Source organism: Procambarus clarkii, chromosome 8 (genome assembly GCF_040958095.1).
Source record: "Procambarus clarkii isolate CNS0578487 chromosome 8, FALCON_Pclarkii_2.0, whole genome shotgun sequence".
Lineage (NCBI taxonomy): Eukaryota > Metazoa > Arthropoda > Malacostraca > Decapoda > Cambaridae > Procambarus > Procambarus clarkii.
The window spans coordinates 21,707,552-21,779,640 of record NC_091157.1 but is presented as its reverse complement, the minus strand read 5'-3'; the positions used below and the strand labels follow the sequence as shown (position 1 = coordinate 21,779,640).

At 43.6% G+C, this 72,089-nt stretch overlaps 1 protein-coding gene across 1 annotated transcript; it reads right to left on the bottom strand.

Moving 5' to 3' along the window:
- Window positions 1-18,842: 18,842 nt before the first annotated feature.
- LOC138361839 (uncharacterized) lies at window positions 18,843-53,794 on the bottom strand. Its single transcript, XM_069320932.1, has 3 exons — window positions 53,392-53,794; window positions 19,780-19,906; window positions 18,843-19,012 (listed from the first exon to the last, which is right to left on the bottom strand). The coding sequence occupies exons 1-3, from the start codon at window positions 53,670-53,672 to the stop codon at window positions 18,863-18,865; spliced, it is 558 nt and encodes a 185-aa protein (XP_069177033.1). The 5' UTR covers window positions 53,673-53,794; the 3' UTR covers window positions 18,843-18,862.
- Between the last annotated feature and the right edge of the window lie 18,295 nt (window positions 53,795-72,089).

Genomic DNA, 72,089 nt, shown 5'->3' with positions numbered 1-72,089 from the left:
TCAAAACAAAACCTTTATTTTGGTTAAAACTACTAAAATAGACTAACGAGTGGACAAAACTCCCCAACTGAAAACGACCACACCGGCAATTCATCCATCTTTTTAAGGCTGGATGTCAAAACCTGGGAAAACCCACCGACCAGGGGGAGGGATGATAGCCAGGGAGCCTCCGGATCTCACCCAGAAAATGGCGTTTCATTACTTTTAAAGTTGGTTTTCTGGTAGGAGCCCCTTCGGCTCCCCGGAGCTACATAACAAAAGACAAAAACTAAAGGGACTTACCCGGGAGGCAGTCAATGCTCGCACCTCAGCTCGAAGTCGAGACAACAGGCTGCAACCGCCAACCCAAAACGACACAGGCCCGACTAGGCCCAGGAACTTTCACGAGGTAGCTTGAAGCCAGGACCCGGTTCAACTGCTAAAAATCCTATTCCCAAATGTCAGCCCAGGACATGTTACCAAAGACAGCAGCAAGTGCAGCAAACTTACGAACGTCATGGGCACGGGGATAGACTGCAGGCTGGCTAGACCGAATAACCCTGCAGACAACCTGAGAGAACCGAACCCAAGAACGGGGAAGAAAGGAAACCCCTCAACTCAAAGCATGTCCCTGGTCACAGAGGCTGTGAAGAGCAAATAATGGCAGAGAGCCACAACCTGACAACACATGATACACCCCCGGCCTGACCAACCAAGCATTAACAACCCAAGGACCCCTTCGGAAAGCAGCAGTCTCTTCGCCAGGAAAGAAGGAGACAGGTGCAAACAAACAAATCTATCATCACGACCAAAAGAGCAAAAGCCCCTACGCCGGAGGAGAGCATGAAGCTCCCCGACCCGACCACTTCCTCCAGGCCAATGCCAACAAGAACCTTTGAAAAACAATCCGGAACCGAATGGGCCACAACAAACCGAGGAGAAGAGAGATAAGAGAGCACTCTGTCCAAAGACCAAGACAGCTCAGGTGGTGCATGAGCAGTCCGGAGGTGAAACAGCGCACGAGACAACTTGCGAAACGATGCCGAAGTAACCTCAATACCAAAAGCAAGTTGCAGCGGCTTCGCAAACACTGCACGATACGAGGCGACATTATTTGGCATAAGATTACGGTCCTCAAACAGCCACGAGAGAAAGGACGAAACATCCTGAGCAGAAAGCGAAGTACAGTGACAAAGAGATAAAAAGAAACAGAAGGACCGCCAGGAAACTTCATATTGCTGCCGAGATGAAGCTCGCAAGTGGGACACCTTCAAAGAAGCCACCTGATCACCATACAGATGGTGATAGACTCGAATCAAGAGACCAAATGCGAAGACTCGATGAAAAGATCAAACCAGTCCGATCTGCTGAAAGAGGTGGAGCCATGGAAAAACTTCTAGGTTCAGACACCAAGCAAGCAGCACCTGAAACCAAGGCTGGGCCGGCCACCATGTGGCCAAGAGGACTACTCTTCCCTGGTATGTCTCCAAGCAACCTAGGACCTGGAGCAACAGCTAAACAGGGATAGAGGAGGGAAAGAGATACAGGAACCCCCACTTCGACCAGTCCTGTCAGAGGGCATTGACCCAGACGGCTTTGCAGTCGAGGAAGGGCGCCACATATACCGGAAGATGCCTCGACCATGCCAACGCGAAGAGGTCCACCTCCCGGCGCCGAATCGTCTGGCAGAACCAACTGAATGAATCGGCGTCGACCGTCCATTCTGTGGAGAGGAGAATGAACCGGGACAGGCCATCCACCAGGATGTTGGATACCCTATGGATGTGAATGGCCAGTGGAACCAAACACCGAGAACTCAACAGACAAGTCACCCGAAGCGACCAGCCCCAAAGAGCCAAGGACCGCATCGAACCCCTCAGTTCAGACAATTTAATGAATCATCGGGGAGTAGTTTGAATGGAGCCGGATCGTCAATCCGCAGGCGACCCGAATCCTCCCAAGTGAAAACCACACTGCCGCAAACTCCCACACCGTGCTGTAGGCCAGACGGAAGGATGGACCCCATTGCCCCTGGCCTGCCTGGTGAGCACTGGTCACAAAGCCCCAGCCGAGAGACGACACATATGTGAACACATTGAGTGAACACCATCTAAGCGTCCGAATCCAACAGAAGCCGGACCAGGGACAGAGTGGTCATCCGAAAAGAGGGGGAAAAAAACAGGGGTTCAGACGGTACAAGTCCAGAATGAATCTTGAGATTATCTTGAGATGATTTCGGGGCTTTAGTGTCCCCGCGGCCCGGTCCTCGACCAGGCCTCCATTCCCAGGAAGCAGCCCGTGACAGCTGACTAACACCCAGGTACCTATTTACTGCTAGGTAACAGGGGGCATAGGGTGAAAGAAACTCTGCCCATTGCTTCTCGCCGGCGCCCAGGATCAAACCCGGGACCACAGGATCACAAGCTCAGTGTGCTGTCTGCTCGGCCGACCGGCTCCCTTCATCCTTCAGGTGAACCACAGGTCTGCACACTCCCGTTTCGGAACTAGAAACAGGTGGGAAACCCACCTGAGAGATGTCGTCGTTTCGACCATGCCCAAGCACACCCACTCCGAAACGACCCGAGAGAGCGCAGGAGAAGAGGCCTGCCCCGTCAGCCCTGAACCCCTTGAAACCCAAGTCAGTCAGTTTTTTAAAAGTTGTTCAATGTCAACAAATCTTTTTTTGACTAGTTGTATATAAAAAGAGCTGCAATTGTTTCAAGTTTCAGTAATGCAGCCTAAATAGAGAGGGATTTTTTTTTCAACGAATATTACACATTTTCAAGTGCTTATAAACAACCATACCTTTCAGATATGATCATTCTATGACACTTTTATGTCACATTAGCATATAATAAACGATCTGTAGGAAGGGATTTTCCCAAACATCTTTAGTTTTCCTAATGCAAACAGTCAAAGTTCCTCCAAAAAATTATGAAAATATATCATGTTTATTGCTATTATAAAGTCAATAAATGAACTTAGGAAGCAAAGCTTGTGCCACATTTTAGAGACATACACTCTACATATAAGGTGTAAGTTTCATGTAAATTGAACAAAAAATTAAAGAGTTATAAGAATTTTTATGATACTTGAAAATAAATAAGAAAATAATAAAGTCTAAGATGCTGCCATCGGTGACTGAGTTTGACATCAACTAATTTCCTCTAAAATTGGCACCCTTACAGATAAGCTTACGTGCAGTCAGGTGTATAAGTTTCATGTAAATCGTCCAATAAACAAATAAGAAAAATAAAATTTAAAAGAGAAAAACACAAAAAATCTATTTTTTTTAACTTAATTTTCTTTTAATAAAACTAATTATATATTTTTCAATATATGCTATTGTGATAGCTGAGAGTCATAGACATGATTTCATTTGACACATGTGTTTGATAATCGTTTTTGACCATTTTGGAATATTTTTGACATGTAATTCAATATTTTTTTTCCTCCCTTCCTATTTATGCTACGGTGCTGAGACTTGGACCAGGTGAAACTCTTTTCATATACAACATGTAAAAAACGTTTGATTAAAATCGAACCAGTTTTCATTTTTGGCATATTTGAATCTATCCCCCCCTCCCCCTTGGAGGAGGAGGGACCACCCAACACCACTGCAGGGCGTGGGAAACGACCCGAAAAAAACACAAATCGCGAGACCAAGCGTGAGTAAACAGAGCAAGTCTCTTCCCCCTATAGCCCTGTCAATGGGGCGAACCGTGAAAGGGCCGACGATACAAGAATCCGACCTGTACACAGAGCGATCACTGCGCCGACCAGACACAGACAGTTCTGTAGGCGGTAGCGGCTCCAAAACTGGCACCAGTATCCTACCCCAACAACGGAACCCCAAGCTCTGGCACAATCCCTCCGGGAGGAACCCCGGAGAACCATCAAGTTCGACATCGAACAACAGCTGGAAGAAGCCACCTGCAGATACCTCTCAACCGCAGAGTCTGCAAACAGCAAGGGACAAAAGGGCGAAGAAAACCTAGGAGAAAGGGCCCAAGCAGATTCCAAGGAGGAAGCATGCACAACTTGCCGACATGTGAGACGCGCAGTGAAAAAACACGACACCGCTTCCCCCAGGATCGGCGCAAACGGCTTCAGCAGCTCAGACGACTCACGAACAGCAGAGACCAAGGCACCAGACCTAGGAATGGCCCCAAACACCTCTTCATCCTCCGCAAGCCAAACCGAAGAAAGCTCTAGGAGAGGAAAAAAAACGCAAGACTGAAGCCAGCAAGCCATGAGCGCGCAAGTCCTCAGTCACAAGTGTGACAGACAGGGCGGGAACCTGCACATGAAGCTGAATCGCGCCCACATCCGGCAGAAGGGCAAGAGCGAACAAGCACGCGTTCAGGTGCTCAAATTCGCCCCCCAGGTAAACCTGGACAACGCTTCACGCCACTCAAGCATGCAGGAACAACAGAAAGCACTCCAAGCATCCAACGACAACAACGGGCAGTCTGCAAACTATGACAACTCCGGAACTTCATAACGAACCCAGTATGGAGACGAAGACCCAAACCTGAAGGAAGACGGATCCATTATAGAGGCATATTCCAGGTCGTGCAGGAGGTAAGCCGCAATGGCTGCCCACACCCCAGTAGGCGAGACACAGTAAGTTGAAAACCTCCAGAAGGACAGAAACGAAGGACCCCGCAGGGATACGGAACCGAACCCGGGGAGGAGCTGAACCCAAATCCAACTCGTATGCAGAGGGGGCGAAAGGAAAACCCCACTCCTTGTAACAAAAAGCCCCGCTGTGAGGGTTAGAAAACCTAAGTGGGGTCCAACGGGGCTCAAGGCCCCCAAGTCAGTTCCTCCCCAACCCCGAGAACCTCCATGTCAGGCAAGTCATCCCCCTAAGCCCCAGCCTCACAAGAAAAAGCCAGGGCGACCAAAAAAGCAGGAAGAGAAGGGGCCCACTGGTCAGACCCCGGCGCTAAGGCTGGAGGAATGGACTTGAGTGCCTCCATAACCACCCAGGGAGAAGACAACTCCCAAAACTGCCCGAGTCTCAGAAACCTCTAAATCCCGCCCCGACTTTGAAGCCCTCAGACGCTTGGGAACCGGAAGCAAACAGGGGGCAGAATGAACCACAGCAGGGAAAGAACGAGGGGGATGCGGACTGAACCCCAAGTCTGGGTCCCTATAAGCAAAGCGGGGCAGTCTCGGGGCATCCGGGGAAGCAACCAACAAAGCACGTTGCAGCAACCTATACCTAGCATGCAACGCCTGAGCTGCCTGCACCCGAATAATGTCATCAGTAGAATGGGTGAATTGAGTCACAAAGAAGCAACAATGCTCGCAGGACTCCAGGTCGAAAATGTCACAGACCTAACAGGCAGCATGACGGAGGCAAAAACAATGAGTGTCGCAATGAGACAAGGAGACAGAGCAACCTTCAAACTCGCACAAAGCGAGAGGTGACCCAGGGGTCGCAGCCATTAGACCCCGTGCACCCCCGCGGGGTTTCCCAGGGCCCGTAGACTGGTATCGCTAAGGGTAAGCCCAGGCAGGGTACTGCTAACCAGCGCCCAAGTCTACCAAACAAACTTCTAAAACTGAAACCCTGGGACGTGTCCACTCACAAGGGCCAAGCAGGAGGTACCACCAAACACCGGAGGTCAAGACACTAACATAAATGGGGGAAAGGGACACACAGACAGAACCCCCCACCAGGCAGAAAAAAATAAAACGAAAACCTCCAAAAGAGGGCAACGTACCCAGGAGGAACAGAGCTGGCCGCTGTTATAGGTGAAAACTACCTGCGCAGTACCCTGCGCCGCTTCCAGTGCAAAAACTACTACTTACCTCAAGGTAAAAAAGGGAGGAACCCCCCCCCCCCCACCAACACACTCGTGGCGGTCAATCACCCAGCAACAAAAGACCAACAGAGGTTGGTCATCACCAAGAGATCCCAAGTTCTTTCCCAAGAGGCAGACAAGAGGAGCTCCAGCATATTTAAAAAATCTTAAGTATTGTAGTACAGGATGATGATAGTGAGTGGTGTCCCAGAGAACATAAAGGTTTAGTGCTTTTGAAAAATAGGTGAGATAACAGGAATGTGCTAAGGGAAGTGAAAAATTGGATGAGAAAAAGTTGCCCTAGTGTTTCCTGTGCAGAGAAGAACATTCAAGATGGCCGCCGGCCAGAGGAAATACAAAACAGAGCTTGAGTTTGCTGGATTCAGTGAAGAAAGCATTGATATAGATAATCTATACAACACGTTGGTAAAATTAGATACTATAGAGAGGTAGACCCCCAAGGTAACTTGTGGAAGATAACCCCAAGCCCCAAGGGCAGTACTTACAGGGGCACTCAGGAAAGGGGAACCCTAAGCACATGCAACCTGAGTACCTGTGAATATTACTCCCAGCTCACACGCCACTGTTAGAGCAGTACTGGACACAAGGCACAGCACAACACAGATATTCTGGAGCTGGAGCCACACGACCAAGCCAAAATCACATCAGCCAAGAACTGGTGGGTAGATCGCTGCGTGGTGGGTCTGGGGCTGCGCAGACATGCGGCGTCTCACGTATGACGTCATGCACGTTTACTCATTTTCAATTGGGGAGTTCTGTCCACTCGTTTGTCTATTTTAGTCATTTTATCCAGAATAGGGGTTTGTTTTGAGGCGTTTACCTTTGTGGGTGCTTGGCCTGGTCGATGGTAGACATAGAATGCTCCAAATCCCATGTCCAATTATATAGGCCATTTCTCCTCGTGCCTCTCTGAGGGGGGCCAGATTCTGGCTCGTGGTCCCCGGTAGGCCTAGAACTCCATTCACACTGACTGATGCCAAAGTCTAATGATATACATATCAGCCTGGATAGCTCCAGCTATCTTCTATATTTCTATATAGATACCTTTATAGCTATCTATATATTTTCTGGGGGGAGCCCCTTTGGCTCCACCCAGAAAATAGTGTTAGAATGTAATGAAATGCAAATATCTGAGTGTGGTCGTGTGGCTCCCTGAAGCTACTCTCACTGGTGGTGTTCAATCTGGCCTACTGGGGACCTAGAACTAAAACCCAACTGCTTGGGTGAGGCACAGAGAGTAGTAGCATTTATATATTCATATTTTATTTCTGCATATCCATCTTGAGGTTATCGTCAAATGATTTCGGGGCTTAGCGTCCCCGCGGCCAGGTCCTCGACCAGGCCTCCTTTTTGTTACACCCGCAGAAAGCAACCCGTACCAGCTGTCTAACTCCCAGGTACCTATTTACTGCTAGGTAACAGGGGCATCAGGAAGAAAGAAACATTTTGCCCATTTCCTTGCTCCTCCACCGGGGATCGAACCCGGAACCTCAGGACTACGAATCCGAAGCGCTGTCCACCCAGCTGTCAGGCATCAGGCGTCCATGTGTATATTTATGCCACCATCTGACCCAGAAAGTCAATGAGACAAAATAAACTACAGGTGGCTATAGAAAGATCATAGCCTCATGAACCACCAGAAGAACTCTTCGATGATTGATAATGATTAAGCCACCCAAAAGGTGACACGGGCATGAATAGCCCGTAAGAAGAACTTCAACAATGTAAACAAATTATCAAAAAGTTTCAAAACAAGCGACAGCTCACTTGTTCCACCACCCCCCATTCGTCAGGGAAGAGGGGTTGGTAGCTCACGGTCAGCCAGTGACTCGACCCTCAGTTGTATGGTAGCTGTGAGAAAACTACCCCGACGACCAAGAGGGGTGTAGGGGAGCTTCCAGGGATTGGAAATTTCAACCAGAATTTCAACCAGAAATTGGTTTTTCATTACATTCAATGCTGGTTTTCTACAGTGAGCCCCTTGTGGTTCCCTGATGGTATCTATTTACAGAGAAGGAAACAGGGTACTTACCAGAGAGGAGAAAGCACCTCAGGATCAGGACGGACAAGAGACACACCAGGCCACGAGACAAGACCCAAATCCACACAGGGGCACTCGCGCCTGGGCACACTGACACTATACCAGGCCGCTAAAACCCTAACTTCCAAAACCCACGTCCCTGAATATCCGCCCAGGATATGTTAGCAAACATAGTCAGGAGTGGCCTATTTTCATAGATCATGGGGACGAAGGTAGACTATAGGCTAGCTGGAGTCAATAACACTGCAGATGACCTGAAAAGTACGAGCCTAGGAACAGGGGTCTAATGCGACCAGAGCGACCCACAAAGCATTCACTGAGGCAGAATCAGTGTCACGAAGGTAGGGGTAGAGAGCTACCACCAGACAACAGATGATGCATCCTCGGCTGAACCAACCAAGCATCAATCACCAAGTGACTCCTCGAAAAGCCAACCCAGAAAAGGAGGAGCAGGCTGCAGACTAAAACCCCACCAGGGCCAAAAGAACAAAAACCTTGCTCCAGGAATACAGGATGAAGCTCCCAATCCCTACCATTGGAGGCAAGGGAAATCTAAAATGAAGCCTCGAAGAAACAGTTCTGGACCAAAGGGGACACCGTGAAGCGAGGAAAAGAAAGGAAAGAACACGGTCCAAAGACCAAGCAGGGTCAGACTGTACATGAGCAAGACAGAGGTGAAGCAAGGCGTGACACAGCCTGTAAAATAGGGCAGAGGAAGTATCAACATCGAATGCAAGTTGCAGCAGCTCTATCAGCGCCAAACAATACAAGGCGACAATATTCAACACAAGATGCTGATCAAGAAAGAACCAGGAAAGAATAGAGAGCACCACCTACTCCAAAATCTAAGAACGATGTAAGGAATGGAAATGGTGAAGAGCGCCAAGAAACCTCATATTTCCCCCTCGAGTTAGCACACAGTTGGGACACCAACATGGCCACCTGATCATCATATAAATAATGATAAACCGTTGTCAGACATACTAGATGTATAGAGCAATTCAATGTCTTTCTTTATTATGCACCCCATACCCATCCCCTGGGTGGTGGTGTAAAGGGTTACAGAACAGAGAAGGTAAAACCGGCAAAATAAGTCACTAGGCCTTCCCTTAAAGGCAGAGACATGGAAAACACCAAGCAAACAGCACCTGACACCAAGGCCAAGGCTGGGCTGGCCACCAAGGAGCCTGAAGGAGCCAGTTTGAGAACTAAGGGAAAAACCCAGAAAGAGGTAGGCCTCGTGCCCCATAACAAAGCCCAACCAATCCTTGAACCTCGGCTGTATCGGGAATTGCCAATAAGCCTCCAAGAGATCCAGAGAAATCATCCAAGAGCCTGCCTCGAAAATGAGAGACCTGGAATAGGGTGGTCGTCTAAAAGGAGGGGCAAGGAATGAACAGATTCAACACAAAGATTGAAGATCTTTGAATCTTTGATTCAAAGAATGAAGATCAACCAAAAATCCGGAGAACCAGTTTCGGGACCGGAAAATGCAGGAACCCTTCAGTGGATTTCCTTTGAGGAAATGGTGGTCTCAAAGGAAGAAGAAGCTGGCCAGAAAGACCCTCAAGCGTTAGGGGAATAGCTGACTCAACTGCTTCCGCACCCTCGTCGTAAGAGCCAACCGCAGGAGCCGACCAAAACACATTCTGACCTATACCCTTCCCTAAACCCGAAACGCTTAGATGGTTTAGGGTTGGAAGCAGAGTGGGGAGGATCAGAAGGGCGAATCATGCCCACCAGGGAAGGAAGAAGTGTGGATGGAACCTATGTTGAGGTTGACCAACACCTCCAGTTCCAGATCCCTAAACACCAACCTGGAGCATCCAATCAGGCACACAACTTAGACTGCCATAACCTGGCAAACCTTACACATAAAGCAGTCCCTGCCTGAAAAAACAGAACCTCAGCACATCAGGAGGATTAAAAAAGAGTAGTCACACAAGAAAAACAAACCCCACAAGAGTCAGTGTTGAAGGTGACACTGACCCAATTGGCAATAGGCAGAGGTAAGAGGAATGAACATCTCCACATGGCAAGGACAATGTACAACCCTCGAACTTTCATGGAGGAAGAGCAAGTTTGGGGAGATATCCGTAGGGACCATCGAACCTGCAGGGAATTGCCAGTGCCTGAAGAAATTGATCAAATGGGACACAGGCACATAGGCACTGGCCTAAAAGAATACGCTGCCGAATCTATATCAACAGAGTACCAACACTAATAGGATGGCATCCATATCATAATATGTAGGAGCGAACTAAAGGATAGAATCAGTGTTAAGAAGGCCAACACAGCCTGGCTACGATGGTTGAGAAGGCTGAGCTCTACGGGTCAACTAAGTACATGAATACCCAGTGCACCCCAAGCCAGAAAATGCAGCACCCTACCCGAGTAAAAACATGAAATCCAAGGAACCTTACTTGCCCCGGGTGAGCATCACAAGCGAGAAGTGCCTCTAAAGGAGCGACCCCAGAAAAAACTGAGAACGATGAGAACACCACAGGGGAAGAGAACCCTTTAGTGCAAGGGCAGCACTAGGAAGCACGCGGATAAGAAAGCCCTGTGCACATACAGCTCCAAGCTTTCTTAAGTTCAGGTTCACACTACACTGAACAGGGTAAAGAAAAACCAACATTGGTAAGAAACCACCACTTGGCAGAAGCAGGTGACAAGAACCCAAGCAGAGAGAAGCAACCCAATACACAACACAAATCAGCATAGAACCAAGGGCTGTGTCACTAGCTGAACACACGCTACCTCCCCCTCATCAAATAGGTAGAGTTGGGGATAAATGAGCTGACGCTTCTTTTGAAACTTTTCCATCATTTGTTTACATTATCAATGAGTTCTCCTGATGGTTCTTGAGACTACAGTCTCTTCTATAGTCGGCTGTGGCTTGTTTTCTCTCACTGACTTCCTGGGTACCTTCCACTGTGGTGGCATAAATAAACAGATAAATATACAAATGTCACTGCAGCTGATGCAATTCAGCAGATGGTTCACTAATAACCAAAGAGCCAAAGTTCAATCCCCGCAAGCACAACTAGGTGAGTACTAAGTAAGGCATGTCAAACATGTGGCTTGTACAAAGGATCTTGTAATTTGGTCATTTAACGGCCAAATTTGAAGTTTTTATTATTTAAACTATCACCTTTAAATAGATTTCAAAACCACAAAAACACGAATGCAGCTGCGAGGCAAGCGAGTTAGGACTTCTAAAAGTAAACATGACGTAAATCGCTTAGCTGGCCTAATTTTTTAAATTTTTAACTGATGATTTTATTATTAACTAGCAGTACCCGGCCACGCGTTGCTGTGGCTCAGAAACGCATGTGCGTTGCTGAGCCACAGCAACCATCCCAGTCCTCCCCACCATTCCCCGCTCACCCGTCTCCTCGGCCTCCCAACAATTCCCCACTCTATCGTCCCCTCGACCTCCCCACCATTCCCATCTCCCCACCATCTGCACCACCCTCTGCACCAACATCTCCACCCCCATCTACACCACCATCTACACCACCATCTTCACCACCACCTTCACCACCATCTTCACCACCATCTTCACAGCCCTACTTCCAGTATTCCTAACTTTTAAAACCATTTCCCTTACCCCTATCATTGATGGCTCTTAATTTAAGTCTTCTGGACAGAGCTCTCCTCCTCGCACAATATTACTGCTCCACAACTATATATATATATATATATATATATATATATATATATATATATATATATATATATATATATATATATATATATATATATATATATATATATATGTCGTACCTAATAGCCAGAACGCACTTCTCGGCCTACTATGCAAGGCCCGATTTGCCTAATAAGCCAAGTTTTCCTGAATTAATATATTTTCTCTAACTTTTTTCTTATGAAATGATAAAGCTACCCATTACATTACGAATAAGGTCAAGTTTTTTTTTATTGGAGTTAAAATTAACGTAGATATATGACCGAACCTATATATATAAATTCGTTGAAATTTTCACACAACGTTCAATTAGCATCTGAGCACGTTTTATATATATAAGCTATATAGATGTCTCGTCTGTGACGGGAAAAAAACATGCTTTTTTGGGAAAAAAACTGTGTTTTTCATGTGAGGGGGAAATCTTTGAAACCTCTTTACCGACTGCTTTGAAATTTTGACACAATATTGCATTCGAATAGGCGAATGTTTTTATATACCTACTATATACATGCCTCAGATTTGACAGGAAAAAAACATGTTTCTTTTTTTTTAAAACAGCGCCATCTGTTAAATGTAAGAACAAAACACGCTGTAATCTCCGAAATTTCTTCACCGATTGCTTTCAAATTTTGACACAATGATCCATTCGAATACACGTGTGTTTTTATACACCAACTATATAGATGCCACACCTGTGACACGTAAAAACATGTTTTTTCTTAAACAGCACCATCTGTTGCATGTAGGAGCATCATTCGCAATACTAAATATGTTACAATTCCATTTCAATGTTTCCAATTGCATTGATAAATTTTATTTTTTATAGATTTTGATTTATTTTATTTTTTATTGAATTATTTTGTGACATTGTGTTGGAATTCAGCTGTGTTGTTTACCATACCGTTCATTTTGTAAGTATAAGTATAGATACCACACCTGTAATGTAAAACTATCCTTTTCTTGAAAAGCAGCACCTTCTGTTGCATGTAAGAGCAACACACATGCTATACTAAATATGTTTCAATTTCTTTTTAATGTTTCTGATTGCACTGATAAATTGGATTTTCATAGGTTTTGATTTATTTCCATTTTGATTTAATTATTTTGTTTGAATTATGTTGGAATTGAGCTGTGTTGTTTACCATACCGTTCATTTCGCGAGTATAGGTTATTTTAGGTTGCTAGCCACTCCACCTTCCCCCTCTTCCTTCCCATCATGCCCCACACCCCAGTCCCTTTGTCCTCCTCACCATTCTCCTTTCCTACCTTCCCCTTGCCCCCACCATCCCAAACTCCCCCGTCCTCTCATCCTTCCCCACCGGTACCCCCTCCCTTGTCCCCTCGTCCTCCCAACCATCTCTCACTTCTGCCCCCTCATCATCCCCACCATTCCCCACTCCCTCGTCCGAAACCTTCCCAAATGGTCTGATGTTCCCATCAGAGAATTGGGAACATCAAGTGATCTGATGTTCCCATCACTGAAATATAAGAAAAACAGTTAAAAAATGAAATGAAAATGTGAAAAAGAATAAAAATAAACTATACTCACGAAATGAACTGTATGGTAAACAACACAGCTCAATTCCAATGCAATTCATACAAAATAATTAAATCAAAATGAAAATAAATCAAAGTGTATGAAAATTCCATTTATCAATGCAATTGGAAACATTGAAGTGGAATTTGTGACATATTCAGTATAGCGTGCATTTTGCTTTTATGTGCAACAGATGGCGCTGTTTTTCAAAAACTCATGTTTTTACCTGTCACAGGGGTGGCATCTATATAGGTATTTAAAACCACGCTTCTATTCGAACGCAACGTTGTGTCAAAATTTCAAAGCAATCGATGAAGAACTGTCAAAGATTACAGTGTGTGTTGCTCTTACATCCAACAGATGGCGCTGTTTAAAAAAAAAATATTTTTTTTTTCCTGTCACAGGTGAGATATGTATATAGTAGATATATAAACAGACGTGCTTATTCGAATGCAACGTTGTGTCAAAATTTCAAAGCAATCGGTAAAGAGTTTTCGAAGATTTTCCTCACATGAAAACAGAGGAAAAACACAGTTTTTTTTTAGAAAAAGCATGTTTTTTACCGTTACAGACATGACATCTATATAGTATGTATATAAAAACCTGACCGGATGCGAATGGAAAGTTGTGTGAAAATTTCAAAGCAATCGGTGAAGAACTTTCGGATATTAGCCATTTTGAACAAACGAACATTTCCATTTTTAATTATATAGATTTTTTTTGGTCAGATTCCACATCATCTTTAAAATGGTTAGTGCTCATCCAGCTAAAAGAAAAAGAAAACTGAATGAAGAAGGGGAAGTTTTTCAAGAAAAAATGGGAATTACAGTATTTTTTACAACAGTGAATGGAAAGATACATTGTTTAATTTACAACTGCAGTATTGCCACAGCAAAAAGAGTACAACTTGAAAAGACATTATGAAACGAATCATCGATCTTACGATAAATATGAAGGCCCAATGCGTGTCCCAAGACTCAAGGAATTGAAGGCTAACGTGAGACAGCAACACACATGTTTTACGAAAATCTAGAAAGAAAATGTCGCCTCCATTACTGCCAGCTATGAACTCGGCCGAATGATCGCTATGTGTGAGAAATCTTACAAAGAAGGAGATTTCGTAAAGCATTACCTTGTAAAAACGGCTCAAATTGTGTGTTCAGAGAAAGCACACTAATTCAAAGATATTTTTTTAACCAGGAACACTGTTGCTGAACAGATTGAAGAAAAGTCAGGTGATGTGAACCCAACAGTTGAAGGCTGCATCAAGATTTGAACATTTTTCTATTGCTATTGATGAGACCATTGACATCACTGGAATAGCGCAGCTTGCAGTCTTCATCAGGGCTGTGAATTTAATATTTATGAAGAACGGCTTTAACTGATTCCCTCGTGCATGACACTACAACCAGCCAGGACATCTTTGAATTCCTGCTTCCTCATACCCTTAATCACTAGACCTACTAGAATCACTGATAGCACTGCCACGACTCTTGATCACATCTGGACAAATATAACCTCTCCGCTTACTTCAGGTATAATCACCGATAGCACTACAGACCATTACCCCACATTTCTCTTAACTAACATTAGCAAACCACCTCTTGAGTCAAGAGAGATACGTTTTAGACTACACAATGAAACTGCTATAGACAATTTTATAACTGCTACTGATAATGTCAACTAGGAGTCCGAGTTAGGTAACATAGAGGACATCAACCTAGCAGTTCAATCTTTTCTTCAAATAACTCTTTGCCTTTATAATACCCACTGTCCTATGCTTACAAAACAAGTCACAACCAAAAGGCTTAACAATCCCTGGCTTACAAAGGGAATACTTAAATCTATTAATAAAAAACATGACCTTGAGAAAAAGTATTGGTTAGGGATTGTCTCCAAAGAATTCTCAAAGAATTACTCATTATTGCTATCTAAGATAATTAGACGAGCCAAAACTAAATACTACGAAGATAAATTTACCCAAATAAAGAGCAACATTAAACAAACATGGAGAACAATTTCACAAATATTGGGATCAAAAAAGTCTTTAAATAACAAACCGACTCTCCTGTCTAATAACGATGGTCAGCTTTCAGCCTCTGATTCTGCTATTGAGTTCAATAGGTTCTTCTCTTCCATTGGTTCATCCCTTGCTAATGATATTCCATCTTCCAGTACTGACATTAAGGACTATCTTACAGGGAACTATCCCCAGTCTCTGTACCTAAAGCCTATTAATTCCATTGACGTCAATGAGATAATCCTTTCCCTTAAAACCAAGTCTGGTGCCCTTGAGGAGATACCAACTTTAATCTACAAAAAAGCCTCCAGATCTTTAGCCCCTGCTATTGCTTTGCTCTTCAACAAGTCACTTGAACTCCAAACCTTTCCAGATATTCTAAAAAAAGCGAGAGTAACGCCTGTCCACAAATGTGGTGATCTCACAGATGTTAACAACTACAGACCTATATCAATCCTGCCAAACTTGTCAAAAATTTTTGAAAAACTAATCTATAAGCAGCTTTACTCATATCTAGCCAAACTCAATATACTTAGCCCTTGCCAATATGGCTTCAGGCCCAAAAAAAGCACTAACGATGCACTTATTAGTATGCTTAACTCGATTCATACAGCTCTTGATAAAAATGAGTTCCCTGTTGGGTTATTTGTGGACCTGCGTAAAGCTTTCGATACTGTCAACCACCAAAACCTTCTTCTTAAATTACATCATTATGGTGTCAGAGGACACTCCCTACAATACCTCAAATCCTACATTACTGACAGGCTCCAATGTGTTTCTGTGAATAATACAATTTCGCCCACCCTACCCATCAACATTGGTGTTCCCCAGGGCAGCATACTTGGCCCTCTCCTCTTTCTCATCTACATTAATGACCTTCCAAATGCCTCCCAACACCTCAAACCAATCCTATTTGCTGACGACACAACCTTCATTTACTCCAGTCCTGATCCCCTTGCTCTAAATGCCACAGTAAATACTGAGCTAAATAAAGTCCATCTGTGGCTAACTGCCAACAAACTCACCCTTAACATTGACAAAACTTTCTATATTCTGTTTGGCAATAAATCCTCTAATCAAATAAATCTCAAAATAAACAATACCCAAATTTGTAACAAATTAGATGGCAAATTCCTTGGCATTCTCATTGACCACAAGCTGAATTTCCAGGGACACATTCTAAACATATCAAAAAAAGTTTCAAAAACTGTGGGCATTCTTTCTAAGATCAGATATTATGTACCACGCCCTGCCCTGGTGACTCTCTATTACTCCCTTATCTATCCATATCTCAACTATGGTATTTGTGCTTGGGGCTCTACTACCCAAAATCACTTACGTCCTCTAATTACTCAACACAAAGCTGCTATTAGGACAATATCCAACTCTGGCCCCAGACATCACTCGGTACCCCTACTCAAATCTCTGAATATGTTAGACATTAAGTCACTGCACATTCACTCATGTGTATTATACATATACAAAACGCTAAATTGTAATGCCAATCCTGATCTCAAAAGCTTCATAGAAGGTTGTAACAGAACCCATGAGCACCACACCAGAAATAAATACAGTTTTGATATTCCTAGAGTACGACTTAATCAAACCAGAAATGCTCTACAAATCAAGGGGCCCAGGATGTGGAATGACCTTCCCAACCATGTTAAAGACAGTACCTCTCTCAACCAGTTTAAGTTAAAAACGAAGCTATACCTAATAAATTCCATGTAACCTACCTTACCCTTCTATTGTCAACCCATGTATGTTTTTGTTTTTTTTTGTTTTACAAATCAACGCTGTTTTAATGTAATTTTCTGTAATAATTTATAATTGTATTTGTGCTGTTTTTTCAACAATGTTCCCCCCCTCTTTTACCTCTATTTTTATTTGTACTCAACGCATTTTTTTCTTTTTACCCATTAGTTTTAAGCTTTAGTCAGTAGTGTTTTTTCCTGCCCGAAACGCTTTGCGTAATAGTGGCTTTAGGCATTGTATGTACTAGCTCTATCTATAAAGCCAACAAACTTTGTAAAATCTCTTTATGTATGTACCTTTGCCTAAATAAAAATTATTATTATTATTATTATTATTATTTGAGAAAGTCGGGTAGGTTCTGAATGACTATGGTTTGGATTCGAGGAAACTTGCATGCTTATCTACCGACGGTGCTGTGAATATGGTTGGCAGACATAATGGTGTTGCTGCCAAGTTATGAACAAAACTAGAAAACTTGCATCCAGTTTCATCATTTGCATATTTTCACTATTATTCATCAGCAAGATTTGTGTTCAAAGATTTTAAAATTGGATCATGTGCTTAGTTTGGTTACAAAGACAGTGAACTATATCGGAGGTCGTGCTCTCGACCACCGCCAATTCAGTCAGTTGTTGGAAGATATGGATTATCAGTTTACCGATGTTTTATTCTACACATAAGTCAGCTGGTTTTTATGTCACAAAGTGCTGAAAAAGTTTGTATTTGTTGAGACGAGAAATAATTATATTTTTGCAGATGAAAGGTCAAAACACAAGAGGAAATAGGAGAAGAATCTTGGCTCCAGGATCTGGGTTTTGCTGTGGACATTCCTGCACAATTAACTGATCTTAATTTGAATTACAAGATGAAAAGAAACTTATCACTCAGTTGTACGGTGACATCAAGTCATTACAAAACTAAGCTTATGGAAGTCACAGTTGTCAAATAAAATTGTAGTTAATTTTCCCAAGTGCGAAGAGCTGAAATACACTGCCAATACTGAGTCTGTTTTGCTCTGAGTGTCTGGTGAATAATTCCAGGCATCTGGAATTGTTGTCTAAGGAATTTCAGTTAAGATTTTGTGATGTCTCATCTTCTGAACACCACTTTGCATTATTCTCAACACCAATCACCTTTGATGTTGCCAAGGCAGAAGAAAGCCTGCAGATAGAACTGTAGTCAGATTCTACACTCAGAGCAAAGTACTGTATCTTGAAGTTGGGATACCTGATTTCTTTTTCATCCCTTCCTGAAAAGTTTAAAAACTTCATAAAGTTTGCCACAAATATTATGGCAATGTTCAGTTCTACCTACATGTGTGGGACAGTTATTTTCCTTCAAGAAATCAACAAACTTCTCAGAGAAAAAGGCTGACTGATCAACACTTGTTATTTCTGATCAAAGTGGGAACTACACAGACATTTTAGCCAAATATAGCAAAAATTGGCATTAAAAAAGAGCTGTCAAGCCTCAGGACAAAACACTAAAAATGATTAAAAAGTCGTAAATAAATGTACATTTTGAATTGTCATAATTTTTGTACAATGTATTTGTTGCTGTTGTATAGAAGTTTATCTTACCATTTAAAATTTGTTTTCTTCTTTTGTTAAATTACTTCATTACTTTGCATTTATGAATCAGGATTGCCTCTAAACCATTTGTATGCACATTGTATGTTTCTAAGTTTAAGTAATTCAAATATTCTGCAATAATTTTTATTTGACTTCAATTAGTTGTGTGAGGCCCTCATGACAACACAAATGTGACCCATATGGCCCTCAGGGGACCCTCAGTTTGACATACCAGCTGTAAGTGATTGTAGCTTCAGGGAGCCACATGGGCATTCCCACCCCACCCCCCTGCCCTAGAAAACTGATTTACAAAAGGGAACCCAAATCAAAAGTACATGAAAGGATGACTAGTCATCGCGAGAAGGTTGTGATGTTTCATCTTCATCTGTAGTCCAGAAATGGTGGCCAGTCATCTACATAAGGTTATTGTCACTCCATTCCTTGAGTGCATTATAGGTAACTATGGCATGTTGTGGCTGAGCACTGGCAATGTCCTCCATGAAGTCGACAAAAGAGCGCTGCCTCCCTTGCCTTATCAGGTACTCTCCCAGCAAGTTGGTTGCCTGCAACAGGAGAAATGAGGGTTTTGATTTATAACAATAATATATAAAATGCCAACAAGGGATGCTTTCATAAACATATCCGAAGTCCCTATGCTAAGCACATCTCGCAGTACAAACTCTATTACCCTCCCTCTCCCCCATCTCCTCCCTCTCCCCCATCTCCACCCTCTATCCCTCCCTCTCCCTCCTCCTCCCTCCCTCCCTCCCTCCCATCTCCCCCTCCCTTCCTGCTTCTCTTCCCCCTAACGCCTCCTCCCCCTCCATCATTCCCCCTTCTCCCCCACCCCTTCTTCCCCTGCCTGAACATGCCATATTAATTATATGTTAAACAGCTGAAAATCTTTCAAACACACTGTGGTAAACAAAACCACAATTTAAGCCATTACAGGATTCACTGACACACAATAGACATCAATCCTTCCTAAAGATTGGCATGGGGTCAACCCTGACCCCCAATCCCTTTGACACATTGATGACCTGACTGTGAAATCTTATTGACGACAGATTACAGTGCACTGTATATTAAGATGCTTACTTTTATACAAGGTTAATATAATTATACTAACAGTACTATCTTCACTTTAATTTGTTGGTAATTTATCATAATTTATCATAATATTTATCAAAAAGGACTTCAGATCTTGTAACCTTTAGTAAAACTAACTTAGTTGCCATGATTTTTATTATATTTTTCATTAACAAAGTTATTATGCCAAATAAAACAATATTTTCATTACTTAATACTGATTAGAAATGCTAGTTCTCACCTGAGTGCATCCATAGTTGGACAGCCTGCGACCTGTTGCTTGCCCCACACCAGGCACTTCTGTCACCCGTTTCCCCCCCATCGGCTCCGAAACAAAATTATGGTATTTTTGGGAAGTTGTCGACATCCTGTGGAATCAGTCATGCGATAAATACCTATCCTTTGAACTACTGCTAGAGATAGTTTTCCAATCACCTGGACTGTATGGGTCTCGAACCTAGAGATAGTTATTTCATCTTTGAAATTTAAATTGGCTTTCTTCTCACAGGTGATTTGTTCAGTAAATACATTAATTAGGAGTTAAAACACAAGATGATCAATAAGGGAAATTCATATATTAAAAACAGCTCAAAATCAAATTGCTTAGATTAGGAGGATAAATAGGTAAATGCATTTCAGGCAGTGATCAACCAGACCTACTGAGCTACAGTTCCAATACTATATACTGTATATAGTGAATAAAACTAGAATACTGTACTACATTTTGGCAGTGACAGTATGTATGGGATCTGAAAAAACTAAATTGAAATATGAAAACATGTTTCAGACAATAGGTAACGTAAAATACATTGTTTCTATGTTAGAATACTTTAAAAAGTACTAGTAATAGAAGTAGAGCTAATAATTCCATTGATTTATCTGTTCAACCTTTGCTCTGATTGTAACTGAAATGCCTAATGACCGGTTATGTCTAGGAATGCCAATGGCAGAAATGCCATCTAATTTCTGTGTAATTATTGTAATTATGTATGTAATTCCAAATTATCCAACTAATAATTAATTAATTAATTATGAATTCCTAATTGCTAAGATGTAGTAAAAAATATGTAATGTAAATTTATTGTCCATCATGTTAAGATGATCTACCATTTAAGTTATTTCTTATGATGCTTGGTAGTATTTGACAGTTTATGTGTACAGTATATGCTCCCCGGCCAGGATTCGAACCCAGACCAAAGTGCTCACGAAACTCCAGGTGAGTGTCTTACCACTTCGCCACGGGGACTGATAAATAATAATTTATCTAGGTAAAAGAACATGCATTCAGAATGAGTTACAAGCAGAATGTGTGATTAATAGATAGAGCTAGAATATACTATGCCTAAGGCCACTAATTCGCACAGCGTTTCATGCTAGATGTGGAAAAAATGTTAAAAGCTAAGATAAAACTAATTTAGATCAAAAGCATTAATTGAACTGTAGTAGAAAAAAAGAATGACAATAATTATATATTGATTGGAACAGCAGAAATTGCAAAAAGAACAGCAGATAATAATACTTCTAACTAAACAGACACTAAAGAAAAGAAAAAAATTAAGTTAAAATATGACAGGTATCAGTAGTTTTACAAGTTAGTCATTAATCATTAATGTTTGATGATAGCAACACGTAGGTTTCATAAATACACAAGTGTGGGTTTTTATCCTCTGTTATTATGTCTGTGAGAAGACATTACCATTACTTACAAGACATAGGTCGACATTTAGGAGGCAAGGAAGGTTACATGGAGTTTATTAGGTAGTACTTAGTTTTACTCAAACTGGTTGTGAGGGGCAGTATTTGATGAGATTGGGAAGGTTGCTCCGCATTTTGGAACCCTTACTTTGCAAAGTATATCTAATTTAATTAAGTCCCACTCTTGGAATATCAAACAGATATTTGTTTCTAGTGTGGTGCCCATGGATTCTGTTACTACTCTCTAGGAAGCGTTTAAAAGGTCATGATTAACATTATAGTTCATAGTTTTATGTATAGAGATAACACTTAAGAGTGTGCGTGTGACTTGATATCTAACACATTCAAAGATTTAAGTAATAGAGTAAGTAAAAACAAAGAGGAATACAAAATACTATTTCTCCTATGCAAAATCTAAAACAAAAATTACATCTAGAATTGATGTGGGAAAATTTCCCGCATTTTACTTAAATTATATTCAATTAAATTTACACTAGGGAAACTTATTTTCTGTTGATATAAAAACTTTAACAAAACTAAATTTACTACGAAGAGAACCATTATAATTAATACAGTATCCCCATTCTCTGTGGAGAAAACGCGATTCAGCTTCACAATACATATAGAATGTATAGAATGTATTTAAGCTTGTATTTAAATTCTTCAAGCATACAGTCCAAAGACTGAATTATGCTTTATTGAATGTTGTCTGTCGTCTGACGCGGTTGAGAGCACGCTACGCTCCTCACTCTAAGCTGTATTTCAGCCCTTAAACTACCGCCAGATGATGTAGACTACCACCCACAGGCAGCTAAGTACATGGAGTCCAAGCATGTTATAGCAAAACCAAAGTAACCAACCAAAATCAACTCATTCCATCTCAAACAAATTTCAAAACAATCCTCTACGCCTGTGAGTATCAGTACATGCTGCCCGCAACCGCGCTGCCTGACGCAAGTTTCTTCACAACATATACTCCCAGTCCATTCTAACCAATCATGTCTCCTAAAAATGTGACTGCGCAGGGAAATAAGGGCATCAAACCCCTTAACAAGGCATCCATCCCGACCAACTCTAACAACCTTCGTGTTTCTCTGTCCGGAAGCTCTGGGGTCCGTGGCAGCGGTGCTGCCCTCCCTTCCTCCCCATTGAGCCAGGGAGCGGTGTCCTCTCAATCCTCTCTTATTAACACGCTAACATCCCAGTTTACGCAATTCAAGCAAGCTTCCGGTCCCTCACCGGATTTCCCTAACTGGACCGAGAATCAGAGATTCAAAAAGTTGTGCCTAGTCCTCGAGTCTCAAAATGCTATCATCTTGAGTCTTCAAAATGAGAATCTAGCGAACCGCGCGAATCTCCATCATCAACAACAAGAAATAACCCTCCTCTGCGAGGATATTAGAAACTTTAAGGCTAGCCAAGACCAACTCCAGCATGACTTGAATGATCTCCGTGAGGAAAACAATCTTCTGAAAGCTGATGAAGCCATAAAAAAACAGGAGGAAGCTCTCAGTAAAATGACTGCATGTATCAGTACATTATCCGGCCAACGTTCCGTCTCCCAAGAAGAACAAGACCAACAAAAGCTACTAGACTCTGTTATTGTGTCGTCCCAAGATATACCTGTGGAACGTGAAGGTGAAAAGTGTGTCGAAATAGCTCAGGCTCTCCTACAAAACGAATTGCAGGTCATTTTAAACAAAACTGACATTATTGCTGCCTACAGAGTAGGCAAAAAGATTCCATCAGGTCAAAACCAGCAGAAAATTCGCCTGAAGCTGACTTCTCAGTTCATGAAATCCCATCTTGTCCGGACAGCTGCATCCCTACGGAAGGGATTATACATCAACGAGTGCTTGACTAGGAACAGACAGCAACTCCTCTACCGCCTGCGTCAAATCCGTCAACAAAACCCAGATGCGATTCATCAGTGCTTCGTTAGAGATGGATTGATAAAGGTGAGAAAGACCGCAGAGGGCAAAATGTTTACAATTGCTAATGAAGAGAACCTCAATACTTTCCTCTCCCAATGTGGTTTGTCTCACCATATTATCACTCTCAATGAAATAACTTAATTAACCCCCTTGTCAACTAGTGGGGCTAGGTATCCTAAGTCTCCTTGTTTCATTTTTTGACTTAATTTTTAACTTACTCTTCACTAGTCATTTACTGAACTTAATTAATTGAGTGCATTAATATTTCTTCAGGTCTTATTAATTACACAGTCATGCCCGAAACGCTGCGCGTGCTAGTGGCTTTACAAGACTGTAATTACCATATTTGTATCCTCACATTCCTTATGTACATTCTTGTATATGCATAAATAAATAAATAAATAAATAAATAAATTTATAGTTAATAATCATTAGCTTAAATTTGCCTATGTTTATTATTCAACTTTTTCTTTGATTTCATATATTTTGTTAGTGCCTTGATTGAAACTATTGACAACAAATTCTCTTTTATTATACTTACTGAAACATGGTTGAAAGAGGATACTACTCAACTCTTTAACATGCCTAACTACTCGGCAATTCACAACTGTCGTCAACTTCAGAGAAGTGGTGGCACTGCTCTTTACTACCACCAAGAACTAACATGCTTAAAAGAAATTAGAACTAGAGACTGCTATAGGGAGTATATCTTCGCCAGCTTCAGAGTCAAGGGTGCCGAGTCTGTCCTGTCTGTGGGTGCAGTCCATAGAATTCCTAACACTGATGTGTCCGAATTCAACTCAAACCTTAGAAATCTAATACTTGATAACAAACTGGACAAAAACCATCTAATTATCGCAGGGGACTTTAATATTGACCTCTGCGAGCCTGAACACCCTACTGCTGTTAGCTTCCTCAACTGTATGAATTCCTGCTTCCTCATACCCTTAATCACTAGACCTACTAGAATCACTGATAGCACTGCCACGACTCTAGATCACATCTGGACAAACATAACCTCTCTGCTTACTTCAGGTATAATCACCGATAGCACTACAGACCATTACCCCACATTTCTCTTAACTAACATTAGTAAACCGCCTCTAGAGTCAAGAGAGTTAAGTTTTAGACTGCACAATGAAACTGCTATAGACAATTTTATAACTGCTGCTGATAATGTCAACTGGGAGTCCGAGTTAGGTAACATAGGGGACATCAACCTAGCAGTGCAATCTTTTCTTCAAAAAACTCTTAGCCTTTATAACACCCACTGTCTTATGCTTACAAAACAAGTCACAACCAAAAGGCTTAACAATCCCATGGCTTACAAAGGGAATACTTAAATCCATTAATAAAAAACATGACCTTGAGAAGAAGTATAGGTTAGGAATTGTCTCCAAAGAATTCTTCAAGAATTACTCATTATTGCTATCTAAGATAATTAGACGAAGCCAAAATTAATACTACGAAGATAAATTTACCCAAATAAAGAGCAACATTAAAAAAACTTGGAGCACAATTTCACAAATATTGGGATCAAAGAAGACTTTAAATAACAAACCAACACTCCTGTCCAATAACGATGGTCAGCTTTCAGCCTCTGATTCTGCTATTGAGTTCAATAGGTTCTTCTCTTCCATTGGGTCATCCCTTGCAAATGATATTCCATCTTCCAGTATTGACGTTAAGGACTATCTTACAGGTAACTATCCACAGTCTCTGTACCTAAAGCCTATTAATTCCACTGACGTCAATGAGATAATCCTTTCCCTTAAAACCAAGTCTAGTGCCCTTGAGGAGATACCAACTTTAATTTACAAAAAAGCCTCCAGATCTTTAGCCCCTGCTATTGCATTGCTCTTCAACAAGTCACTTGAACTCCAAACCTTTCCAGATATTCTAAAAAAGCGAGAGTAACGCCTGTCCACAAATGTGGTGATCTCACAGATGTTAACAACTACAGACCTATATCAATCCTGCCAAACTTGTCAAAAAATTTTGAAAAACTAATCTATAAGCAGCTTTACTCGTATCTAGCCAAACACAATATACTTAGCCCTTGCCAATATGGCTTCAGACCCAAAAAAAAGCACTAACGATGCACTTATTAGTATGCTTAACTCGATTCATACAGCTCTTGATAAAAATGAGTTCCCTGTTGGGTTATTTGTGGACCTGCGTAAAGCTTTTGACACTGTCAACCACCAAAACCTTCTTCTTAAATTACATCATTATGGAGTCAGAGGACACTCCCTGCAATACCTCAAATCCTACTTTACTGACAGGCTCCAGTATGTTTCTGTGAATAATTCAATATCTCCCACCCTACCCATCAACATTGGTGTCCCCCGAGCTTCGCGCCACCTGCCGCCAGGAGCGCTGCCATCGCACCAGTTTGTAAACACACCTCACATGTGCTTCTTCACACGTCTCATCACCGTTTTTCATTTTGGCCACTGTTATATTGCAAATCCTGCAGCCCTGAGTTAAGTAATTATGAGCTAAGATATCGTGTGCTATGATTTAATGAGGTTTAACGTAAATATATCCATAATATCCTGTGAATTAACCATTCAGTGACTTGTTAAATATTGGAGCTGGTTCAGTACTCCATTCCCACAGTTTCTCTGAGTCATTTCAATATTTCCTGCATTGATTCCATTATTCATTAATTGTTACTAGTGTCATTAGTGAATTCAGAGGTGAGAGAAGTAAGAAAATAACCGCTGCATTACGTAGGAATGCGGAGGAATTTCTGATGGAGGAGAAGACAATTGCACAGCGCGATCTGCAGCGCAGCGTACGGAGCGCCGCGGTGGGACTATATAAGAGAGGAAGAGACATGCGTTCTATCTTGCTCCAGCCTCGCTCAGCTCCACAAGTCAAAGGAAAAATTTTTCGCCACAAACGCTACAAACACGCTTCGCTTGGAAAGAAAAAGGAATAACATAGGACTCTTGTGTTCTTGGGACTTCTAGAAGCTATGGAAACTACGATTGCTACCTCGATCGCAGCCCCCACCCTGGTTGAGTTTAACTCCGGGGGCCCTTCAACCTCACATGCTGAAAACCTAGTGTCGGTCTACAGTACTCAACTTTCACCAAGGTAAAGTGATATCTTATGTTCTAAATGTAAAGCTAGGTTCCTCCCAAGTGTCGGCGTGTGCCCAGCGCTGTTCCCCACGCGGCCTGTAGACGTTCCAGCTAGGTCATGCCTAGGCAGGGCATTCTAGGCTGACCCAGCACTATTGTACGACGATTAATACGGAATTCTTATACAGCCTTGCCCTAGCCGCTAGCTTGACAGATTTATAGTCTGCCGGTTAAGCCCGGGAATTTTATATTTATTCAGTATCATCGATGCTATTTTGCCGGAATTTTGTCCGCCGGTTAAGCCCGGATCCTTTTATGTGGCTCCTAGCTGTGGATTGCTAGTCATATTGTCTGCCGGTTAGGCCAAATAATTTTATGCAGCCTACACTGTAGCTGGGTCGCCGAACTTCGGTCGGCAGGTAGTGCCCATCAAAAATTTTTTTTTTATGAGGCAAGCCACGTGTTGGAGAGCCAGACATTTTGTCTGCCGGTTAAGCCCGGAAATTCTATACAGACATTCTTGTTGCCAGAATGCCAGACATTCCCAGCGCCTCATTCGCCGCTGGATTTTTAGACTATTGTTTGCCGGTTAAGCCCGGAATTTTCTATGCAGCCTCTTTCGCCGAATGAATTGTCCTTGTGCGTGTTTGCCAGACCTTGGTCAGACGGTTAAGCCAAACAAAAAATTTTAAATTTTATATGTAGTTCACCTAGCTACGGGATTGCCGTCCTTGGCCTGCCGGCTATGCCCAAAAAACAAAAAAAAAATTCTGAAGTACCCTAGCGGAGATCATCGCCATAGTCCCGGTTACCAACATTATATTCTGCTGCTATGGAATTCTCACTGGACAGATGAGAAGGTCCCATTATCACCACTCAGGAACTAATTTTCCCTTTGAAAGCCATGAGGAAAAAAATTTCATTTATCAGGGAATTCACTCAATCTGCAGTCGTTACAGCTGATCAACATTCAGGAAAAAGGTCACAAGGCTGTTAAACGCACCACGAATAAGGAGTACAACATAAGATGGAATCCGCTGTGTGGCCCCCTTTTTTTTAATTTTTTCTTATTTCTCTTTTTCATTCTTACATTCTGGAGTCCTCGCCTTCCAGGCACAAGCAGGTCACAGTCGGGTTCTTAACATCCTACGGGGTCAGAGATTAGGTTTTAATTCCCAGCAATACGATTAGAAGATGTGTTTTACGCACTAGGAGGTCATTCTTTAATACTTTTTCATACATAATTTTCACTCCACGTTCATAAATAAAACTTTATTTGCAAATGTAATATAAGGTTATTTGTCGGACAACATCCGAGGACTTCCGGTTAAGCACGCGCTAAGAGGTTATTCTTTAATACATTATCATACATAATTTTCACTCCGCATTATTATTAAAACTTTATTCACAAAGGTAAAATAAAGTTAATTGTCGGACATCATCGGAGGACAACACATGATTCGAGGTAATAGATTCCCTTCATTTTGTCTGCAGTGGCCTCTATTATTATTGGGCTGTTTTGGTCTCGATCATTACACTTATAAACCTCTATTAATACGCTACATTACAAAATCCTGTACTACTAGAACTTATAAATCTTATAAACTGTTCTTCTCTCTACAGTCAAACAGTTGGTCACAGTTACGATTTTTCTCCTAAAAGATTGTGTGTATCATGTCATACTATGTTTTCCCCTATATTTTCCTCCTCGTCACTAAATAACTTATCTAGAGTATTAATTCGGTACTAAATAATTAAGCTGGTTAGATTTCCCAGTTCGTGCGATTCATCTCGGGGGGAATTCATTATTCCTTCAACAGTCCTCGTTAAATTAGGCGCGCGAGTTTCTAGTCACGTGCTAATAGGATTACAGTTAGGGTTAAGCCTTTCTTAAATTTTAAGACCTTAAGTCACGCGGATTATCCTCATTTAATTCTTATTAATTCCCCCAATAGACTCATTATCTCCTTAACATAGTATTTCAACAGTTTTTTTTTTCTGTTTCCTCGTTGAAGGGTGGTACACATCGGTGTTTTTCATGACCGGTTTATTTTATTCTTTATTTGGTGCCTCCCTGTGGGTATCCACTGTAGTCGCACGTTTCTCCACTTATTCAGCCGCCTTCGCTATTGTTTGCTTCCTAAAAATTATTCTATCGGCCGCCCGGATGAGCCCGGAATTATTATGAAGCTGCCCTAGCTACTGTCTTGCCAGACCTATGTCTGCCGGTTGAGCCCGGAATTATTATTATTATGCAGCTGCCCTCGCTATTGGATTGCCAGACCTATGTCTGCCGGTTGAGCCCGGAATTATTATGCAGCCGTCTTCGCTATTGCATTGCCAGACCTATGTCTGCCGGGTGAGCCCGGAATTATTATGCAGCCGCCTACGCTATTGCATTGCCAGACCTATGTCTGCCGGTTGAGCCCGGAATTATTATGCAGCCGCCCTCGCTATTGGATTGCCAGACCTATGTCTGCCGGTTGAGCCCGGAATTATTATGCAGCCGCCTTCGCTATTGGCTTGCCAGACCTAATGTCTGCCGGTTACGCCCGGATCTATTATGCAGCCGCCCTCGCGGTTGTATTGCCAGACCTATGTCTGCCGGTTGAGCCCGGAATTATTATGCAGCCGTCCATCGCTATTTGGATTGCCAGACCTATGTCTGCCGGTTGAGCCCGGAATTATTATGCAGCGCCCTCGCTGTAGTTTGCCAGACCTATGTCTGCCGGTTGAGCCCGGATTTATTATGCAGCCGCCTTTGCTATTGGATTGCCAGACCTAATGTCTGCCGGTTAAGCCCGGAATTATTATTATACAGCTGCCCTCGCTATTGGACTGCCAGACCTATGTCTGCCGGTTTAAGCCCGGAATTATTAGGCAGCTGACCTCGCTATTGGATTGCCTGACCTAATGTCTGCCGGTTAAGCCCGGAATTCTTATGCACCCGCCCTCGCTAATGTATTGCCAGATCTACGTCTAGAGACGGCGATGGGGAAGAAGTCACATGTCTGCCGGGTGAGACCGGAATTATTATGCAGCCGCCCCTCGCGATTGGATTGCCAGACCTATGTCTGCCGGTTGAACCTGGAATTATTATTTTGACCGCCGGTGTAGCAGGAAGCCCCACCAACAACGACCCCGGAAGCTGGAGATCATTGCAATGGACTCGGTAACCAAAAATTTATAATTTGCTGCCCCGAAATTCTTACGGGACAGACGCAAGGACCATATTTCACCGCACCAGAAATGAATATCTATTATTCATCAGGTGACGACCCTCCGACTGCTGCCGTTCAAGCTGACCTGCAATCAGCAAATTCACAGGGCCGTTAAACGTACCACGCATTCGGAGAGCAACTTATTATGGAAACAGCTGCATTGGACCTTATATTTCCTATATTATTTATCCATCCACATACTTATGGAATCAGTGCCGTCCGGACGCACGCATGTCAGTCATGATTTAACTTCCTTCGGACGAGATTACGTTTTAATCTCCAGCTTTAAGACTACAAGCTGTGGTTTACACATTAAGTGGTTATTCTTTACTCAAATCTTATACTTATCATACGCTTAACGCTTCTTAATTAAACCCTTAATAGCAGTAGGTAAATCAATTTATTTGTCGGTCCGCATGCGGAGGACAACATTTGATGGACTTCAATGTAATTGTCTCAGTTAATTTTATTTAGTGGGTATCTCAAGATAATCCTTCTTCAGTCCTCGGAAGCATTGGCGCGCGAGGTCATCCTGTCGCATCCCAATAGGATTACAATTAAGGTCAAGTCTATTCTTACTCTTTAGAATCCAAGCTAAACAACTTACAGGTCAAGCGGTCTACACACTTTTAATTCTTTTTTCTTCCCTTCACTGACTTAATTCTTATTCACGGAGTTACTTATCAACTGTTATTTTCACTGTTTCTGCGAAGTAAGGAAGTTTTCTTACTGCTTTCATGTTAGGATTATTGTATATTTTCTTTTAAGTGATTCCCTTCGGGTAATTCTGTAGTCGCATGTTTTTCCCTACTTAGGAATTATCGGCCAGTCACAGGCGGTAAATTTTATTGTCGGTCGCTGGGTTTCACGTTACAAATTTAATCATGTCTTCTCTAAGGCATTTAATTTCTTACTAATTTACTCTTCACATATTCATTAACTTATTTTCCGCTACATATTTATATACAGTAATTATTTAAGGATTTGGACATTTCGCTATTTGTCTTCTACTTATGTTACATGGATTATATTATTATCCCTGTTATCATCTGAGGTAATTAGGTATTCTGGTCTGGTAATCTTATACCTTTTTTGTTTGTTGATGGTACTTCCCTCCTCCAGTATCGCTATTCGAGGCTTTCCAAGTTTGTAAATACTACGCGATGCTACGTATTCCCTCAACCCCAATCAATCTTTCCTTTTACTTAATAAAACTTTTTTCGCATTAGTTAATTAATCACGCTGCTTATCTCTCTCAGATTGGGATGTGTTCTTATTGGATTAGTTACTACTGTTTAACGATAACCCTTATTCATTGATACCTTCCTTTTTTGTCACACCTTGGCCTCCATACTGTAAGTTAATACTGCTCACAATTCTGCCTTCCTTATAATTATTCGGTCACTGGGGTTTTTCCGGAACATATTTAAAAACTATAATTTTGAAGGTTTTCTAAGTCTATCATTTATTAATTTGTTCTACTATCCACAGACTGTTGGGGGTAGTCTTTATGGTATTCTTATACAGCCCATTTGCGGTTAGATTAGTCATTAGTACCATTAGTGGATTAGTATGGTTGTTGGTTGGTCGTTAAGGATTACGTCACCCAAGGGGTGGCACGGGCATGCTTCGCCGAAAAATTCGTATGACATTATACAGCACACTTTATTCTGACTAACGACCAGTTAAAACATTGACGTAATATCAAGCTTGATGCGGTAATTTTGCATTTTGGGGGTATGGGTTGTTCTTACATATTCATGCATTATTTGTGATATATTACACGTTCATGCGTATTTAATGACGTACTATAGTACATGTCTTCCCATGCTTGGAACATTGGAAGGTCCCATACTCCACTACGTTCGTGGTAATTGGTCTACAATTTTACCAACCATGTTATCGAACCAGTATTTACCCAAGTTTTTTTTTTTCTCATTTACTACGCTGTACACGTTCAAGGGAATTTATTCACGTATATAGTATGAGGCAAAATACAGTTCTGCTTATTCTAACTAAGGCACAAATTTCATTGCAAGATTAACGGAAGAACAACTCCAGGCGTCAAGTTGCTAATCCTTTATTAATATTGCCCAGTGTCCTATTCGCCTCAATTAAGACCGAGCATGCATTGCTCCTTTGGTTTTAACCATCTTACTAATTGCAATTCCAAGTTCCCTCTCTTCGCAGAATTCCCTCAGTCCACAGAATCATCGCGGAGGGGTCAACACACACCCCTCGGGACGAGGAGAGCGGCGTGGAACGGCCTGCTCCCACCTGACGCAATCTGATTCAGCGGTCCGCTGCCCATCCATCCTACGAATTTGGTTTTTTTTCCCTAGGTTCATGCTTCAGTACCCTGCCTAACATCGGGCTTACCATTAATATGTAATAATAGGCATTTACCCACAACTTGCGTTAGTCGCAATCTGCCTTACCCGTGGTCTCCTAGACTGGGGAGTGTTACCTGTCTGTCATCACTTAAATTATCCCTAGAGTGTTCTTTTTCCCAATATCTGTTCAAGATCAATTCGGCGTTGCAGTCTACGTCCCCGGTGCTGTCGGTTCAAGGTAGCCCACACACTTCTTGACTTCAGTTCCTGCCGCCAAGGGTGAGCATGATAGCACGCCCTTAGTCCTCTCCTAGAAAGACGGCATCCATTGGACCTGTGGAGCTGACTATACTCTATCCGGTATTATTACTCTAGCCTTAATCATAATAGAAGTACACACTTTTTCACTTCCATACGTTGTTTTTCAGACTAACCCGCCAACAGTGGCCTTCAGGTGAAGGTCGGTCCCACAACTGTGATATTTACCATTTTGTGATTAACTGCCACATCCGTGCTTCATTTCTTTACGTTATTACTATTTAACATACTTTGCGTGTTCCGTCAGTGTATATGGTCTGTACAACGTTGTCTTCAGCTTGGAGCAAGGAGCCCTGTTCGTTCGGGTTTCGGAGCGTTTTAATTCCCCCACTGCTTTACCACACTGTCCTACTTATGCCACATGCTCACCCCTGCCAACCCTTACTGCCGTAATATTTCCAGAACGACTACAGACCATCGGGGAACAACACATGGACGGGGAACATTGGTTTTGCGCCCGAAGAACACTCTCGATGGACTGCACGGATGGGCGCATGAAGGACCTACTCAGCTGCGTTGGGGCTAGCCTCCGCGAGGGCGGGATACAGCGACGACGACGCCCACGAGGATGACCCGGCGTGGCGGTGCACAGCACGCGTAGCACGCATTAGTTGACAAAAATTGGTAGTCACAATACAGCATATGGCTAGCATATAAAAGAAGACAGCAATGAACACAATGATAAGGTTGTTTGAAATTACATAAAAATTAGGAGATTGGGTAACACTAGGTACAGAGCAAATTTAAAGCTCAGTGTAGGAAAACTAAGAAGATGAAGTTAGGTACTTTTTGGTTTTGCTTTTAAATAAGGCAAAAGTTTACAGTTTTTCAATTCACTAGGGAGTGAGTTCCATAAACTAGGTCCCTTAATTTGCATAGAGTGTTTACACAGATTAAGTTTGACCCTGGGATATCAAAGAGATATTTATTTCTGGTGTGGTGATAATGGGTCCTATTACATCTGTCCAGGGAGAGTTTCAGAGCATGGTTTGCATTTAAGAACAGGGTTTTGTAAATGTAGTTAACACAAGAGAATGTGTGGAGGGAGTTAATATTTAGCAAGTTTAGGGATTTAAACAAGGGAGCTGAGTGTTGTCTGAAAGCTGAGTAACGACTACAGACAATCGGGGAACACCTCATGGACGGAGAACATAGGATCGCGCACGATGAACACTCCCGACGGACGGCACGGATTGGCACACGCAGGTCCTACTCACCCGCCCTGGGGTCAACCTCACTGGGCTAGTCTCTGCAAGGGCGGGACACAGCGATAACGGCGACACGAGGATGTCCTGGCGTGGCGGGGCATAGCACGCGAGGTATGCACGAGGTAATACGCCCACAACACGCGGACATCAAGACGCCCGCATTATATACACATGCACCAGACGGGGCTCCATTGGTCACTTCCAGGATGCTGCTTACCTAGCAGCATTTACCAGCCATGTACGCCCGACTCTGTACCTTTTTTCAGTACTGGAAATTCCTGACTGTTTTTTTTAATGGCAGAGGTAACGGGTGTACGGGCATGGACGTGGACGCAGACAAGGAAAAACTCCATGATACCCCGCGACGCAGAACTTGCGGCTACGCCATTCCTGGTGGCACGGCCCCCAACGTCAGATGAGAAGTCAACGCCCTACACGCTGATGCCCCTTACGCGGCCTGCGCCCTCACAATGACTACGCCCCACATTCTTTACGGATTGGACGGGCCACGCAGCTGTCACATTAACGGGCATGTGCAGGAAACAATTAAGGCCGTCGGACGATGGAGGCGTGACGTTTTTACTCATATGTCAGGCAAGATGTCATCACGCTTCCACATTGAAAACATTCAGCGGCCAGATAAAAGGCATGAAAATAAACAAAATAAAGCAGACGACCGAAACCCTAGCTCAGGCTCTCTGCACCCAGCACTGCCGGGTGGGTAAACATTGGGCAGCAACGATTAGAGCCATGATTTACCGCATAAAGGTCCGGTTTCGTGACGAAACATACTACACCGGACCCCAATTACTAAGGAAAATCGTCGACATCACGAATGCAGCCCCGTTGGACATCCGTGACGATGCTGACGGCGCTGTACTTCTCTATTCAAGCGAGCAAGCTCTGGAGCAACTGTTTGCACCAGACCACCAGGACACCCTACGAAACTCCAACCTGATCATCACTCCTAACCGTCGCTACTTGGCTGAACGAACCATATTCGTCAGCCACACGAGTGTCTACACCGCCACCCAGGACCCTGGTACCATCAACACCAGAAAACACGGCTCTGACTGCTGCTACAGTCAAGGCCACCCAACAAACTGTGCCTCAATTGCGGAGGAGATCACATCGCCGTCTCCATGGACTGCCAAGTACGACTAGATGAAATAAATAAACAGTAACTGCCAACCCAACAACCAATCAGCCGGCAAGCTTCGATATCCAAGCTACATTATTTCCAGTGCTTCTGCTCCTGCTACACAGACGTCCACACCAGGCCAACCAACCAAGTTCCTAGAATCACCATTGTTTCCATCTACCTCGGCTGAGACCGTCACATATGAGGCCCCAGACTTCGACCTAAACCCAAGCAAATCAAGCAAGAAAAAGCCCTACTATGGATTTATCTCATTCACGATGGCATTTTCAACAGCAATCGTAGCACAAGAATGGTCATTGCCTTAGAATGCAACAGGATCATCAACCAGCTCAAGACCTGCTTTTCCTTACCCTGTGTTTGTCCACCACGAGACCTTGGAACATTATGTTGACCTCTGCGCTCTGGAGAGGGAATACGTCGACCCTAAATACGACTTCAAGAGGGGACAAGTGACCTTCCTGGAAGAAGACGAAGACCTGACAGGAACACCAATAACGCCGATGTCATTTGGGAAGTACATGCGAATACCTCGTGGTCAAGATAACAACAAGCAACAGTGAACTTTCCTCTCACCACCTCAATAAGGAAGACGCCTCCTCCAAGCCAGACAGACCACCTCAAGTGAACCAGGACGACATCACCCTGCCCCACCACTAGCCTCCTGCCGCCCAAGAAGAACTTAACCTACAGGCTTTGCTGGAAAAAACATCTCCAATCCAAGGTGGACGGGCCACCGAAATTTCAAGCCTCCTCTCTCCACATCCAAATCCTCTTCCAAGAATTTCATCGCCCCATCTTTTTTCCTAACATCATCCTTTCCAAGCTCTTTGGACATCAATCCAAACCAATTCCGCGGCCAGCGGGCACTCGCCCTTCGGGGGGGGGGGGGGCCGGCCAGCTGGCTCTGCGAGTGGGGGTGCAGCGCCGGCCCCTAAGTATTACGCTGTCCGCAGCTACTTACTCTCACTTGTAAGAGTATTGTTAAATTTGTCCTATAGGTGTATTCTACAGCTACTAGTAATTTACCATTTCACATTATGTCTGGGATTGGCGCATTATTTCTGTCATGTGTTAGGCCACTATATGATACTCTATAAGCCCTGATTCTACTTGAAAATTATGTAAACGTTTGCCTTACTTGTACCAATAGTTAATAAGGATTCCGCGTTCTGCAGACCATGTTCTATTTAGTTACCGGATATAAGCATATGTATTAATGTTATTAAGTCATTGTAGTCAAGTTATACATGTATTTATGCTGTTGTAAACTTAAACAAGTTACCTGTTCATTAACATGGTCTGAAAAATTTATTTATTTGTTTCTACTAAAAAAGTTAAATAAATAGTTCTATTACGCAATGCGTTTCGGGCAAGAAAAACATTAATATCTAGAACTTAATACTAATTGAGCATAAAGAATAAAAAGTGTTGAGAACAAATACAAATAAAGATAAAAAAAGGGGAACATGACTGAAAAAGCAGCACAAATACAATAGGTTGACAAACAGTGTTGATTAAAAAAAAAAAAAAAAAAAAATAACAGACATGGGTTGACAATAGAGGAGTGAGGTAGATTACAAGGAATTTATTAGGTAGTGTTTAGTTTTTATCTTAAACTGGTTGAGAGAGGTACAGTCTTTAACATGGTTGGGAAGGTCATTCCACATTCTGAGCCCCTTGATTTGCAGAGCATTTCTAGTTTGTTAGCGGTCAGCGGCAAATAACCCTACGCACAGTCCTATGTACTTTGTCCTTTATTGTTGGTAAACTGGGGGGTGCAGCGCCGGCCCCTAAGTATTACGCTGTCCGCAGCTACTTACTCTCACTTGTAAGAGTATTGTTAAATTTGTACCAATAGTTAATAAGGATTCCGCGTTCTGCAGACCATGTTCTATTTAGTTACCGGATATAGCATATGTATTAATGTTATTAAGTCATTGTAGTCAAGTTATACATGTATTTATGCTGTTGTAAACTTAAACAAGTTACCTGTTCATTAACATGGTCTGAAAAATTTATTTATTTGTTTCTACTAAAAAGTTAAATAAAATAGTTCCCAATGCTGTCGTTGTCTCATTCCTCCGTTATCAGAAATAATTGTTTCTAGCAGTTTATTTTGCATAATAGAAATTTATTTTTGAGCTTTCCATAGACAATAGAACATAGAATTTTTTTTATATTTTCCAGACCTAACTTTGAAATTTATCCTTTAAGCATTTTATTTTAAACTTTTACCATAGCAGTTATATACATTCCTGCGTCCAGTTTATGTGCTACATCCATATTTCTTGCATTGCCGCTTGTTGTGTTGAATCTTTTTAATGAAATTTTCCAATTGCATTTTACAGTTTTTATTCTAAATTTCTGTGCTTAGCCTGGTTTAATTAATTTGCATGCTTCTAATCCCAGTCATATTCATACCAGATTGCTAATTTAATTCACAGTTTTGCTAGTTCTTAATTATTTGTGCTAATTTAATTCACACTTTGCTTGTTCTTAATTATTTGTTGCCTAGCCCATATTAATAGTTTTATTTGTGCCATTTTTCTTACTTTAGCCAAGTTGATATTTTTGTGTGTGTTTATTTTTGTGTATACTATTTCTGATGCCAGGTGCACTTAATTATAATCTGCGTTCAAATATTCCTTCCACGGCTGTGACAATGCCTACCACTGTTGAAACACCCTCAGACTCAACGGGAACAGTTGCTCGTCCCAATGGCCAGAGATCAGCTCAGGAAATGGCTATTCCTCTTTTTGCTGGTGAATCCTGCTTATTAGAGTCATGGTTTAGTAAGGTTGAAGCGAAAACTGTTGCACGTTTTTCTAAGCCTACTGATGCCGAATACTTAGCAATTACACGGTCAGCTGTGGACGCAACCAAAGGTGATGCACGTTTTGTTGTTGATGAGAAAGCCATTGTTAGCCTCCAGTCTTGGCCCGAATTTAAGGATTTCTTTCGCCGTCGCTTTGTTAACAAAGGAGACCTTGACCCGTATAGGTTAGTCAAGAAAATTGCCAATGCCACCATGCAGCCTGGTGAATCGTTTAATGCGTTTACTAGCCGTCTCGATCAGTATCTGTATGCCTTAGTTTCTGCTATGAATAATTCGACATGGTTAGATAAAGACAATAATCTGTCCCCTGAGGCTATGGCCAAGATGATAGCATTTACGACTTTAATGCATTTTGCCCCAGAGCATACTAAACCAATCATTGAGCAACAAAATTTTGGTGTTAAACATGAAATTGGTGAAGTATTTGAGGCCATTAACAATGCCGCCGATAAACTAGCTCCCCGAAGTGCTCAACTGTTGCCACCCTCTGATACTGTAAATGTAGTAACAAGCTCTCAGCATCCTCCCACAAGCTCTCAAAACTCTTGGTCGCAGAAGCGTACCCATGCTCGTAGCCCCCAGTCAAATTCGTCGCCTCATAAATTGCCGAAACGCCATAGTCCACAACCATCCACCCCCACATGTTGGCATTGTGGTAAGAGTAACCACCTCACAAGAGACTGTTGGTCCGCCCCTAGATCATCACCTCCTAGACAATTCTCTCGGTCCCTTCGCCAATCTAATCATTCTAGGCTTCCATATTGCACGTACCATAAACAAGTTGGTCACCACACTGCGGATTGTAGAGCTAGGCAAAGGACATCTCCACCTCGTAACTCCCATGGTCAGTCTTGGCGAGGCGCACAGCGTCCAAGACATTATCAGAACTCACGTAATTACAACTCCCAGCCCAGTTATAATGCAACTTCAAATTATAATGCTCGGTCACAGAATGCTGGAGATCAGAATGTTCACTCCATGTCGTCGGGAAACCCCCAAGGCCATCCGCTAACCAATTCAAGCTAGCCAATCCTAGTGCCCTCCCTGTGTATTCAGTAGCTACCCAAAATAGATTTGGACACTTGACAGAGGAGGACACTGACTCTAGACCAGTTGTAGATGTTGACGGATCCACAGTAAATTTGACCCAAACAAGACGCATATATCCCAGACAACGTAAGTCAAAAGTAGTAACTTGTCCAGTCTCAAGTGATGTTCCCCTTGTCTCAGCCATTGTACATGGTAGAGTTTTAAAAGCTTTTCTTGACTCAGGTTCAAAAATTAATATTGTCAAGCCCTCAGCTCTTAGAGACATTGAAAGTAAGCACCCTACTACTTTAAAACAGTCACACATAGGGGGACTTTGCCAGAGATAGGGGGGAACATATTAAGGGTTTGCTATCCGGGAGCTGGAATTGGTGATATTGTTGGAAACATGAATGATATTATGACGGGAAATGGGAACAAACCCATTATTTGCATTAGTGCAGGGGGTAATGATGTTGGGCGAATTAGGAGTGAGGAACTAATACAGAAATTCAGGACAGCCATTGAATTAGTTAGGAGCAAGGGAGGAATCCCGATCATATGTGGCATTCTTCCAAGAAAGGGAGTGGGAAAAGAATGGATGTCGAGGGCACTTTGTGTCAAATGCCGGCTGGAAAGATATTGCAAATCAAATGCAATATCTTTCATAGACAACTGGGAACACTTCTATAGAAGAAATGAAATGTATGCTCGTGATGGGGTGCATCTATCGAGGGCTGAGGTTGTTGCTGTTGCGAACTCGTTGGAACCAGTGGTTAGAGGTGTTTGTTTGGGTTTAAACTGTTAGTAGATAGTGGTATGGGAATTGATTTGGAGGAAGGAGGTAATAAAAGTATGTGTTCGTGGGAGAAAAGAATTGGCAAAATGATCAGGGAAAGAAAAGGGCCTCAAAATAACAATTCACTTAGGATATATTACACTAACAGTAGAAATCTAAGAAATAAAATTAATGAATTAAATGCTCTTGTCTGCACAGAAAAAAATAGATATTATTGCACTTACCGAAACGTGGATAAATGTAGAAAATAGAGAACTATTAGCTGATTATCAGATAAATGGATTTAAACTATTTCACACAGATAGATATATTAGACGAGGAGGGGGAGTAGCCATATATGTTAGGGACAATTTTGAAATGTAGTCTCAAAGAGGGAATCAAAACTGAGCCACACACAGAAACTATTTGGATAGAATTAAACGAAAAAGCAAATAATATTATAATAGGAGTTATATATAGGCCACCAAATTTAGACAGAATGGAAGCAAAGCATCTATGTGATGAAATATCTAGAGCATCTAGATCTAACAGTATTTATGTCATGGGTGACTTTAATTTTAGTAGAATAAACTGGGTGAACAAAACAGGGAATAATGAAGCAGAAGATTTTCTAGAATTAATTGACGATTGCTTTCTTACGCAACACATTAAGGAGCCAACGCGGGAAAATAATATTTTAGATTTAGTGTTAACTAACAGGGAAACACAAATTAATGACATCGAAATAGGGAGTGAGCTAGGGAACAGTGATCACAAAGTAATCAGATTTAGCATAGAATGGAATAGACCTGTAGGAGAAAATTCTGTTAAAGTGCCAGATTTTCGAAAAGCTGATTTTAATAGCCTAAGAAATTTTTGGGGTCAAATAGATTGGAAAGTCTTGGGTATGGGGTGTGGGCCGGTCTTAGAGCGAGACATGAACCCAGCGATAGGTGACGTAAAAGGGGATTTCGATGTGGATTTAATATATAACTTATTTAAGAATATTCTAAACAAAGCACAGGAACGTAGTATACCATACAAATTGAATAGATCGAATACTAATGACCCAAAGTGGATAACAAATAATTTAAAGAACCTTATAGGTAAAAAGAGAGCTTGGTACAATAGGATTAAGAATGGGGAAGTCAGTTTAGAACAGGAATTCATACAACTGGTTAGAAATGTTAAAAAAGAGATTAGGAAAGCAAAAAGAAACTATGAAGTTCGCATAGCAGAGCAAGTAAAGTCAAATCCTAAAGGGTTTTTTCAGTTATATCGAACTAAGACCAGGGAAAGGATAGGTCCATTAAAATCTGAGACAGGTCAAATAACGGATAATGACAAGGAGATGAGTAGTATTTTTACCAAATATTTTATATCTGTATTTACTAAAGAAGAACTTAACAATATGCCTTCAGCCAAACAAGTCTATGTGGGTGGGGATGAGGACAGGTTGACTAGTTTAGCAGTTACCAGGGAGGATGCAATTAAACAATTAGAAAACTAAAATCAAACAAATTCCCAGGGCCGGATGAAGTGTTTGCCAGGGTGCTTAAAGAATGCAAAGAGGAGCTTTCCGAGCCACTGTCTACCATATTTAATAAATCAATAGAGTCAGGCAGAGTGTCAGAGTCATGGAAGGTAGCTAATGTGGTACCAATTTTTAAGAAAGGAGATAGATCACTTGCGTCAAACTATCGGCCAATTAGCCTAACGTCTATTGTGGGAAAGTTACTTGAATCAATAATTGCAAATACAATTCGTCTCCATCTTGAAAAACATAAATTAATAAATGAGTCGCAACATGGTTTTACAAATGGCCGTTCATGTTTAACAAATTTGCTAACTTTTTATTCCAGCATAGTTGAGGCAGTTGATAGTGGTAAGGATTTTGATGTTGTGTACCTTGACTTTAGCAAAGCTTTTGATACAGTGCCACATGAAAGACTAATTAAAAAAATAGAAGCTCATGGTATTGGGGGTGCTATATTAACTTGGATTAGGGCATGGCTATTCCTAAAGAAAACAGAGAGTTAGTATAAATGTGGTTAAGTCAGCGTGGGACAATGTTGTTAGTGGAGTACCTCAGGGCTCTGTCCTGGGACCTCTGTTGTTTATAATATATATATAAATGATTTAGATTCAGGTTTGAGTAGCAGCATTTGCAAATTTGCCGATGGTACGAAAATCGGTAGGGAAATTAATTCGGAGGAGGACTCACTATCACTTCAAGTTGATCTAGATAGGGTTTTGAAATGGTCAAAGGATTGGCAAATGCAGTTTAATGCTGATAAATGTAAAGTTCTGAGGCTAGGTAATGATGATAGAGTTACAAGATACGAGCTAGATGGTGTTGAGATTGCGAAGTCGGATTGCGAAAGGGATCTGGGAGTTATGATTAGTAAGAATTTAAAACAAAAGGATCAATGCATGAATGTTCGTAATAAGGCGAATAGGACACTGGGATTTATTAATCGAAGCGTTAGTAACAAGACACCTGGTGTGGTTCTTAAGCTATATCTTGCTCTGATTAGGCCCCATTTAGATTATGCAGTTCAGTTTTGGTCTCCGTATTATAGAATGGATATAAATTCACTTGAACGTGTCCAACGTAGGATGACTAAGTTAATTCCCCATATTAGAAATCTTTCACATGAAGAAAGATTAACAAAGCTTAAGTTGCATTTACTGGAAAGGCGAAGAGTTAGGGGTGACATGATAGAGGTTTACAAGTGGATGAATGGACATAACAGGGGGGATATTAATAGGGTATTAAAAATATCAACACAAGACAGAACACGAAACAATGGGTATAAATTGGATAAGTTTAGATTTAGGAAAGACTTGGGTAAATACTGGTTCAGTAACAGGGTTGTTGATTTGTGGAACCAATTGCCGCATAACGTGGTGGAGGTGGGGTCCCTCGATTGTTTCAAGCGCGAGTTGGACAAGTATATGAGTGGGATTGGGTGGTTATAGATAGGAGCTGCCTCGAATGGGCCAATAGGCCTTCTGCAGTTAACTTTGTTCTTATGTTCTTACATACCTTTTCTAAGTGGTATTTCAGGAAATAAAGTAAAAGTTCAGGGTGAAATTGACCTCCCACTCAAGTTCAATGATGTCACATTATCTATAACATGTTTAGTTGTTGACATTATTCATTTTCCTGGAGACATTCTCTTAGGTCTGTACACCATGATTGATGAAAATATTGCATTGTTTCCCCATCGTTGGTACATAAGTATTAAAGACCACGTCATACCCTTGTGTAGCATGTATCGACAGGGCCATGAGTTCAACCTTCAATCAGATTACGTTAATTTTGTTGACACCCGCCTTGCTAGCGTAGGTTTGTCAGATCATTGTCGTGGTAGCATACCTGAGAAAACAATCACTCGATTGACGCACTGTAGTTGTGCAGTTGTTAAGGAGAGTGAGTATCGGGACTTTCTGGAAGGGGACGCCCTAACGGATTCTCGTTGTCTCGCTCGCCTGGCAGCTTCCATCTCTGAAGTCAGTGGTTCCACGGCCACTGACACTGTGCTACACCCTCATTCTCTCACCAGAATAAGAGTTAAGGTTCAGGGAGTGCCTGAGTTGTCGGATGTGATTGCGGAAAGTGAAACATGTAAAGTGAATGGTACATTTGTTGAACCCTTCTATCACACAGTGCAGGATGGTACTGCTACATTATTTATTGCAAACACTAGCATTGCCGACATCCATCTCCAGTCTGGTACTCATGTTGTAGATTTTGCCCATTACTCGTTACCGGTGCGAGTTGTGGATGATGTCTCCATGGATCATACTGTTTGTACACTCACACCAGGAGAACAGGGATCTCAGCCAGAGGTGCAAGCGCAACACCTCAGTCCTACTGATTTTCCTGACTCTGTGGCTCAGCTTTTGGAAATTTTGAACAGGAATAGAGCTGTTGTTGCTCTACCAGGAGAAAAGTTAGGTCTCACTCCTCTTATTACACATAAAATTCCCCTTGAACAGGGAACTATGCCTATTTATGTACCAGCTTACCGTCTTCCCCATTCTCAGAGAGCAGAAGCCGATAGACTTGTAGAGGAAATGTTACAGAGTGATGTAATTGAATCGAGTAATTCGCCATGGAACGCTCCATTGATTCTTGTACCAAAGCGAGATGGGACTTGGAGACCTGTAATCGATTATCAGAAGCTTAACAGAGTAACAATACCTGATCGTTTCCCACTTCCAGTTCTAAATGATTTGTTGCAAAGTATTGGTAGAAATAAAGTATTCTCAACGTTAGATTTGTTGCAGGGATTCTGGCAAATCCCCCTTGATGAGGAAAGTAAACAATTGACAGCCTTTAGTACTCCCAATGGTCATTTTCATTTCAAAAGAATGCCATTTGGTTTGCGGAGTAGTCCAATAACCTTTTCACGGCTCATGACAAATCTATTTCGTAGATTGATAGGAAGTACTCTTCTAGTTTACCTTGATGATCTCATAATCATGTCGCAAGATGTTCAGACTCATTTCCAGAACCTTGAGAAAGTACTTGCAAAGCTTGCTGAAGCTAATTTAAAAATAAAGCTTGCAAAATGTTCATTTTTAAAGCAGAAGATTAATTTCCTAGGTCATACAGTTACACCTTCGGGTATTACATTGAATGAATAAAAAATTATTGCTGCCCGTGATTTTCCAACACCTCGTACCGCTGAAGCCGTAAGACAGTTCACAGGTCTTGTAGGATTTTATCGTTCATTTATTGCTGGATTCTCTATTATAGCCGCTCCGCTTTACAAGTTGCAAAGAAAAGATGAACCCTTTGTTTGGGGAGAGGCCCAGGATCAGTCATTCAAAAAACTCAAGTCAGCCTTGATTTCGTCACCTGTCCTTAGGTACCCAGATTTTTCTAAACCTTTTACGTTGGTTACAGATGCTAGTGACATAGGTTTAGGTGCTGCATTACTTCAAGCAGAAGGTCACAGAGATCACGCAATAGCGTATGCTAGCCGTACTTTATCTAAAGAAGAGAAAAATTATAGTGCAACAGAACGAGAAGCCTTGGCAGTTGTCTGGGCACTTAAACATTTCAAGGATACAATTTATAATTACCCAGTTCATGTTCTTACAGATCACCAACCATTAATTCCCTTGTTCAAAAATAAGAATCCAGTTGGAAAGTTTGCTAGATATTTGCTCACAATTCAAGAATTCAATCCCACATTTGGATATATTCCAGGGAAGCAAAATGTTGTAGCCGATGCGTTTTCTCGACACGTAGCTGCAATTCAGTTAAATTACCCAGCATTAGATGCTACAGTAGTAGAAACGGAACAGAGACAAGACCCCATATGGGCACCCGTCATTAAATTTTTGACTAAGCAAGACACTCGCCCGATTCATAAACCGCCAGTACCATTGAATTACTGTGTCTTCGAATTACTGCGATTACTGTGTCTACATTCAACCCGAACAAGGCAAACAAATAAATTTACCTGGAGAGGGTTCTGATAGTCCTACACCCCAAGCTCTGAGACTGTGCTAATAATTTAGGTGCCTTATTGTGTCACCCATGCACTAACACCCATGATAACACCCATTGCCTGCCAATCCCCTCCCTGCACTAATACCCTTGGCATCCCACACCCTGCATTAACACCCATGGCTTACCACCTCCCTTGCACTAACACCCCATAGCCTGCCACCCTCCTGCACTAACACCCATGGCCAGCCACCCGCCCTGCACTAACAACAATTGCATATCATGCCCCCCCCCCTGCACTAATACCCATGACCTGCCACCCACCCTGCACTGACACCCATACCCTGCCACCAGGGTATGGGTGTCCCTGCACTAACACCCATGGCCTGCCACCCCCGTGCTCTGCAACCCATGACCTATCACCCTCTTGCACTAACAACCATGGCCTGCCAACCCCTTGCACTAACACCCATGGCCTGCCACCCCACTACACTAACAACCATGGCCAGCCACCCCCCCCCCCTTCACTAACACCCATGGCCTGCCACACCCTGCACTAACACCCATGGCCTGCCACACCCTGCATTAACACCCATGGCCTGCCACACCCTGCATTAACACCCATGGCCTACCACCCCCCCCTGCACTAACACCCATGGCCTGCCACCCCCGTGCACTGAAACACATGACCTGCCACCCCTCCTGCACTAACACCAATAGCCTGCCACACCCTGCACTAACACCCATGGCCTACTACACCCTGCACTAACACCCATGGCCTGCCACACCCTGCACTAACACCCATGGGCTGCCACTCCTCGTAGCCTGGTGGATAGCGTGCAGGACTCGTAATTCTGTGGCGCTGGTTCGATTCCCGCACGAGGCAGAAACAAATGGGCAAAGTTTCTTTCACCCTAAGTGCCCCTGTTACCTAGCAGTAAATAGGTACCTGGGAGTTAGTCAGCTGTCACGGGCTGCTTCCTGGGGTGTGTGTGTGTGGTAGTTAGTAAACAGTTGATTGACAGTTGAGAGGCGGGCCGAAAGAGCAAAGCTCAACCCCCGCAAAACACAACTATTAAACACAACTAGTAAACACACCCTGCACTAACGCCAATGGCATGTAACACCCTGCGCTAACACCCATTGTCTGCCACCCCTCCCCTCTGCACTGACAACAATGGCCTGCAACCCCTCCTGCACTAACACCCATGGCCTGCCACACCCTGCACTTACACCAATGGCCTGTTACCCCCCCCCCCGCTTTGGACTAACACTGATGGCATGTCACACTCTGCACTAACACCCATGGCCTGCCACCCTTTGTGCACTTACACCCATAGCTTGCCACCCCCTCTACACTAACACCCATTGCCTGCCACCCCCCCCCTACACTAACACCCATGGCCTTCCACCCCACCCCTCCCACTGTACTAACACCCATGGCCTGCCACACCCTGCACTAACATCCATGGCCTGCCACCCCCCCCCCCTGCACTAACACCTATTGCCTGCCACCCCTGTGCACTAAAACCCATGGCCTGCCACCCCCTCCCTTGCACACCCCCCGTGCACTAACACCCATGGTCTGCCACACCCTGCACTAATGCCCATGACCTGCCACCCCCCTATACTAACACCTATGGCCTGCCACCTCCCCTGCACTAACACCCATGGCCTGCCACCACCCTGTATTAACACTCATGGCCTGCCACACCCTGCACTAATGCCCATGACCTGCCACCCCCCTATACTAACACCTATAGCCTGCTACCCCCTCCCCCCTGTATTAACACCCATGGCATGCCACCCCCCTGCACTAACACCCATGGCCTGCACTAACACCTTAACGCGCATACCATGCAAGTTGATGGAGAAGATTGTGCGAAAAAAAACTAGTGGAACATCTGGAGCGAAAGAACTTTTTTAACGCAAAATTGGCATGGGTTCATGGATGGCAAGTCCTGCCTCACAAGATTAACGGAATTCTATGGCCAGGCAACAAAAATCATGCAGGGAAGAGAGGAGGTGGGGGACAGACTTCATTTTTTTGGATTGTCAGAAAGCCTTTGACACAGTACCACATAAGGCTAGTGCACCTGCTGGAGATGTAGGCAGGAGTGAAAGGATAGGTACTCTGTTGTATAAGGGAGTACCTAAGCAACAGAAGACAGCAAGTCAATGTGAAAGGCGACATCTCAGATTGGCGAAGCATCACCAGTGGAGTCCCACAGGGATCAGTCCTTGGACCTTTACTGTTTCTGATATATGTAAATCATCTACCAGGGGTACAGAATCGTTCCTCTCATTGTTTGCTGATGATGCAAATATTATGAGGAGGATTAAGATGGAGGAAGACAATATGAGGCTATAAGATGACCTAGACAAACTGAATGAATGGACCAGCAAATAGATACTAAAGTTCAACCCGAGTATATATAAGATAATGAAACTTAGGCAGTGGAAACAGGATACTGAATGGGAGATGAAGTCCTTCATTAAACGGACAAAGAGAAAAATCTAGTTGATATCACACCAAACCTGAAGCCCACATCAAAAGAATAACATCAGCAGCGTATCAAAGACTGGCTAACACCAGGACTGCCTTCAGGAACCTGTGTAAGGAATCCTTCAGAACCTTGTATACCACATATGGCCTGCCAATGGCCATATGTGGCACCAATCCTGGATTATGCGGCCCCTTGCATGGAGCCCGTACCTTGTCAAGCAAAGGATGAAGTTGGAAAAGTTCAAAGAAATGCCACTAGGTTAGTTCCAGAACTAAGAGGCATGAGTTACGAGAAAAGGCTGCGTGAAATGCACCTCACGTCACTGAAAGAGAGGAGAGCTCGGGGAGACATGATCACTACCTACAAAATTCTCAGAGGTATAGACAGGGTATATAAAAATTAACTATTTAACACTGGTGGTACGCGAACAAAATGCCACAGGTGAAAACTGAGTTCCCAAATTGAGCCACAAGGACTTTTTCAGTGTCAAGAGCTGATAACAGATGGAATGTATTAAGCACTGATGTGGTGGAGGCAAACTCCATACACGTTTCAAATGTAGATATGATACAGCCCAGTAGGCTCAGGAATCTGTACACCAGTTGATTGACAGTTGAGAGGCGGGACCAAAGAGCCAGAGCTTACCCCCCTCCCCCCAAGCTCAACTAGGTGAGTACAACTCTGAGTACAGAGCCAGGTGCTCAGCCTGGCACGCAACCAGGCGCTCAGCCTGGCACTCAGCAGGCACTCAGCCTGCCACACAGCAGGCACTCAGCCTGGTACACAGCAGGCACTCAGCCTGGCACACAGCAGGCACTCAGCCTGGCACACAGCAGGCACTCAGCCTGGCACACAGCAGGCACTCAGCCTGGCACACAGCAGGCACTCAGCCTGGCACACAGCAGGCACTCAGCCTGGCACACAGCAGGTACTCAGCCTGGCACACAGCAGGCACTCAGCCTGGCACACAGCAGGCACTCAGCCTGGAACACAGCAGGCACTCAGCCTGGCACACAGCAGGCACTCAGCCTGGCACACAGCAGGCACTCAGCCTGGCACACAACAGGCACTCAGCCTGGCACACAGCAGGCACACAGCAGCCACTCAGCCTGGCACTCAGCCTGGCACACATCAGGCACTCAGCCTGGCACACATCAGGCACTCAGCCTGGCACACATCAGGCACTCAGCCTGGCACACATCAGGCACTCAGCCTGGCACACAGCAGGAACTGATCAGCCTGGCATACAGCAGGCACTCCACAGATAGCCTGGCACACAGCAAATTCTCCACAGACAGCCTGACACACAACAAGTGCTCCACAGACAGCCTGGTACACAGCAAGTGCTCCACAGACAGCCTGGCACACAACAAGTGCTCCACAGACAGCCTGGCACACAGCAATTGCTCCACAGACAGCCTGGTACACAGCAAGTGCTCCACAGACAGCCTGTGCACACAACAAGTGCTCCACAGACAGCCTAGTACATAGAAAGTGCTCCACAGACGGCCTGGAACACAACAAGTTCTCCACAGACAGCCTGGTACACAGCAAGTACTCCACAGACAGCCTGGTACACAAGTGCTCCACAGACAGCCTGGCACACAACAAGTGCTCCACAGACAGCCTGGCACACAGCAAGTGCTCCACAGACCGCCTGTGCACACAACAAGTGCTCCACAGACAGCTTGGTTCACAGTAAGTGCTCCACAGACAGCCTGGCACCCATCAAGTGCTCCCCAGACAGCCTGGCACAGCAAGTGCTCCACAGATAGACTGGTTCACAGCAAGTGCTCCACAGACAGCCTGGCACACAGCAAGTGCTCCACACACAGCCTGGCACCCATCAAGTGCTCCACAGACAGCCTGGCACAGCAAGTGCTCCACAGACAGCCTGGCACAGCAAGTGCTCCACAGACAGCCTGGCACACAGCAAGTGCTCCACAGACAGCCTGGCACACAGCAAGTGCTCCACAGACAGCCTGGCACCCATCAAGTGCTCCACAGACAGCCTGGCTCCCATCAAGTGCTCCACAGAAGCCTGGCACTCAGCAAGTTCTCCACAGACAGCCTGGCACACACCAAGTGCTCCACAGACAGCCTGGCATACAGCAAGTGCTCAACAGACAACGAGGCATACAGCAAGTGCTCCGCAAACAGCCTGGCACACAGCATGTGCTCCACAGACAGCCTGGCACACTGCAAGTGCTCCACAGACAGCCTGATACAGAGCAAGTGCTCCACAGACAGCCTGGCACAACATCCTGGCACACCGCAGGCACTCAGCCTGGCACACAGCAGGCACTCAGCCTGGCACACCGCAGGCACTCAACCTGGTACACAGCAGGCACTCAGCCTGGCACACAGCAGGCACTCAGCCTGGCACTCAGCCTGGCACACAGCAGGCACTCAGCCTGGCACACAGCAGGCACTCAGCCTGGCACACAGCAGGCACTCAGCCTGGCACACAGCAGGCACTCAGCCTGGCACACAGCAGGCACTCAGCCTGGCACACAGCAGGCACTCAGCCTGGCACACAGCAGGCACTCAGCCTGGCACACAGCAGGCACTCAGCCTGGCACACAGCAGGCACTCAACCTGGCACTCAGCCTGGCACACAGCAGGCACTCAACCTGGCACTCAGCCTGGCACACAGCAGGCACTCAGCCTGGCACACAGCAGGCACTCAGCCTGGCACACAGCAGGCACTCAGCCTGGCACACAGCAGGCACTCAGCCTGGCACACAACAGGCACTCAGCCTGGCACACAGCAGGCACTCAGCCTGGCACACATCAAGCACTCAGCCTGGCACACATCAAGCACTCAGCCTGGCACACAGCAGGCACTCAGCCTGACACACAGCAGGCACTCAGCCTGGCACACAGCAGGCACTCAGCCTGGCACACAGCAGGCACTCATCCTGGCACACAGCAGGCACTCAGCCTGGCACACAGCAGGCACTCAGCCTGGCACATAGCTGGCACTCAGCCTGGCACACAACAGGCACTCAGCCTGGCACACAGCAGGCACTCAGCCTGGAACACAGCAGGCACTCAACCTGGCACACAGCAGGCACTCAGCCTGGCACACATCAGGCACTCAGCCTGGCACACAGCAGGCACTCAGCCTGGCACACAGCAGGCACTCAGCCCGGCATACAGCAGTCACTCAGCCTGGCACAAATCAAGCACTCAGCCTGGCACTTATCAAACACTCAGCCTGGCACACAGCAGGCACTCAGCCTGGCATACAGCAAGCACTCCACAGATAGCCAGGCACACAGCAAATTCTCTACAGAGAGCCTGGCACACAACAAGTGCTCCACAGACAGCCGGGTACACAGCAAGTGCTCCACAGACAGCCTGGTACACAGCAATTGCTCCACAGACAGCCTGGTACACAGCAAGTGCTCCACAGACAGCCTGTGCACAAAACAAGTGCTCCACAGACAGCCTAGTACACAGAAAGTGCTCCAAAGACAGCCTGGCACACAACAAGTATTCCACAGATAGCCTGGTACACAGCAAGTGCTCCACAGACAGCCTGGTACACAAGTGCTCCACAGACAGCCTGGTTCACAGCAAGTGCTCCACAGACAGCCTGACACACAGCAAGTGCTCCACAGACAGCCTGGCACCCATCAAGTGCTCCACAGACAGGCTGGCATAGCAAGTGCTCCACAGACAGCCTGGCACAGCAAGTGCTCCACAGACAGCCTGGCACACAGCAAGTGCTCCACAGACAGCCTAGTACACAGAAAGTGCTCCACAGACAGCCTGGTACACAGCAAGTGCTCCACAGACAGCCTGGTACACAGCAAGTGCTCCACAGACAGCCTGGTACACAGCAAGTGCTCCACAGACAGCCTGGTACACAGCAAGTGCTCCACAGACAGCCTGGCACACAACAAGTGCTCCACAGACAGCCTGGCACACAGCAAATGCTCCACAGACAGCCTGGTACACAGCAAGTGCTCCACAGACAACCTGTGCAAACAACAAGTGCTCCACAGACAGCCTAGTACACAGAAAGTGCTCCACAGACAGCCTGGCACATAACAAGTGCTCCAAAGAAAGCCTGGTACACAGCAAGTGCTCCACAGACAGCATGGCAATCAAGTGCTCCACAGACAGCCTGGCACACAACAAGTGCTCCACAGACAGCCTGGCACACAGCAAGTGCTCCACAGACAGCCTGTGCACACAACAAGTGCTCCACAGACAGCCTGGCTCACAGCAAGTGCTCCACAGACAGCCTGGCACACAGCAAGTGCTCCACAGACTGCCTGGCACCCATCAAGGGCTCCACAGACAGCCTGGCACAGCAAGTGCTCCACAGACAGCCTGGCACACAGCAAGTGCTCCACAGACAGCCTGGCACACAGCAAGTGCTCCACAAACAGCCTGGCACAGCAAGTGCTCCACAGACAGCCTGGCACAGCAAGTGCTCCACAGACAGCCTGGCACACAGCAAGTGCTCCACAGACAGCCTGGCACACAGCAAGTGCACCACAGTCAGCCTGGCACTCATTAAGTGCTCCACAGACAGCCTGGCACACAGCAAGTGCTCCACAGACAGCCTGTCACACAGCAAGTGCTCCACAGACAACCTGGCACACAGCAAGTGCTCCACAGATAGCCAGGCACACAGTAAGTGCTCCACAAACAGCCTGGCACACAGCATGTGCTCCACAGACAGCCTGACACACTGCAAGTGCTCCACAGACAACCTGGCACACAGCAAGTGCTCCACAGACAGCCTGGCACACAGCAAGTTCTCCACAGACAGCCTGTCACACAGAAAATGCTCCACAGACACCTGGCACACAGCAAGTGCTCCACAGACAGCCTGGCACTCAGCAAGTGCTCCACAGACAGCCTGGCACACAGCAAGTGTTCCACAGACAGCCTGGCACACAGCAAGTGCTCCACAGATTGACAGTTGAGAGGCGGGACCAAAGAGCCAGAGCTCAACCCCCATAAGCACAACTAGGTGAGTACAGATAGCCTAGCACAAGTTTTTCACAGTCAATCATGGACATTAAAGTGTTTCAATGTCTCTTTAGCATAGCAGGTCTGTAGTGGTAGTTTATCACATTTTTTTCAGTTTAGAATAGCAAGGGCGATAGAATCAGTATAGCACGATAGCTCGCCAATGTCATCATTGTCAATCTGGCATGGCACGGGAATATATAGTATCAGTCTAATATAGCTAAGACGTCTCAAAGTCAGTCTAGCTTAGCAAGGCATTACGGCGCCCTTGTCAGTTTGGTATCAGTGTGTTCTGGAGCGTTGTAAAGATGTAACACTGGTCAAGTGTAGTAATTAAAGCGTAGATTTGCACTCGTGTAAAGTAGTCGGTACTAAGGGTTCTTAATGTCTAGTGTTGTGCAGGGAGGGGGAAGTGTTACTAAGTCAGGACACATCAGGATATAATGTATGTTGAGTGCTGGCCCTTGCCTGTTGTACAGGTTCAAATACCTCAAAGTTTCTGACAGATTAAGGAGATAATCAAGAAAAAAATATTCTCAACTATCAAAAGTCGTCACAGATCCAAAGTAGCGGAAGAAAGATCCACTGCGATACGGTACGAGAAGCCACTGGTTACTCTTCTTTCAAGCCTGGCAAAAAGATATCCAGAGACATTGCAGTAGCCATACACAGACTCAGACTTGGTTACAAGTGCTGTTGGGAGGTAATGAACCCACTAGTTAATGAGTGTCGCATCTGTGAAACATAAGCAAAGGCGCCACTTTTGCACTACTTACTGGAATGTGAAGCTACTGAAGCCTTGCGCATCAAACTCAACATTAATCCAACGACAGCAGCTGCATTAGATGCACATTCCACCGCGACTACAATGATTAGAAAAGCCCTTGAGGAATGGGACTCATTAGTGAGCATTCTGCATTTTCATCCGCCTCCAAGATAATGTTAATAAAGCAAGACTAAAACCAGTGCACTAAAACAGAAGCGATAAATAAACGGGGAAAAAGTAGGAATCCCCTCCTCCATTTTAAACTTAGGCCCAAATATCACAGAAACAAGGTTATCGCGAATAACCGGACTCAATTACGGGCTCACTATAGCCCGTGCTACATGGACACTTCGTTCTGAGTAGCTAAATCTGAAACAACAACAACAACAGCTGGCCCCTGGTGACAGCCCCGGCCATGACCTGGGGAGTACAGCTCTCGAAATAGTATTTACCTGTAACTGGAGACCATCAGTCTATGCAGCGTCACACTTTAAAACAAATAATCTTGAACCACTCACCTAGAGATCGTGGTGTTGGCGGATGCTGAGCAGCGACTGTTGAAGCTTGTGGTGGTGGCGGATTCTGAGTAGCGACTGTTGAAGCGTGTGGTGGTGGCGGGTGAAGAGCAGCGGCTGTTGAAGTGTGTGGTGGTGGTGGTGGATTCTGAGTAGTGACTGTAGAAGCGTGTGGTGGTGGCGGGTGCTGAGTAGCGACTGTTGAATCGTGTGGTGGCAGGTGCTGAGTAGCGACTGTTAACGCGGTTGCTGACGCGATTGCTGGGTGGCGACTGTTGATACATGTTGTGGCCGCGGGTGCTGGTCAGCGACTGTTGAAGATATGGTGGCCGCGGGTGCTGGGTAGCGACTGTTGAAGGTGTGGTGGCCGCGGATGCTGGGCAGCGACTGTTGAAGGTGTGGTGGCCGTGGGTGCTGGGCAGCGACTGTTGAAGGTGTGGTGGCCGTGGGTGCTGGGCAGCGACTGTTGAAAGTGTGGTGGCCGTGGGTGTTTCAAGTTCAAGTACGTTTATTGAGAAAGGAAGTACATTTCAAAAGGATAGAGTAGCTTAGGCTATTTAGTTCAAGTTCAAGTATGTTTATTTAGATAAGAAAGAAGTACATCTCAAAGGGATAGAGTAGCTTAGGCTATTTCTACCCCTAAATTAGGCTATTTATACACTCGTCTATATAAGGTTCCTCAAGGGGCTCATAAACCCATACAGTACACAATTATTAATTATATTCTATATTTCACATTCCAATGGTAATCACATGGCTAATTGTGAGATCTCTTATTGATTCTACTGCCCTTGTCATATCTTGCTATGGTAAAGGCAGACTAAACAAGTTGGAGAAGATGCAAAATAAAGCCATGAGAATAATCCCAAGAGTATTCTCATACCCCAAGAAATACTATTACTGAGATAATGATAGTATGATTGAATTTACGGAGTATTGGGGATAGAATTTCAGAGATAAATGAAGCTTCGGCGATTAGACTTATGAAAGCGAGGGAGCTAATGAATCAACCCTTTCATTTCAAAGTGGGAACAAATGAATAATGCATGTGAAAGCATAATAAGATCCTTAAGTTCTAATGTTACAAAGCATGATTAACAATTAACACCAACATGGAAGGGATACAAACTAGATGCAGTAATTTTTCCCTCTATGTTCCCAGACTCTGAACTTTGCTGCAGTTTCCCAATTCATTGATAATCGACTTCACCTTGTCCACACCCTCCCGACATTTTAAGTCATTGAAAAGCAATATCTCCTTAGTCAGAGACTCCCAACATTTTGTAATTTCTTCTTGCTCAGCACTTGTACACCCTCCTACTACCATCAACGGCAATTCTATTCTTAAATTAACTATGTCTTCCAATTTCATTTTTGTAAACCATTTTTCCTGAGCTTACCTGTCAACATTTTCCACCACACGAGGTTGAACACTGCCATCATTCGTGGATAGTTCATTTTTCCTAAGACTCTTCCATCTGTGATACGCCATCCTCTTCTTTACTTTTTCCCCTCCGTTTCACTCCTTCACTTCACTTCTCACTACACTCCCCCACTTCACTCTCCATTACACACCATCTGTTTGCCATAGCTAATTTTTCGAGAGCTTCAATCCAGTCCAACTTTTTGAGGTATTCCTAGATCTGTCTACCGACCGCAGAATCCATGACACTGCCCTGCAACTCATCACCACTAGGGGTACACTTTTTCAGCTTCGTTTCTTACTGCCACTAGGCTATCCTTAATCGTCGCCGTGACTTTCTCCCAAAAGTTGCTCACAGGCAATCGTTGCCTTTTCACTTGTTCTTCCTTGTTCGTGCTAAAAAAAATATGGTATATTTCGTGAACATTTTGAAGAGGCTATTCCTGATTAATATATAGCATTGTTTTTGTCGGTGTAGAATTCGTAACCGAGGTCCACTTTCTTCAGGGGGCAGATAAATGGAATTTTTATTTATTTATTTATTTATTTATTTATTTATTTATTTATTTATTTATTTATTTATTTATTTATTTATTTATTTATTTATTTATTTATTTATTTATTTATCTATTTATTTATTTATATATTTATTTATTTATTTATTTATATACAAGAAGGTACATTGGGCTTGTGAGAGTACATAGCATTGTGTTTACATTCTTGTAAAGCCACTAGTACGCACAGCGTTTCGGGCAGGTCCTTAATCTAGCAGATAATATTAAGTAAGTAAATTCTAGCAAAAATTATAAAATGTTAACAGGTACATTTTAAGAAAAAATTAAGAGATTAGTAGGTATATTAAAGCACATTGATAGCTGTGATTAATAGTAGTGATAGCTTTGAATGATAATTTGACAAAGATTAATAGGGACAATAAAGCATATTGATAGCACATATAAGATGACAGCAATGATTACAATGGTAAAGTTGTATGGCTTAGGTACATAAATATTGGGGATTGGGTAGCAGTGCAAGTTTCAAGCACTATGTAGGAAACTATGAAGTTGAAATTAGGTACTTTTTGTTTTTGAATAAGGCAAAAGTTGGACAACTTTTCAATTCATTAGGGAGTGAGTTCCATACACTAGGTCTCTTTATTTGCATAGTGTTCACACAGATTAAGTTTGACTCCAGAGATAACAAAGAGATATATATTTCTGGTGTGGTGATTATGGGGTCAGTTACAGCCCCGCTCCTGTGCCCGGTAAGTCCACTACGGGTTCACCATTGCCCGTGCTACTTGGAACTTTTTGTTCCCAGTAGCTGAAACTATAACAACAACAACGATATGGGGTTCTATTACATCTGTCCAAGGAGAGTTTCAGAGCAGGGTTAGCACTTAAGAACAGGGTTTTGTAAATGTAATTAACACAAGAGAATGTCTGGAGTGAGGTTATGTTTAGCATGTTTAGGGATTTAAACAGGGGGCTGAGTATTGTCTGAAAGCAGAGCTTGTTATTGTTCTGATACCATATTTTTGCTGGGTGATGATGGGCTTGAGGTAGTTTGCAGAAGTTGAGCCCCCCATACACAGATACCATATGTAAAATAGGGATAGATTAGCGCATAGTATAGCGAGAAGAGAGCAGAGTTTGGAACATGATATCTGTTTTTAGAGAGTATACCAACCGTTTTTTTAACTTTCTTGGTTATGTGTTGTATGTGAGTGCTGAAGTCGAGTCTCTTGTCTAAGTATAGGCCAAGGAACTTTCCATAATTTTTATTGCTGGTGTTAACATTGTCTACCTAAAGCTGAATTGCATTAGTTGATTTGCTTCCAAATTAGATGTAGTAGGTATATTCTGTTTAGTGTGAGTTTGTTGGTTGACATCCATAAGTGGGCTTTTTTTAGTTCATTGTTTACAACGTTATTTAGTGTGTGTGGGTTGGAGTTTGAGCAGATGAGGGTAGTATCGTTAGCAAAGAATGTAGGTATAAGAATGTTAGAGACATTAGGCAGATCATTAATGTATATAAGAATTAGGAGAGGTCCTAGGATGCTGCCCTGTGGCACTCCTACTGTTAGTGATTGATTGATTGATTGATGAAGATTAAGCCACCCAAGAGGTGGCACGGGCATGAATAGCCCGTAAGTGGTACAATTTTTTTTTCTTCTCAGTATTCTGAGTTTGCATTTAACCATCAAGCTGTTATCGCGGGGGAGGATAATGCTACACAGTCTTTATGAGGGTGTCCAGCTGCTGAACACCTTTGTTGACCAGGAGAGTGGCTGTGTTGATGGCTTCAGGGTGGCCACTGCATGATTCAGGAACTCCTAAAGCTCTTCTAAGGTCATTGGTTGCTTCACATTCCAGAAGGTAGTGAAGTAATGGCTTTTCTGTGACAGTTTGGCAGAAGATGCACTCTCTCTGTCGGGGTTCACCAATCTCCCAGTTGTATCTGTAACCTATACGTAGTCTATATATCCTAACTGCTATTTCTCTGTGGATTCCTTTTGGGATATTTAACCTTTCTAATTTGGTTGCCTGAAGATACCATGTTGCAGATGGCGAACCTTCAGCTATTCTCTGGTGTAGGTAGGCTTTGTTGAGATGTGAGAGTTTTTTGGTGATGATGTTTTTTATGTTCTCTAGGTTGGGTTGAATTGTTTTATGTATCACTGGATGACGAGTTGCCAATTTAGCAATTTCATCAGCTTTTTTCATTTAATGGGATTCCAATATGGGATGGGATACAGTTTAAGGTTATGTTGAGTCCTTTGCCTTTAGCGACTGCTCCAAGATACAAAATGGTGGTAAATATTTCCACATTATCTTTCCACTGTTTTTGTCCTAATATTTGAAGTGCAGCTTTTGAGTCTGTGTGTATGATTGCATTTTGAGTGTTTTGTGCAATCACATATGCGAATGCCTGTTGTATGGCAAACAGCTCAGTTTGGGTTGATGATACTAGTCCTCCCAGTCTCCAATATGCCTGTACGCTGGTCGTGCAAAGACCAGCGCCAGCACTCTCATATTCTGTGTCCACCGATCCGTCTGTGAAGATGTGGGTGGCTCTTGCTACTGCTATGCTATACATTTGCTCTTCTATTATGCGCCTTAGGATTGTCGGATCATTGGCAGCCTTTTTCATTGGGAGACTTTTTATTACTATTTTGAAAGTAGGCTCTTCCCACGGCGCGGAAGGAGTGTAATTTGGGTGTGGATGATCACCCTCTCTATCAAGAATCATGTTTTTTAAATGTAGTCTGTTTACGACTTTTTCTGCTCTTGCAACCCAACAGTTTCCATTGTTTTGGCCTAGTCCAACCACCAAGGCCTGCCGTACTGGGATTGAATCAGAAGAAATAATTATCTTACTGACCATTGTAGCTGTCCTTTGTGATATTCTTTCTTGTAGAGAGGGCAAACCCGTCTCCAGTCTAAGAGCTTCAAGCCTGGTCCACATGGGGGCTCCCAGTGCGGCTCTCATAGCATTGTTTTGGGCAACTTCAAGCTTTTTCCACTGTTGGTGTGATAGATTTGTGAGTGCAGGTGCGGCATAATCGATCACTGATCTGACTGCCTGTACATAGTATGTGCGAAGGACTTGCAGATTGGCTCCTCCAGAAAGGGAGGTTAGCGACCTGAGGATTGCCGTCCGGGCCACAGTTCGCTCTCTCAAGTAAGTGACCTCGGCATTAAAATTCATGTGTGTGTCCAGGATGATTCCTAGATACTGATAGGTGTCGACCCATTCAATTGGTTGGCCCTGTACTGTTAGTTGGATGTTGGGCTTCGCTATTTTTATGGGCATGGCTTTTGACTTTGAGGGGTTGAGTTTGATCCCAATCTGTTTTGCCTCTTTACTGATGCAGTCTAAGCATTTGGGTGCAAGGCGCGCCGCATCCCTTCCTTTTATGATGATGACAAAGTCGTCCGCGTAGTTTAGCAGCCTGCAGTGATGTGGATGTTTCAACCTCATTATTCTTTCCATTAAACAGTTGAAGAGAAGAGGGCTGAGAATACCTCCTTGCGGTTTACCATTTTCATGTCTTTTGTACTCAGAGACTGTGCCATGACGTTTTACTCTTGCTTCTCTGTTAATGAGACAGTTTTTTGTCCAGGAGAGCAGGTTGCCTCTGACCTTTTTGTCAATGAGGTAGCAGAGAATAGCTGGGGCGCTAGCCAGTTCAAAGGCTTTTTCGAGGTCCAGGAATATCAGCATTCCTGGTCTGTCATTCAAGTGGGCTAACAGAGTTGTAATACATTCCACTGTGCCAACCCCTCTTCTATAGGCATACATATCATGGTGCAGTTTAGGCATTTTCCACTCCAGTCTGTTGAGTGCCATTCTGTCAGCCGTCTTGGCTGCACAGCTTTGGAGAGAGATGGGCCTGGGATTAGCTGGATCTTTGGGTTTTGGGATCGGCACTATGTCTGCTCTGTTCCAAGCAGAAGGTCTAGTTTGAGAAGTCCAGGCTAAATTAATTAACCTTAGGTATGCAGCGTCTCCCTCTGGGCAGAGGTTTCTAATCATTTTATAGGTTATTTTGTCGGCTCCAGGGGATGTATCCTTGGACTTTTTCTTAGCCCGATTGAGCTCATCTAGTATGAAGGGGGCTGTTATAAATAAAATGGTGGGCTTGCTATGGGGAAACTAGTGTTATTTAGGGGTAAGTTCAGTCAGAATAAAGATGTATCTATTTGGGGAGATCAGTAAGGCCCGGCCCCCATGGAAACTAGAAGTAGTGCTGACTTCTTGGCTACACAACAAGGTCAGTCTAGGGAATGATCAAGATCTCCTACACAGGAAGAACGATACTCTTATAATTCATGTACTTATTTATTAACTCCTTAACAGCCCCCCATATACATTCACACCAATAACAATAATAATAATAACTTTACCACACTACCTTACGTTAAAAGCCTTGGTCCACGTAAGCAGGATACAAGGTTTTACACTGAACACAAGCTATTGTAAAGCTCTACTATTGAATAACTTGAAGTTAGAGTCAGCTTAGGGTAGGGGACCACGTGGTTCCAATGGGACCCCCCTTTAGAATAACTAGTAATATAAACTCTAAACACACCTACTACACACAAAATATACTACTCTACACATAGAACATGAGTATGCCAGACATGGAATAATAACTCAGTTGGTACTTATCTTGAACAAGACACAGAAATAAGGAAACGAAGAGGAGGGAGAGAAGGTTCCTTTCACCACAGCCAGCCAGCAGAGAAGACCGCTTCAGCCCCGATCATGCAGCCTCCCGCATCGTGTGGTGCCGGGAAGAGCCTAAATGATCGTGCAGCTAAGCACATTAAAAACATTTTCCCCTATGCCTCCTATTGTTACTTTACTCGTTCTAAGGATAGTTAATCTTATAACAATGTTACTTAATCCACAACAAGCTCAAGAGTCTGACTGCTTTGTGAGCAACAAGAATTGTCTTACATCTGGCAGGGAAGATACAAACAAAGACACATCGAGTTGCGCTTTGCTACTCTAACGTAGCTCATTTAGTTAAATTTTGGCCTCTGGTTTCCACTGAAGAACCCAGGGTCGTAACACTCCTCCCCCCCTTCAGAGAAAAAAAAAATGTGACTACTAGAATAGTAGTCATATTTTTTTTGTAAGAGTATACTGAGAATAAAAATAAAAAATATATGACAAAAAAAAAATCAATCAAAAACAATTTCTTTGCAAGAAAAATACAAAGGAGAGCTCTGAAAGAAAAAAAAAACATACACACCAAAAAAACAGGGAAGTAAATAATTTGGACATGGAATATTTAATGTCACAGGAGAACCTAAAAAAAATAACTAATGCATGACAGTTGGTAATGGCTTCCTGTGACCTAGATGAATGTTATTCCAGCAATCTGGACAGAGCGTCGGCCATCACGTTGAGTCGGCCCGGTAGGTGGGTAATGGAAAGATTGAAGTCCTGTAGGTACAATGCCCACCTGAGGATGCGTTTATTCTTTCCCTTCATCTAAGTGAGGAAGACCAGTGGGTTATGGTCCGTGTACACTTCCGCTATATTACCTTTGAGGTAAACTTCGAACTTTTTACATGTTAACACTAGCGCCAACGCCTCTTTTTCTACCACTGAATAATTGCGTTGCGCCTTGTCGAATTTCACAGAGTAATAATATACTGGGTGTTCCACCTGTGTATCATCCCCAGTTTGCAACAACACTTCACCAGCACCCGAGTCAGACGCGTCAACATGAATTTTAAACGGTCGGTCGAACCTTGCACTAGCAAGCACTGGGGCGGAAGTTAAGATCAATTTCAAATTTTTAAATGCCTCTGCACAGTCTGATGACCACTTAAATTTAACGGCTTTCCACAACAAGTCTGTGAGAGCAGTGGCAACACTGAAAAGTTCTGACAAAAGCGTCGATAGTACATACACATACCGATAAATCTCTGAACGTCCTTTTTAGACTTTAGCACTGGATACTCCAGAATGGCACTGATTTTATCTTGCCGAGGTAACACTTTTCCTTGGCCCACTTCATAACCGAGGTACGTCACTGTGCCTTGGCCAAAATGACACTTTTTAGCATTTAAGGTAAGATTTGCCTTTTTCAAGATTGCGAACAACTGGCATAACCTAGCTATGTGGTCAGCCCAATTACTGTCAAAGAGCACGATATCATCTAAATACGCCCGACAATTTGGCACATTAGCGAGCAAAGAGTTCATTAGCCTCTGGAACGTGGCAGGGTGATTACGCAAGCCGAACGGTAACACTTGATACTCAAAAACACCCTCGGGTGTCACGAACGCCGTTAGTTGTTTAGCACGTTCAGTGAGTGGGATTTGATAATACCCCCTCGAGAGGTCAAATTTCGAGACGTACTTGGCGTTTCCCAGCTCGTCAATGCAGTCCTCGAGGAGGGGCAGCGGATAGGCATCCACAATGGTCACCTTGTTGAGCTGCCGATAGTCGGTGCATAATCGCCAGGAGCCGTCTGGTTTGGGGACCAAAAGGCAGGGCGAGCACCAAGAGCCTTGACTCGGCCGGATGAGGCCGTGCTGGAGCAAGAAGTCGACCTCCTTCCGTACGATGGCCTTCTTTTCTGGACTCATCCGATAGGGTTGAAGGCAAATGGGGGTTGTGGTGTTTGTGTGTTACTGAGGAAGTCTTGGGTGTAGGGTTGATGTAAAGTCATGACTTGGTTACTGACTTTAATACTTAATATGATTACATGACTAGTAGCTACCAAGCTTGGCGGGCGTCCTGTATGCTCTCTTGTTTACCTCCACTCTCTCTCTGGCGTCTCAGCCGCCGCACATAGAAAACGGATGGTACCATTTTCTGTGAACATGACATCCCTCCTTTTCTTTAAAAAGAATGAATACAGGATGTCTACCTTGCTTGTAGCACAAAGCAAAGTTATTGACACAAAGTAAGTTATTACCATATCAAGAGATACTGCATACATTTAACATTAATTAAGCACACAAAGAATTTAAACAACTTAATCTTTTCCACAAAGGATTTCAATGTTAAAAATACATATGCAATGTTAAACAAACATGAAAGAAACTGTACTACAAAGTTACAAAATATTGAATGAGATATCTGCATTATTCAAACAATATTAAATTTAGTTTAGCATAAACAGTAAATACTTTTCATTACATAGGAACACAATTAATCATCAAATCGTGTAGGGCGTTTAACATGACGTTTAGGACGAGAGTCCTTAAATGCAATAACATCCCTTGATGAATTGTTTGTCGGGTTATAACTATTTTTTTCTTTTTCTTTTGCACGACTTTGCACTTCATCATTTTCTACACTAGTTGGAATCACTTTGAAATAAGCCATATTACGTGTTATACTATGATCTCTATTGCTAGCTGTTACCATAGTTCCTTTTACACTAATCACTTTATATGGTTTTGTATCATACGGCATATCTAACTTTCCCTCTTTTTTCTTTTTAACGAGAACAGTGTCTCCAACCTTTATGAACTGTTCCTTTGCACGTTGATCATGAGCAATTTTCATTTTGCCCTTGGCTAGTGCATCCTTCTGAGCGAGACGTTTATCCGTTACCTCGGCTGGCATGACGGGTAGTGCGATTCTCATAGGACGTCCAAATAAAAGTTCGCCAGGCGACTTGCCCAGTGTTCCATGTGGTGTTGCACGGTAGTTCCTGAGAAAAGCATACATAGCTTGTTTCCAGGATCGTCCTTCGGCATGAGCACAGCGTACCGCTTTCATGAGAGGTTGCATGAATCTCTCAACTTCTCCATTTGCTTGAGGATGTAGTGGCATCACACGGCGGTGTTTGAATCCAATATGCTCAGCAAAGTTGACGAAGTCTTGTCCATTGAATGGCGGTCCATTGTCTGTCTTGACAATTTCGGGAATGCCAAAGTTTGAAAAGATCTTGTCGAGTTTCGGGATGACAGCCTTTGCAGATGTGGAAGTGATGATTTCTACTTCTGGATAACGTGAGTGATCATCAATGACTACCATCAAGTACTCTCCAGTTGGTAGTGGTCCGCAGAAGTCCATTGATACTTCCGTCCATGGTGCAGCAGGTAGTGGTGAAGGTTGTAGAGGTGTTGGTCTTGAAGTATCCACTGCAGCTTGGCAAGGGACACAGGCATCATGCATATCCTTTGCTTGACGATCAATGCCAGGAAACCACACCTTTTCTCGTAGCAGCTGTTTCGTCCTAACAAGACCTTGGTGTCCTTGATGTGCAAGCTTCAAAGCACGTTGCTGGAGAACAGCTGGAATCACGATACGAGTACCTCGCAGCACAGTGTCGCGTTGTTGCGTAACACTTAATTCTGTCTGGATGCGTTCAAGTGCTTTGAATGCATCTTGGTCAACTCCTGAGGGTGGGATGCGTGGAAACTTTTTCTTAGTCAATGCATCCACTGTTGCTTGCAGAGTTGGGTCCTCTAGGGTTGCAGTACGGATTTCATCAAGAGTAAGAGCCTTAGGGACTGCATCACAGGTTACAGAGTGTACATATTCCTCGGCAACTTGCTGATGCTTGGTGATGGTGAAACTGTTGGCAGGATGTCGACTGATGTAATCAGCGGGATTGCCTGCACCCGGCATGTATTTCACCGTAAAGTTGTATGGTTGCAGACGAAGAGCCCATCTCTCAATGCGAGCTGGTGGTTTGGACTTTGGATTATTGAAGATGGTCTCCAACGGTTTGTGGTCAGTGACCATCGTGGTGAAGGGCGCACCAAGCAGATACACCTTGAAGTGTTCACAGCCCCATACAAGAGCAAGAGCTTCCTTCTCTGTCTGACTGTATCGTTGCTCAACATCTGTGAGAGAACGGCTGGCGTAGGCAATTATTACTCTGGAATCTGGTTGACCAGGTTTGTGTTGGGCTAAAACAGCACCTAATCCAACAGGACTAGCATCCACCGTTAATTCAGTGTCCATTGATGGATCAAAGTATGCAGCAGTCGCATTCTCTACTAGTGCATCTTTCACAGCATCAAATGCATTTTGCTCGATATCGCTCCAGTACCATGATGCGTTTTTCTTCAGGAGCTCACGTAGAGGCTTCGTAATGGTAGCAAAATCTGGAATGAAGCGAGAACAGTAGTTTGCCATTCCCAGAAAACTATGTACTTCAGTGGACGTTGAAGGAGGTGCAGCATTCTTGATATCTGCAACTTTCTTAGGATCTGGAGACAGACCTTTGTCACTAAGTACATGTCCAAAGAATTCAATTTTATGTTGATTGAACTCACACTTTGCTCGGCTTAGCGTCAAATTCTTTTCTCGTAAGCGTTGCAATGTTGCACGAATAGCTTTGTCGTGTTCAGCTTGGGTACGGCCATAAACAATGATGTCATCAGACATGTTGTCAGCATTAGGTATGTCTTGCAATACCTGGCTGATGATGTGCTGGAATACCTCGGCAGCACTGTTAATACCAAAACTCAGGCGCTTGTACCTATACAGACCTCGATGTGTCGTAAACGTTGTGATGAAGCGACTCTCATCATCAAGTTCAAGCTGATGATAGCCCTTGTTTAAATCTAACTTGCTGAATATAGTTGCACCATTCAAGCGGTAGATCATATCATCTACAGTGGGTGTAGGATGGCGTTCACGCATTATTGCCTTGTTGGGAACACGCATGTCCACACAAATGCGTATCTCATCTGGATTCTTCGGCTTTGGTGGAGTGACAATTGGGCTTACCCATGGTGTTGGGCCTGTTACTGGTTCAGTGATATCTAGTTCTATCAGCCTATCCAGTTCGGCATCGACTTTCTTGCGAGTATGGAATGGTTGTCGGCGATGTGGTTGGGCAACTGGAATTACATCTGGGTTGATATGCAGATGTACTTTGCTATCAGTATAACAACCTATGGATTTAAATCGATCAGAAAATTCAGCAACAATAGCATCAACATTGTTTGCAGATTCCACTGCTACAGCATTAGAAAGCTGAAGTAGCCCCAATTTGGTTGAAGTCTTGTAACTGAGTAAAGACTCCTTTGCATTCCTAACAACATGGAATGTAGTAATGAGCATTGCATTCTTTGACTTAATCTCTGCAGTGAAAGTTCCAATCACTGGCAAGGCTACCTTTGAAGCATAGGCAGTGGCTTTGCCATTATAGTTCTCAAGCTTTGGGAACTGTTTTTTAAATTTCTCATAGTGGCACTCAGCAATGGTGTCAATGTTTGATCCAGTGTCAATGAGAACCTTGAGACAAATACCAGCAATGTATACACATGTCTCTGGGTTGTTTGGAAGATCATTCCATTCTGTGATTGCTTGTACTCCATAAGTATAATCACATTCACTGTCATCTGAGACTGGTTGTAATGAAATGTTGTCTTGTACATTATTAACATTCTGGATATGAGGTGCAATATTGTGTTTACCACCTCGACCCCTATGACCTGATCCTCGTACAGTGCTTTTATTCATTGACTGTGGTTTCTTTAGTGCGGAACGACACATAGCACCAAAATGACCTAGTTTTCCACACTCATAGCACTTCTTACCTTGAGCAGGACAAACATTATCTTGGTGAGGGTAGTCTCCTCCACAATTGTAACATTTATTGTTGACACCCTCTGATGTGGGTCGTTGTGACTGCTTGAGCCTTGTTCCTTGACCCCAGTTGTGACGTGGTTCTCGGCTAAATTTACTGTTAGGTTTGGCATGTCTTCTTTGATTACGATGTCCTCCCTGAACCTTACGTACCTCATCACTGTTAGTAACAGTGGCAGAACCGTTATTGGCACTGCACTCCATGACACGAGCATCACGTGCAGCATCTTCCATTCGACGAGCCATATCCAGTATCTTGGTAAGAGAACTATCATCATCAACAAGTTCTAGAGCTCTTCGACGGAGACGTGTAGATGTGCATGTTTCAATTATTTGCTGTTTGATTTCTTTGTCAACATCAGCAAACTCACAATGGGCTGCTAAACCCTGCAGACGTGTGTGGTATTGATCCACAGTTTCATTAGAGAGTTGTTTTGCTCTCCTGAAATGCATAATTTCCATTGCAGTATTTTGCCTTGGTTTGAAATGCTCTGTTAGTTTGGCTTTGGCAGTGTCATAATCTTTGGCACCACCAGTGTCTTTCAGTGTGTCAAAGATGTCACAAACTCTATCACCTGCATAATGAAGTAGAAAGGCACGCTTTCTTTCAGCACTTTTGATGTCAGAAACTATCAACAAATTTTCAAACTTTTTAAGCCATTTGACCCACCTCTGTGACAGGTTTGTCTGGTCACAGTCAGGATCAAATGCAGGAAACTGAGGTATATTTGCCATTTTTTACTGAATAAATGTAAACTTATCACTTAAATGTTCCTCAGAATATTAAACACTTACTGCACTGTATATGTTAGTCAAGAATTCACTGTAATTACTTTAATTTTGCAAAGCACACAAGCATTTTAATGCAAAAGTTCACAACAGTGCACAATATAGCAGCAACTGACTTCTTACCTAGCCCTTGTGTACATGTGTTGTTCCTACTCACAGCAGCAGCACAGCAGTTGGCACAGCAGTTGGTACAGCAGCAGTTGGTACAGCAGTTGGTGCAGCAGTTGGTACAGCAGTTGGTACAGCAGTCAGTTCAGTGTGATGAATTTTGTAGCACGAAGCGTCGTTTCGTAACCAAAACATCAGGTTTTGTACACATCAAAGCGTCGTTTCGTACACAACGTCGGCAGATTCCTCAGTACACAGTTTCTTCAGCACAGCTTGGGTAGCACACAGCTTGGGTAGCACACAGCATTGGTTAGCACACAGCATCGTTTAGCACACAGCATTGGTTAGCACACAGCATCGGTTAGCATACAGCATCGGGTATGGCGCTCACAGCTTCTCTTCCTCCTCCAGGCAGCATGCTTCTCCCTTGTGTTTGAAACTGAACAAATACCTGCGTTCACAGTTCATCCTCGTTGCCAATGTGGTGTTTGTGTGTTACTGAGGAAGTCTTGGTTGTAGGGTTGATGTAAAGTCATGACTTGGTTACTGACTTTAATACTTAATATGATTACATGACTAGTAGCTACCAAGCTTGGCGGGCGTCCTGTATGCTCTCTTGTTTACCTCCACTCTCTCTCTGGCGTCTCAGCCGCCGCACATAGAAAACGGATGGTACCATTTTCTGTGAACATGACAGGGGTGTAGTCCATCAACTTGATATAATGGCAAATGGCATCAGTCTGGGTCGGGACCTCCCTGAACAGACTGGAGAACTCATCAAGCAACGACTGCACCTCTTCACGTTGGGCCATCTGCAAATGGGACAGTCCCTCCTCCACAGCATTCATAGAACTAGAATTATTGAAAATGAGATTAGTTGGGTCCCCAGAACACTCATCCCCTCCCTCACTGGAAATGGAAACATTGGTTAGTGCAATGGGCCTGGGGCCCTGGAACTTCTTCAGCCGATTTACATGTACGAGCATTACCTGGTTACGTTTGTCAGAGTGCCTCACTTTGTACGTGAGGTCCCCAGTCTTTTCTGTCACAATGTAGGGGCCTTCGTACTTGTGGGACATAGTGTTCCTTAGTCGAGGCTTTAATACCAGGACAGGGTCGCCAGGCTGAAATACCTGTAACTTAGCCTTAGCATCGTTTCGGTCTTTCATCTTTTCTTGGGCCTTCCCAAGATACTTTAGTGCCGCCGCCTTGCAGTCCTTGAGTCTCTGGTGGTGTTGCGCAAAGAAAGCCGAACCTTCGGTTAACGTTACGTTCCCTAACAGATTCTCCTGTAACATTTGCAAGGGTCCACGCACTTTATGGCCAAAGACTAACTCAAAAGGAGAAAAACCCAGTGAACTTTGTAATCCCTCTCTAGCCGCAAACAAAACATATGGTAAATTCTCATCCCAGAAGGTGTGGGAACTCTCGCACGATGTCATCAACATCTGCTTCAGAGTTAGATGGAAACGTTCAATTACCCCCTGACTCTGTGGATGGTATGGGCTGGAAACCTTATGAGTTATTCCATGGTCCTTGCAAAATCGCTCAAAAATATCAGACTTAAAGTTAGTACCATTCTCAGTTTGCACGACCCGAGGCAGTCCAAAAGTAGAAAAAAAATGCAACATACGAGCAACAACAGTTTTTGCTCGGATGTTCCTTACAGCAAAAGCCTCTGGGTAACGAGTAGTGATACACATCATCGTGATTAGGTAAATATTACCAGACTTAGTTCTAGGTAATGGTCCAACACAGTCCATTACCACATGAGAAAATGGTTCCTCTGGCACGACAATAGGCCTTAGAGGAGCTTTAGGTGGAGTATGGTTTGGTTTCCCAACCAGTTGACAAACAATACACACATTACAAAATTTTGCCACATCGCTTTTCAGCTTGGGCCAGAAAAAATACTTTAAAATTTTGTGATACGTGATATTAATACCTTGATGTCCCCCCATAGGATCATCATGAGCAGCTGCCAAAATTCTTTCAATATAGCAGGTCGGCAACATAACCTGGTGGACTACCTCCCACTCATTTGACAAGGGAGCACTCTGTGGTCTCCATTTTCTCATCAAAATCCGATCATTGTAGTAGTAACCAGTTGCTGTGTCTACAATTTCCTCCATAGAGACGGCTGTCTCATGACAATCTGCAAGAGTGGGGTCAGCTTTCTGTAACTCACTCAAGGAGGCATCTAGGCCTTGGTCAGATGCCATTGGCCGAGCCTCAGCAGTGTTCTCCTCCACCTTCCCACTACTCTCGGTAGATGGCGGTGGCAGGCTCTCCACCATGTCCTCGGCCACGTCATCGAGTCGGGCCATGAATGTGTCCGCGAGGTCCACTTGGTTTTCACCACTCGGAAAGTTCCTCGTGTCCTCGGGATTTACCACCTTGGCAAGCACAGGGCTGCCCTTACATTTAAGTTCCATAGACCTGGTCACCGCGCACGCAGGGTACACAACATTATCCTCTGCAGCGTGTTGATCCAGGCAAACCTTAGGGGTAGGCAACATAATAGGCAGTCTGGAGTCCCCTACCTTATCCCCTGCTAAATCATTACCAACTATTACATCAACATTAGGGAAAGGTAGGTATGAAGTGACTCCGACTGTACAAACACCCTTGTGGAAATCAGATTCCAGGGGTAACCTTATGGAGGGGTACTGCTCGAGTATCACTAGTGACACCCTCGACCAGTACCACCTCTCCAGTGTCGAGAGTGTTGGCACCTTGCAACGCACTCTCTAAAATTAAAGTCTGGATGGCACCGGTGTCTCGGAAGATCACCACGTCCTTCCAGGAAGAACCCTCAGACAAAAGTAGTCTCCCTTTCGATAAGAATGGGGTAAGCAAGTCCAACCACTGTGGGTTGGAGGTCTTACTCCCAAACCCTTCCGAAGGCCTCAAGCCCTGTGTCACAACTAGAGCATTGGGTCTTTTTTCCGGGTACAGAAGCCAACAACGGCTAATAGTGTGGTTTGGACGTTTACAGTGACCACAAAAACGTCGGGGAGAAGAGACATTACTAACAGAATTACCCTTCCGTTCACCCTTAGGTGCCGTGGAACTAGACACTTTAACAGGGTTAGTTATGTCTGAAACAGAAGGTGCATTAGTTAAAGGGTTAGAATGAGCTGGTCTGGACTGGCTGTGGGTATAAGTTTTGTTACTCTGTGGGGTATAATTATTTTTATTGGGCCTTTTGCCCGCCAATTGGTAGTTTTCTGCCAACTTGGCCAAATCCCCTATTTTAGAATTTACCTCTACCCTTCCCCTTATATACTGAGCTACAATGTCTGGCATACTATCTATAAACTGTTCTATTAACATACTATTCCTAAGTGCCTCGTATGTTTCGGCTTTAGCCGAGCGAATCCATTTATCAAACAATCTAAATTGATCATTAGCAAATTCAGTGAGCGGTGGGTTGTGGGTAGGCCTAAGGTTGCGATAAGCTTGGCGGTGAGCTTCAAGAGTAATTTCATATGCCCGCAAAATTCGTTCCCTGACTTTATCATATTCAAAACACTCGTCGTCAGGCATGTAAATACAAATATCTTGTGCTTTACCCCTAAGTCTTCCCTGTTGGATTTTCACCCACTCTTCCTTTGGCCAGTTCATGGACGTGGCCAATCTCTGAAAATGGTTGAAAAACCTTTCAGGGTCCGACTCGGAAAATTCAGGCAAATTATGCTTTTTCTCATAATGCCTGGGGTTTGAATCTCCGGCAGGTGGAGGTCCAGTGGCATTCGCTCTAATTCTAGCCTCCTCGGTTTTGAGTCTTTGCTCCTCTAATTTTATTCTTGCTAACTCTAGAGCTAATTCTCTATCCCTATGAGTTGCACTTTCTGCTTGGGTAGGCTGGCATGAAGGTGTATCACTTTCCAATAGTTCTTGATCAATACAATGCTGTAATATTTCATTCACCAAAGTCCACTTTTTATCCACGTCATTTAATTCTAGGCCAAATTCCTTGCCTAACAATACTAAATTAGACTTGGTAAGTTTCTTTATCTCTACTGCTGAAGGCTCCCTTGCAAGTCTCTGCATTTCAGATGACATCACTAATAATTTTAGCTCCCAGCCAAAGAAAAAATTAAAAAATAAAAATTGAAAAACAAAACAAAAATTTGCACGGCCCCTAACACAAGGCCACACTAACCTTAATTGTGAAGGGATCCAGCTGGGTGTCCAGTCAGTGCAAGAATGTCCTTTGCTAGTTGAGCTGGACCCTAGGCTAGCACACAACCGTTCTGCGGAAAACAAAAAATTTTAGTTTTGGCACTCAAGAATCTAATTTTTTACACTTATAATGTTCCTCCCGGACTGGCCAACCACTTGTTATAATATAAAATGGTGGGCTTGCTATGGGGAAACTAGTGCTATTCAGGGGTAAGGTCAGTCAGAATAAAGATGTATCTATTTGGGGAGATCAGTAAGGCCCGGCCCCCATGGAAACTAGAAGTAGTGCTGACTTCTTGGCTACACAACAAGGTCAGTCTAGGGAATGATCAAGATCTTCTACACAGGAAGAACGATGCTCTTATAATTCATGTACTAATTTATTAACCCCTTAACAGCCCCCCATATACATTCACACCAATAACAATAATAATAATAACTTTACCACACTACCTTACGTTAAAAGCCTTGGTCCACATAAGCAGGATACAAGGTTTTACACTGAACACAAGCTATTGTAAAGCTCTACTATTGAATAACTTGAAGTTAGAGTCAGCTTAGGGTAGGGGACCACGTGGGTCCAATGGGGCCCCCTTTAGAATAACTAGTAATATAAACTCTAAACACACCTACTACACACAAAATATACTACTTTACACATAGAACATGAGTATGCCAGACATGGAATAATAACTCAGTTGGTACTTTTCTTGAACAAGACACAGAAATAAGGAAACGAAGAGGAGGGAGAGAAGGTTCCTTTCACCACAGCCAGCCAGCAGAGAAGACCGCTTCAGCCCCGATCATGCAGCCTTCCGCATCGTGTGGTGCCGGGAAGAGCCTAAATGATCGTGCAGCTAAGCACATTAAAAACATTTTCCCCTATGCCTCCTATTGTTACTTTACTCGTTCTAAGGATAGTTAATCTTATAGCAATGTTACTTAATCCACAACAAGCTCAAGAGTCTGACTGCTTTGTGAGCAACAAGAATTGTCTTACGTCTGGCAGGGAAGATACAAACAAAGACACATCGAGAGAAATAAGGAAACGAAGAGGAGGGAGAGAAGGTTCCTTTCTCCACAGCCAGCCAGCAGAGAAGACCGCTTC

Excerpts from the sequence above, each read along its gene's own strand:
- LOC138361839 (XM_069320932.1), bottom strand. The coding sequence starts at position 53,672 with ATGTATCAACAGTCGCCACCCAGCAATCGCGTCAGCAACCGCGTTAAC. Across the intron at positions 19,907-53,391 it reads GCCAACACCACGATCTCTAG|GATGTCGACAACTTCCCAAA; the intron begins GTGAGTGGTTCA and ends CTGATTCCACAG. Across the intron at positions 19,013-19,779 it reads CCAACTATGGATGCACTCAG|GCAACCAACTTGCTGGGAGA; the intron begins GTGAGAACTAGC and ends CTCCTGTTGCAG.